Source organism: Bombyx mandarina, chromosome 09 (assembly GCF_030267445.1).
Source record: "Bombyx mandarina strain Sakado chromosome 09, ASM3026744v2".
In the NCBI taxonomy this organism is placed as follows: domain Eukaryota; kingdom Metazoa; phylum Arthropoda; class Insecta; order Lepidoptera; family Bombycidae; genus Bombyx; species Bombyx mandarina.
The window spans coordinates 120454-179742 of NC_143216.1; the positions used below are offsets into that span (position 1 = coordinate 120454).

Below are 59289 nucleotides of genomic sequence, written 5' to 3' on the forward strand. Positions count from 1 at the left end.
CCGTGAAACAGTAATGCGTTTCGGTGTGAAGGGTGGGGCAGCCGTTGTAGCTATACTTGAGACCTTAGAACTTTATATCTCAAGGTGGGTGGCGCATTTACGTGGTAGATGTTTATGGGCTCCAGTAACCACTTAACACCATGTGGGCTGTGAGCTCGTCTACCCATCTAAACAATAAAAAAAAAAAAAAATAGACTATCTCACTTTTTTTTCCTACTTATGCCAAAAGCCTTTAGAGGCTATATCAGCTTCGCCCTAACGTGTAGTTGAGCTCACGGGACTCAAGCCGGAGTGTTGCTAACACTGACCCTGGCAAGAGCAGTGCTTCGTAGAATCTACCACCGGATCGGAAACGCGACCCACTGAGAACATCCGGCGAGAAATTCACGCGACGGGTTCGACGAGGACGGTGACCGGTATCTCACATCATTATAAGAGGTATTAATGTATGATGTCTTGGTATTTTTCCTGTTAAAATAAACGCACATTGAAGGTAAAGTTGTAGAAAAATAAAGAAATATGTAAATACATGTGTATGTCCGTATTTAATTAAAAATAATCAAGCACTATCCGAAATTAGGCAATTAGATGAAGTAGCATGGGCAGTCTTTTAATAAAAATGTAATAAATTTTTAGGGATTAGCTTGTCTGATTACAATTTGTGTTATGTATAATTAGTCTCATTGTTCCGTATTCATAGTATTTACTAATAACAGAGGAGGCAGGGAATATACAAACTTACTGTGTATAAAGTCGCAAAAAAGTAAAGAAATTGACTAAATAAGTAATTAAATGTCAACTAATTTGCCACTCGTTCCAGTTAACTCGAAGGTTTTTATTTCAGTTTTGAATACAAATTATAAAGTCACATTCCTTTCTTACTTCATTGGAATCCGTCAGACGGAGATTTAATTAATTAAAAACGTTTCATTATTCGTATCAAATTATATACACAACGCTATATACACAATATTAGCAAAATAAATTATATCTAGTTTTACTACAACATACAAGTTATTAGACATAGTTTCATTGTTTTTGGTTCTGTTTGATCTATTTTTTGACTGTATAAAATATACTTAAATTGATGAGAAATAGTTGACCGATGACCACTAACATGGCAGTAGTAAAATAACAAAAATAATCACGTTTAAAAAATATAATTGACCAGCGGTACTACCGCGGTACTACTACCTACCAATCAACAGACTGTACGATCGAGTATTGCGTTAATTAGCCTTCGCGACACGTTATGGGCTCAAAAAATATGAACTTATATCTTAGCTTAAGCTAATGAATGAATATTCTTGCTAATGAATATTCTTTTCAGTTCAGTTAAGGCTATATATTTGTGAGAAACCTTTACACAACTTAGTCGTTTAAGCGGCAAAGTGGGTATCGAGCAAATCTTTCATGAGATAAAATCCAGAGTATCTCTGATCTAATAATAAATGACGGCGGATTTCTTAACAAAAGCTTACTTAATCTCTGAGGCATTTCATTTCGTCCGCGGGGAGCGGCGACCAACAGCGCCGCGGCGCGGCGGGGTAGCTGGGGCCACCGTTCAAAAGGTCATAGCAGCAAATTAGAGGATGGATGACTTTTATAATTTTTCTCCATCCAAATTCTGAACATTATAATAAGAGTGGTCTGGAAACCTCTCTAGTTCTATGTAATCCATCTCGGTACACAGCAGTTTCTCCAGCATGGCTACTATCTCCTTGAAGTCTGGTCGAGCTGAGGGTTCAGCTTCCCAGCAGTAGTACATGATATTGTACAGCTCTCGACGACAGTGCTCCGGCTTCTCGAGGCGGTGACCGTCGCGGACCTGATCACAGATACTGAGTATTATTATAAAATAAGCTATGTACTTGTTTTATTTGTTGTTTACTGCCACTGGGAGGTACTCGTCCCCTCCCCCCCAGCTCCCGTTCACACTCCATGCTAACGTCCCATCTATGGCTGAGGTCGAAGTGACATTACGACCCTTGCACTGAGACACGATGACGCACCGGAACCAGGGAACTGGGAGGTAGTGGAAGTCAGCACTGAACTATTTTCGCACCTTTCTCATCACGTCTCCAGCGGAGAGCCCAGGATAGGGCGTAGATCCAAGGGTGACAATCTCCCAGAGGAGTACTCCGAAACTCCAGATATCAGACTTCACACTAAATATATCATCGTATAGTGATTCAGGCGCCATCCATCTGAAAAAAACATTTGATAAGGTTGTGATCTTAAATACCTGGCGCGGTGAAAGCGTGACATGGCGTACCCATACCACCCAATACCCTAATTTAGACCTAGTCACTGGACTGTGACCGGCCCAGTTCTTTCGGCATGGAAGTTACACGTTCTAGTTGGGGACGAGTCTGCTGGACGATTACCAAATTCTTGGGTTTTGCACCATGCGCCTTCGCTTAAGGCCGAAGGATTAATTTTTGACAAAAACTCATCAAATGCCAACGAGCAACCTATCCTATTCACCAGATACGACATCAGCCGACTTCTTTTTACTCCTAAATTCAAATTACCACTTCATGGCACCCGTTTTCATTCATTAGAAGACAAATGAGAATTTCCGGCGGGAACTGAAATTAATTCCGGAAAAAAAGTTTTTTTTTTTTTTATGATTAGGTATATTATTCGTTGGCGTAAATTTATTGTTTCTGCATTTTCATTTTATGTAATTGACCTTTTCCCGGTATTTTTTTGACATAACACATATATACTATAAGTATATGTGTTTCTACAACGATACCTACCGCTGTGTCATAAAAAATACATAGTCCACGTTCAGGTAGGGAGATCCAGTCAGGTATCAGATTAAGTTTATCAAAGTTTTCCCAGAACACTATACTACATACATATATATAGCACACGGACACGACACGTTCGCCGCGCCAGTGAGGCACGTAGCGCCTTGTCATCTATACTAATATATAAATCTACAGTGGCTTTTACGGATGTTCCGTTATAACTACTGAACTATGCATCCGATTGACTTGAAACTTGGTATCCATGAAGAAAATACATGTAATTAATGGATAGACTAATATTTATATGCGTTTTGGACTCCCTACCTCAAACCTACCAATCAAAAATCTCCTTCGACTTCATAGAGATATAATTTGTTTTTAAATAAAAAAAACTAATCTAATCGTAAGTGCGATTTCCTTAGTTGTCGAATATAACATAATTATGTACATTTATACACATACGCTTATGAACACAGTCTGTAGCGCCACGCTCTGCTATCGTATCATCATTTACGACGTTTTTTTCCACAGGAGAAAATCTCCGGGTATGTGGGAGTTGAACCTCACTAAAACTACTGCCGCTCACAGCTGGCACCCTACCCCGGACCGGGCGGGAATCTAGTCGAAGTTATTGAGACGGCGGGACAGGGTTTACGCAGAGCATATTACATTCATCTCGCCGTCCCTCAGACGCCAGACCGGCGGCCACCAGCGATACGGCCGCCGGTTCCCTCGGTCAGCGATCCGAGAGCCCGCCTTGATGGCGCCGCGCTACACCTTCGGTCGGAGGGATGCGGCCTACCATCAACCGGTTTCGTATTACCGGCGAGTGTGTCGAGCACGCCGCCCCACGCCTAGGTTCCTCCCCGCACAAAGCGGGTGGAGCTCTTAGGGGGGCCGGGTCACGGACGGGACCGCGATCTCGACCCCCTGCTCGGCGGCGGCGGATTTCTGCGTAGTGAGGAGAGCTTTGCCTCACACGCCTCGCCGCTTCCTACTGCGTGATGGTGCACTCGCAGAAGTCGAGCATAGCCTTCCAGGACTCGTCGCCGTCAAGCATCGACGCCACGACGCCAGTCAGCGACAAGTCCGGTTCTATCTTTGCGACCAGGACCCGTCGCTGCACCTCCCAGGCGGGGCAGACAGCGAGCGTGTGCTCCGCCGTGTCCAGGTCCTCATTTCCGACGTGGAAAGTTTCTCAACAGGCCTTCAATGCCTGTGATTGGAAAAGACGTAACGAAAGCGTGTCGTTCAACAATATCGTCATAATATAATAGGTAGTATAGGTCTAAAAAATCGAAACTTTTCATTTCAATATTAAAAAAGGAAATAGTTACTTTCCTTACGTTTCATTATCTTATCTGTAGTGAAGATGGCGAGACCGTACCTGATGGGCAGCCGGCCGTCGCTCTTCCGCTCGTAGACGTGGCTGCCGCCGACATCTCGCGCAAACCCAAAGTCCGCAACTTTGCAGGTTCGTTCTTCTGTTATCAGCACGTTCCTAGCCGCGAGGTCTCTGTGAATTATCTGGAATTCAACAAATGAGTTACGACCTGTGCTATATCATTTTATAGTTGAAGTATTAAAGTACAATACGACTGTGACTAGTCTTCATGCGATGCGCGCTGTAACCTCCTCATGAGGCAGACGCGTGTGTCATTAGAGAATAGTAACGTTAGGGAGAGGAGCATCCGGATCTCGTTGTGGTAAGTAGTACCTGTCACTCACGTCACTCATGAGCAATGTCAGAGTACAGTCGAGCTGCTGTGTCCCGTTACCGACACCGGGTAGTGAAACGATGGCGCGCAGTGAAATCTCAACGTTCCGTATTTTCGTCTGAGATAAATGAGTTTACGACCACCACATCGTTTAAGTAATTCTGTCGCACGCGCCAATGTGCATCCCACGCAATTCACCGTGAGAGCAATATAATAGAATGTATAATATATAGCGGTGATGGCGTCATGTCGCCCGAGATAACGGTAAACAGATCCTCGCGTTCAAATCTTACGTCTGACACCTGATTGCTTTGATCGCTGTCAGATAATCTACGAATCAGACGGAGCAGTTGAAAACAAGTCCAGATTTATTCAAATTAATTTCATTATAAGACAAGACGATTTTATCATTTCGTATTTCACAATCTGAATCTTTCAGTCACTTGTCAATTGTATTAAATTACTTTTACTTTACTAAGTTAAAGTTCTGACAAATTTATGTAACGTCAAATTTTGAAAGATGACATTTGGTTCAGAAACGCCATAACATTCTAGACCTGTCTAGACCTGAGTGCATTTGACATAATCAATTGTTATTTGTGGTATTACCGATATTACCGGAATGTGTTCTGGAAACACATTAAATTTATTCCGTGCCAATCGAAACCCTTTTAGAAGTTTTGAGACAATACAGTACAGTACAGTACACTAAATACACAACTTGAACAAATCCATGTCTCAAATGAATTTACGTTTTCGATTAAAAGTGTGAAAATATTAATAAGAAACACTTTGTCAATTTGTAATTAGGTTCTAAGACAGTTTGAGCTCTTTACGCAGTATGTTATAACTGACTTCAGATTTTGTTCTCGTAAGATGTATTTTATTGAGAAATCTTCAAATTTATTGGCGGTTAAATTAAACTTGTCAATTTTGTAGGCCGACGGCTGAAACGCATACGTTGACTTTGTAAAATGAGGCTGGAGTCTTGGTATCAGCTGTGTGTCATGCGATAAATGCACTATTGCTTTACTTCAAAAATAGAAATGGCGGTGCTCATGTTTGAGCGAAACCACAAAACATACCGTTTCTGTTTACTAAGTAGGTGTACATCTTTTCGTATTTAATTTACAACGTAAGATCTACATAGGACTTCAGAAAGTACCCGTAAAATATTTCTTCAATAAAAGCTTCTTTATTCGCGAGCTGATCACAAGAGCGAATCACGTTGGAGCAGCATTACAACATCGGGGGTCACGCCAAACTGGCGAGGGCATTAACTGTTCTAATACCAGAAGAAGCTGAGCACGCAGTACGCCATGTCACTGACCTTATCCACTCTTGGAAGCGTGCCGAGGCTCATTCTGTTAACTAATCTTTGAATAATGTTTGAAACTAACCCCCTTCGAGCTAAGAAAATCCATTCCCCTGGCGACTTGGAAGGCGAAGTGAGTGAGATCACGCGAGGTAAGGAACTGGCTGCCTCCGTGAGTGTTCCCGTAGTGGCGCTCAGCGCGGGAGTCTCGCAGGAACTGCTGCAGCTTGCCGAGACTCACAAACTCCATGATCACCAGGGTTGGCTCCTGGAAGTAGCTCATAGATGACTATAAATGGTGGTCGATTTATTAGGGAACATTGTGTGATTGTAGGTACGGTTTTTTTGCAAAATATTCAATGTATATTGTAACCGGACTGTTAATAAGATATTAAATCATAATAACGTCTACATTTTTTATATATTAAGTTTTAACCTATATACAGCTTAGAGTGACTAAGAGAAGTTTAAGGAAGTTTTGGCTTCGTAGCTCCAGTAAGGTGCTGCTGGTGCTTCTCCAGACATCTTATTTATTACATTCTCCAGTTGTATGTATTATCTATTGTAAGTGCTATGGATATTTTATTGATATCTTACATTTGTAGTTTGATTTTTTTTATATATATTTGATGTGTTCAGAAATATTCCACAGGATGAAAAGTGGTACCCGATGGACTCTGATAACATCAGAAGACATCCGTGCTGCTGTCCATATCTTCATAGTGACTAGCACCGTAAATGCTAGTTTATTCTAAAGTACATTTCATAGAGAAATTAATAGGACGTTATTTGTTTTGACCACCACTGTCAGTCCACCGTGCCGTCCGCGCAGCCGAGGATAGGCAGGGCTGGCGCAGGATAGTCCAGGAGAGAGTTATTAAGGGTGACCACAACCCTTAGCATTGAGGATTATCGACACAAGGAAAAGGACCACTATCAGATAATGATCTACGTGGCTAAAGCATTGAAACTTGCTCGGAGTCACCAGAGCTCACTCACATGGGAGACGCAAGTCAAATGGAACCTCGCTGATAACTAACCTTTTCAGTACAGCATCCGATGAGGCGGACGACATTGGGATGTGGTCCAAGGTTCTTCATCACGATCAACTCTTGCAGCAAATCAGTCTTTTCCTTTTCTGAGGCATTCTCTTTCAGGGTCTTCACGGCTACTATCTGCTCCCCTTTCTTTCCTAAACAAACAAACGAAATGAAAATATTTATACAACCTAATACATTTTGTACATATTTTTGGATTTTAATTTTTGGTAGTTAGTACTTACTACATATGACTTAAAGTGTAATTAAAATAATGTAGATGTAGATGTAAAATATGTACATAATCTGCAACCCAGCAAATTAAATTTAAAGCAGAATTAATGTGTGATTGACAAAACGGCGGACATTTATAATGATCTTGTCGCGATGCACACGTACGCACGTCGCGCGCCGCCTCCTTTGTGTTTCAAGAAAGACGAAAAATGAACAGAAGAAAAAAGGAATACTCGTGTGCGTGGCGTACACACACACGAGTGTTTCGTTTACAGACTATAAATTCAATTAGCTAACACATTTCAATTGAATTGTCTCGAACAAAGGATGACAGGTTCTCCACGTGTACCTATACACAACTAGGTGGATATAGCCAAACGTGTTTTATAAATTCAAAGCAATTTAATTACGTTCAGTAACCCGTGTGACGTTGTTGTTTAAAGGGCTCCCATTGTAATCTTCAATACTAATTTATGATGACCGGAATATTCATTAGCGAATCATGCGAAATGGCTAAAGGGATTTGCATGGACATACGGGATATAACTGTCGCGATTCTGTTAGAAATTGTGCTCTACACGGAACAGCGCTGAGCGGTTCTTTGGTCAGTTAAACGTAGCATATTTTTGAGTTATGATGTATATATATGTATGTACATACCGATATTCGAAATAAACAAAGCCCTGAACCACTTACAGTCTCTTCTTAGCAGTGAATTGTATTCCTAATTAAAAGTCTTGAGAGTTTAAAGGTGCCTGTAAGTATTCCCAGAGTACAGGATTACCAAGTTCAGGGATCAGATAGTTTATGAATGTATTGTAATACTTTTTGGACAATAAACTATTACCTATTCGCGATGACATTGTCGGTAGTCTAAATTTGACAAAAACGAATTTTGTTCGCGTGGCTTACGTGCGTAGCTTGTGGCTCGACGCTGTGTGATTGCTACTGAGTAGCTACCCAAAGAAAGTTAATTTCCACCGCATTTTACGATCACATCCTCGGAACGTGAGGGTGAAATCTATAAAACCAATGATTACGCACGCTACATAAAACATTTCGACGTCCTTTTCTTGGTCACTCCGAAGGAAAATTGTTTTTCATTTTTGAGATAAATAACCATTTTAGTCAAGATCTAAAGTTCACTAGGCATTGGTAGCAGACGTGGTCTCACACCCCACCTGCGCTATAATCAATAGATTTGAGGGACTACTCCGTTGGGCAGTGTAGACCAGGGTTGCCCCTTCTACCTTTCCCAGGCTTCATTCGGTCTGCAGGGCTTTTTTGGGTCGTTTAGTGGATCCCTAGTGGAGTCTTATAAATCCTGTGCGCCTCCATGGCGCGAGTTCGTAGTTCGTACTAGATACGGGCTGCGGCATTTTGGTACTAAACTTTAATGAAATTTAGATAAATATTTATTCCGTGCTCTTTATAAAAAGTAACCAGAAAGAAAAAAATGTAGAGTTCATAGTTGATTCTAGTAGGTGTCGTCTCGTCCTCAGTTGGTGGTGGTGGCGAGCCCGACTTGCTATGGAACCGTACCCGCCGTCCGGGTTCGAATCTCGGTCCGAGGTACTCACTTTTCCCTGATGATACTTTAATATGTAGTCAGTGTTTGGGGCTTGGATTTATTTATCGTTATTGTTAGCTATGATTATGTACGCTAGTATTCGTAACGCTGGAGAAAATCCAAACATTATTATATCTCTGCCCTATGTGTAACGTTTATTCAAGAAATCTCTATTTTAAATTAACAGCGATAAAAGAAACAATATTCCTACTACTCCTACTACTACTACTACTACTGTCCAGAAAAACATAAACATTTTTACAAGTAGCAACCACCCTTCTGCAATGAAGCGGTCAGACATTTTGAAGTCGTCGTGGCCTAAAGGGTAAGACGCCCGATGCACTCGTATCGACCGGGACGAGAATACTGGAGTTCCAAATCCAGCAGGCAGGTAAATTTTATCCTATCGAAATACGTAATTAATTCGGACTCAGTAATGACTTCCACGATTACCGAATAAAATCATGTTGTAAAAATCAAACCCGTAGAAATCATTTGCGTAATTACTATACAATTAAGACATAGACCTCAACACCTGATACTTAATAAATCATCATCTAAATACCTATAAAAAGAAAAGACCAAAGTATTCAGAAATTGTTAAACGGGAATTGTGTTATGGATATTGTTAATTTCAATCCGCTTCAGCTTCTTTCCGTAAGTTGAAAAAAAAGAAAAACATGTTCCAGCTCATTAACTGCTGCGTGTGTTGTTTGGAAAAATGAAACAAAGTCGCTGGATGTAACTTCTCAGGTTCTTCCAAAAAGCTCACCCGGCTAGAACTCTGTAAATTCCCACTCTGTACTGGACCATTATTTCATTTTATCTCACCTTGTTCTATTCCCTTATTCTATTCCCTTTTTTTATTGCCCTTTTAGGCAGACGAGCATACGGGCCACCTGATGGTAAGTAGTTACCGTCGCCCATGGACGTCAGCAATGCCAGGGGCAGAGCCAAGCCGCTGCCTACCGCTTACTACTCTCCACAAGCCTCGTTCAAAGAAGGACATGTCATAGCGTTCGGGAAACACCGTGGATCAGAGCACATCCCAAAGCCGGATGGTAAGTGCCAAAAAAGATGTCTAGAAATGTACTGTGGATGATGTCCTAGGTAGAATGGATGAACTCTGCGATGATGAATTTATTACGAATTAAAAAAAAACATGGTGCGTGTGCAACTTGCTTAAGGAACGCGCTTAAAAAAGTTGCATTTCAAAAAAGTTATTAGAGGATGAGAATAATAAGATGAGAATAAAATTTTAAACCCGCAGTTTGTAGGCACTAAGCAACTTCAAACGGAAATTCAAATACACGGAGTGGCCACAAATACTGTTATAATAATGTGTTTACTGAGCGCCGTAACATGTCCTTCTGCTAAGGCTAAGGCTTGAAAGGAGTTCTGACAAGTGGACAGCGGCGTGGTAGTGAGCATTGCTGATGTCCACGGACGACGCTAAGCTCTCGCCATCAGGAGGGCCGCACGCTCGTCTGCCTACAATCATTATTATGAAGGTAGTTTTATTTTTATTGTAACCAATGACTAAGCCACCAATATACTGTAATATTTCATTTGAATTCGGAAATGGCATTCTCCTTTAATATTTGATAATAAAACCGTTGTGTTGTCTAATTTTCGCGCTAATTGCTTTTAAATATTCTTGTGATATACGCGGCACTTCTTGTAAGCGGACGGATATAAAACCGATTTCCCTTGTTAGTATAGTACAAAGTGCGTATGAGCGTATGGAGCCGCAGGACACGGTCTCCGTTAGCCGGTATTCATCGAATATTGTTTAACGGGCTAGTGACAGCTATCATCCAGAGTCCTCTGCTGGTAACCGAAAAAGATATAGGCGTCCGCGTAGTATTCGTTCTAAAGGCGATCAAATTCATCAATATAATTATTTATTACCGGTGGTAGGGAATCGGGTGAGTCCGCAAGGGTGATACCACCACCTCTCTGACGTAAATCGGTTATGTGTTTCTGTTTGAAGGGTAAAGCAACTGTGGTACTATAAAAATTGAGAATCAGAACTTAAGGGGGACACCCAGTGCGGTGCACACAAGCGAGTCTGTTAAGGAAGGGTTCTGACGTCTGACGACGGGCGTCGTCGAATCCCGGTCTCATTCCTCTGGATCATGATTTAAATCATGCTATAAATATATAAACTAACGTGCACTTAAGTAATCAATATGTAATTTATTATCAAAAAACGATGTTTACTTTGCAACAGCACTTTAGCAACACTGTAAATCCAAGTAATACTTCCAAGTAGTCTTTGAAGATTAGCAAGAGCTAATCGATGGGTCATAAATTAATATTTGTTGCCTTAAATATTTTGGTTTAATAAAAAGCAATTAACAGTTTCAAAGTTCGCCAACAAGTGCTAAGTACTCACTACTCACACAATGATTAAATTTCAGTGAATTCGCTCTGTGAATATTTCATTTGACGGGAACAAAGCAATTGCGTTTCATTACACATTTATTTCTGTAATTTCTTTTAATTGTTGAGATAATAACTTTATGCTCGTTTTGGAATTATAACAATTTAATTATTTAATACAATAGAATACTAGATGGTTTATAGGACACTACTTTTAATGGTGTAGATAGGCAGCATGGAAATGTGTTTTATTTAATTTCCTTCGGTGGGTAGTGGTTACCAGAGACAATAGATAACAAACTTGTCAATGTACAAACACATTGATAAGTGACTGACTTGACTGAAGCTTAACCCAGGGTGCGTGTACATTTCATTTTGCAGTCAGTATCCTAGTTTACAAATATTTAGAATTAAAGGTCTGGGAGTAGTTCTTCTTGTCTCATTTAGCTCATTTGACACTAAATTATAATGACCGTGGCTGTGGCCGGCTTTTGAGCGTGAATTTTTCAATTTGAGAACTTTATTTCTATCTGTAGCGGTCCAGATTAAAATGTTTTATTATTAAAATAAGCCTTTACAGGCACTATCAGTTCGTCATGACTTTACCACCGCTATTTTATCGCTGTGAAGAATGAGCAAGAAATTCAGCGCTTGCTTTTTCCAAAGTAGGCACGAACTGTATATACATATATGTATTATAGTACATCGCAACACACAAAATTACTACATTTATTGAATGAGTATATAAAGTATGTATAAGATAACCAATGACTAAAACGAAAGCAGTTCTACATTAGTGAGCGCAGCCCAAACACCCCTTACCCCTATCTGTATTAGCCACTAGCCCTAGTATGTAGGTACTCTTCAGAGCAGTCTATATAACTTGGTGTTCGTTCATCACGGTTAAAAGATCCATCTCTCGAGCGCAAACTATCTTCCAGGTCAGTCGGGGTTAGAACGAAAGTATTTTGAAGCATTTCTTTAAACGTGAAAGAGGCGACAAGCTGTTAAGTGTTTTTATTTATGTATATACCATCAATATCCAGTGCCTGCGCCCTCCAGACCTGCCCAAAAGCGCCTTCGCCGACTATGTTGAAGATCCGCAGCCGGTGCCGTGGAAACTCCCACTCGTCATAGTCGTCCTTTGTGATGGTCGTCTCTTCGGACATCTGAGAACAATTGCTTAGTTATTGACGTGTATTAGAAGACGCCTTGACTGACCATCAGATGTGTAGCGGTCAGTGCAGCGCAGCCCATAGTGCAAACCGCTGCCCGCCTTTAGACCGGGCTGAGGTACTGTTCTCCTGCTCACTCCTTCGTGGTGCAACTGAGACGGCGACTGAAAGTAGATGTGTTGCAACTGACGTATGTTCGAGAGGACGTCAACAAGCCGTGATCACACCACCTGTCACGGTACACCGTTGAATGACATACGAGTCAACTGCTCAATACATTAATTTTAATTAAATTCTATCATTTATTGCAACGCTGTAGTATTAAAATATCAATGAACAAAGTATCAAGATAACGGAATTAGCAATGTCCCTCCTGCTCGTATTGTCAAAGCTTACGCTTTATTTAAAATAAAATTGAAGGTTACCGAAATCGTATAATTATTAGAGTAACGGCTGATTAATTTATAACACTTGGTGCGGGTGCGGGTGCGGGTGCGGGTGCGGGTGCGGACACATCCTTGGGCCCGCAGTCTGCTCCCGTCATATGCAGACCGTCAAGTACCATATACCCCGTGTACCCTCTAGGCGTGGACACCCCGTATGAGGTTCGGCCCCCTGCACGAAGAAAGAAGAAGGGTGTGGTCGCGGGTGCGGGGGTGGATAATGATGGTGTTATTGTGCTGTAGCTTTTGTGGCGTAATACTTGATATCGCCGAAATAGGCAAGCTATAAGACGTCGGGATATCTCAGAACATTCAGTTATAGTATGGATAAGGACTGATACGGTCAAAATTCTTTTTTTTTTATTGCTTAGATGGGTGGACGAGCTCACAGCCAACCTGATTTTAAGTGGTTACTGGAGCCCATAGACATTTACAACGTAAGTGCGCCACCCACCTTGAGATAAAAGTTCTAAGGGCTCAATATAGTTACAACGGCTGCCCCACTCTTCAAACCGAAACGCATTACTGCTTCACGGCAGAAATAGGCAGACTCACAAGAAGTCCTACCACCAGTAAGTAATTCAAAGCAAAGTTGTGATAGCACTGGGCTTAGGCGCTCTAGTGTTCATATAACTAGATTATACCTATATATACATAATATGTATTTTGGTAGTTGAATAGTGCACGGAAATAGTGTAAGATGTTTAATTCCATTAAATCTACTGCCAAATACACCAGTCAATACACTCGGAGTAATGACGTGAATACACGTGCTCCTATCGGCTCGAGCCTTAGATTAATGTTTGGCTTGCTGGAGCGCGGCGGAAACAAACCATTAATATCTGCAGCTGTATTCTTGTTTCACAGGATATTAAATACCTCCGTATAGGTTATTGATGCTTACTTATAGTTCAATAGGCAATCAAGCACACTAGAACCTAGTAAAGTCGTCCATGGTCATCGGCACTGCTCTGAGCACAGTTGCTCGCTGCCTATCAAGACTATTGACCGGCTCAGTGATTTGTTAACGTTATTAGTCAGACTTATCGTCCGGATGGGACGCAGGCTTGTACGGGATGTATGGGACGGTCGCTGTACTCTCTGTTTCCGGCGATATTTAATGAATTTCGAAATGATTTGGATTAAGGATGAACACTCTCCATATAGAACTGTATGGCACTGTTGTGTGATCGATAGATGATGTAATGTATCGCCAACGGACCTGCAAGTGGTTGGCGTCCCAGCATTCGTATCTATTAGAGTTGGCGCGCGGACGTTCCCATGCATTAAAAGGCGTATCTTGGAGAACGATACCACCCGAGTCTTTGCTCTGTGGACAACAATTTTTATTTCATTATGGTTGATGTACGTTACGTATCGACCTCGTAATCGTAATCGCAATCGATAATTAAATCTTTATTGTCATCTTTAATTGCCATAGATGGGTATAAGATCTCACGGCCCACGTCCTAGTGAGGAGAGAGCCCATAGGGAGAGGCTATAAACGTCAAACAAAATTACTACAGTGATTTAGAACTTTTGTATCTCTTAATCAAGATGTCGAACCCGAGGGTGCCATTGTCGTCAGTTTTTGTGAACTCGTACTACTCGTAAGAGTATTTGTCCCCTGAATATATACATACACCCATGTCTGACGTCTGTTTAATGCATCATTAAGGACAAGGGTGACTTGATTCAAGCACATTCGTTATTCAGTATAAGCTGAGAATATGGAAGTAGGATAGTAAATTTTCAATTCAATGTAGGTATGTAGGATTTATTGTCAATTTAAAACTAGCTAATAATTATTTGTATTTATCAAGCATTTGATAGCTCGATCTATATCTGTGTGTGTAATGTAACTAAATATTTAACGTAATTATAACAACAAAGTTTACTTTGCCGGTACATCGTTAAGTTATCTGCTTTAAAATATTTACAGGAAGGCTCTTTTGGATTTCTTGTAAGATGATTTAGACCTGATTTACATACATATTTACAGAACTGTAATTAATTAACTCCTAAAATGGTACCTATTTGTAGATTAGATTGTTCTTTTTGTTATGTGGTTTTTGAATTTCACTGACGTTCTCTGTCTGCTCGTGTGTTGTGAATGGTAGAAATTTGTTTAGTTTTGTTTGTACTTATGTTTGATAATATATTCGTTCGTATTGTATGGATCCACCTACTGTTTTGTTCATATTTGACCCTATCTACAGACGCACATTTTTTTTGTTTCCTTCTATTCAGTCTCTTATTTAAAAATTCACTCATCTAAACGAATATTTATTTACTTTACTAGTAGTGAGTGGGGTGCTTAGTGAGCCCATCTGTCCAGGGTTATACCAGGCGCGCTATTCCTATTACGTACGTGCGTTCGGTTGTAAAGGAGCGACGTGACAACGACCGACGTGACGTGTTGTTACTGTACAATTTTAGCTTCAATCTCTAGCCTAAAACTAAGTGGCGGTGACGTTCTGGTGGCTATAAGCCGATAATAGTGACATCAGGCGAGCCAAGAGCTGAAACGTCCAACTAAGTACATAGAAAAAATATCACACATACCATGTCATCTTTGTCCTTCTTTTCAGAGTTCCTAGCGCTATTCTTCTTCCAGATGAACAGGATCACCCCCGCTACTACAACCAGGAAGCATCCGACAGACGCTAAAGGGATGATCGTCAAAGACTTCTCAGTATCACTAGCTGGCTTGGTATCTCCAGAAGTTCCATTGGCTTGTTCCACTGAAATTCTATTGTCTGTAACTGGGTTTTGTTCTTCGTTGACTGGCAGAAGCGTGGTGGCTTCAGGAAAGCGTAGGTCTTCGTAAGACTCTGTGGTTGTTGTTCTCAATTTGGTAGTTCTTATGGTGGTGAAAGGTATCTTTGGTTGTAAAGGCACGTTGGCGTAAGGTGGAAACGGAAGTGAGGATATTGGTGGTTGAGGTATTTTGGGTCGAACTCCTGAGTTGTCGGTGATTATTGCGAACACTCCTGTGCGCTGTGGTATGGAGCCGTCCATTGCCGTCACCCATAGAGAGTACGAGCGGTTCTCCTGAAATGATACCGAAGTTTGGTATACATTACAATTCCAGATGGACATCGCACTACGTATTATTCCCACCTCTGCGCCTCTCTTGTGTTACTAAATAATATCACGCTGTTTTTAATACATTAAATACAACCTGCAAACTGCACTCATGCTCATAGAGATGCGTATTTATGACTTGAATTTAAAAACATTTGTGGTACAGTCAGTTTTGAATTGATATCTCTTAATCGATGCTGGGACCACTGGAGGATGAGCATATTTCGCGTAGGTTAAAATATTTTATATATTTATTGCTTTGTTCAGATGGTTGGATGAGCCCACGGCCCACCTGGTCTTAAGTGCTAACCGGAGCCGATAGACATTTACAACGTAAATGCCGCTATCTACCTTGAGACATGAGTTCTTACTGAACGCATTACTGCTTCACGCCAGATAAGCAGGATGGTGGTACCTACCCGTGCGGACTCACAATACGTTCTACCACCAGTAATTACGCAAATTATAATTTGGGGGTTTGATTTTTATTACATGAAGTTATGCCTTCACCGTGGAAGTCAAATGTCAACAATTGTTAAGTACGTATTGCATCAGAAAAATTGGTACTCGCCTGCGGGATTTGAACACCGGTGCATCGCTACATACGAATGCACCGGACGTATTTTCTTTTAGGGCACGAGGACTTCACATGCACTTCGATCATTCATAGTATAATACACACAAAGAGAGCTTCTGTTTTTATTCTACAATAAGCCAAAGTTTCCCCAGTCATACGCCCTCGTTACGATTTCTACATCATCATCTAGTTAGTCAGGATGGCTTACGTAGTCAAATGCTCCGATTTCAAAAGTACAATCCTCTACATGTCTCACCTTATCAATCAGAGTGTCATTAACAGTAACGACTCCTGTCTGAGGGTTGATCTCGAACGGGACAGATGCGCCGTCAGCTTCCAGGCCGTACGTGACAGCCTCTGTGCCGGTCTTGTCGCTGTACACCCGGGTGATGGGCGTACCCTTCAAAGTGTTGGAGGGCACGAACCAGTTCCTCTCCACGTGCATAATCGCAGGCAGGTGGAAGCCTGGAGGCTGCTGTGACGATGCTGGAATAAAACAAACATGTTGTAGGTACTCACTTTACAACTTTTACTTTATTATTTGCTATCATTCAAGTAACGATGAAATATATAAATATAAATATAAAAAATTGGTAACTTGATGCGTAACTCGGTACGTGTAAGTATGCTTCACGTTGCGAAACAATATCAAGTAGGTAGCTCAAGTCTCGAATAAGCGACATAAACGATGATTCTCAATTTTACAAACGTGCCATGGATGCTGGTGGTAGCTCTGTCGGTCCTATAATTCAACTTATCTACGAAAAACAAAATTTTTACCTATAAAGCTATGAACAAAAAGTATTATATTAAATCAAATCTTTTTTAGGATATTTTAACACTTAATTTATTCTGATTAGAACATAAGCCCGTCAAAGTTATTTTTAACAATATTTTCGTTGAAAACGCGAAGCCTTTAACGAAAAGCTTTACGAGTTATGAAGCTTTAAATTAAATAGAGGGATTACTCGTTTCGGAGAATTGAGCCAGGAACGCAAAACCTTAGTTGGATTAGTCTTCTCAATTAATTTTACGACAATTTTCATAAAGACATAGATTGTGAAATAGCGCTCAGCTATGCTATGATCTATGAGAGCATATCACTCGGTCTGTATGTGTGACTAAGTAAAATATGAGCCCCAGTGTGATGAGTAGTTCGGAAATGCATAAAAATATCGATATTAGAATATCTATCTACCACGACGAGTCAGTACGATACCCACAGGAATTTATTTTAATAAATTATTCTCTTCTGGCAATTGATATTCCGGGCCAGGAAAGACAAGTATTTCCTCCCAGTGTATTTCAAACAGTATTTCCTCCAAATTATACGAGCGGCTACTACGAAAACGTTTCTGAGTCTTCATCACCTCGAAAGGCATCCTAATCGACAAGCGGTTCGGATTCTGCACCAAGCACTCGTGTATTCAACAAGTACACCGCTTCATGCTGCACATCTTAGTAGGGCTAAATAGACGCAGACCCGTCCCCACGGCAGTCATGTCAATATCATGGGCGCGCCAGACAGTCTCGTGTTCATCATAATTACGAGACTTCTTGTCGAACCATTCGTTTCGATATCGAGTAGAGGGAACTCGCTTTTTCCCGCGACAAATCTCTGCCAGTGTCCCACAAGGCTCGGACTCTGCCAGTGTCCCACAAGGCTCGGATCTCTCCACGCTATTTTTTACCGTTACCCTTATCGTGAATGATACGGCTACCAACGATCTAAATTTATCACCGGTACGTAAGTATCTTAAGGTAGCGTCAGAACGCTACTTCCTCAAAGCGGCGTGACAATATAACCCTCTTATCGTGGCTGCCACTATAGTACATTATGCACCAAGGGAGAAAAGTTGGACATTTCCTCCCGCGTGTAAAATGGAAGAAATGTCCAACTTTCCGCGCGCACCGCGATGCACATACTATTTTTTCTCCTACCAGGCCGAAAGTTCGTGGAGTACCGGGCCGGGGTCTAGGGGCGCAGCCCTGGCCGCGGTTAGGGGGGGCAGAGCCCCCCCGTTCACATAAAAAAAACAATTTAACTGTTTTTTTAATTTTTAAATAAACTACTACTAATTGAATATGAACTGTCTGATGAACTCATCTTTCTCTCAATGGCGGAGAATTTTAGGTGCGTGATAGCAGACGTAGACACTAACGCACATGCGCACTGGGTACAAGGGAGAAAACGTTAAACTTTCTTCCCTGTACAGCGGGGCGAAAACCGAACTTTCGGCGTAGGTAGGAGAAAAATTACCTTTCCCACCCGCCGTCGCTTGAAACATGTCTTGTCGTAACCCCCGGATCCACACGGTGCTTTTAGGCCGGCGCCCTAGACACAGCTCTCTGCTAAGATCCTCGCAAGATATTTTCCGTGAGATGCGATTCTAATTTAATAATAAATGCGCTTGCAAAGCAGCTTCCTAGTTAAGCCCTGTCTGGCCCACCCGTCCTAATGAAGCTAGCAAGGGCTCTGGTAAACCAAAGCACCACAAACATAAAAATGTATGTTGTTATTTATCTTCTTCTTGGTTTTATACTCCTACGTGTGCTCAGCGCAGCACATTCTCGTTCTCCTTTCAGGTCAATCGGACATCATCTCTGCACTCATACTAGCATGCTCTCTGCTTCTCTGGCATATCTTTTTCACACAGTACATCCAAGAATTTTTAAGACCTCATCCTCAGATTACCGTCTATTTTCATACCCAGGGTCTTTTTGGCCACATGGTCATCTTTCGTTGTATATATTTATTGTATGTATTGTAACATTGTAAATGGTTGTTAAATAAAATATATATTGTCGTGATAACTACGTTTTTACGACAATTAACTACGTTCATACTTTGCCAAAAGATTACCAATTATGAACACTTCTGTTGACTTTACTTTAGTAAAGTTCAGTACAAGCTTTACTTCAGTATAGAGCATATTTTGGGAGACAAATAAACGACGCGTGCTTATCCCGAACCCACGACTTCTTGTTTGAAACATTAGTCAACTAAATTAATTTATGTGTTTTTTTTACTAATACTAATACTCTCTCTATTAGATACTACTAGTCATACATTTTCTTTTAAATTTATACGTACCCAGAAATATTCTAAAAGATTCTTCATTATATTTATCAGTAGGACCAAACTAAAGTTACAAGAAGTTAAATAAATGTTGCGGGTGGGCGAGGGCGGAAGTCCGGCGATTTCCTCATGACAAAAAAAAATGTGTCCGACAGTATTGCATGAGTGAATTGTAGTTATTACGAGTGAAATAAACGATTACAAATTAACAATCATGTGCGCTGGCCCAGGTTCCCGCTTAACACCACGTAAACGACTCGTTCGCCTGCTAACAGTAATAGACGAATGGATTGTCTGTTTTGAATTTACTGTGAAAAGAGAAGAAACACTAAATCGAATATTTTTACCGACGCGTAGAGCCTAAAGATTTTATAAAGAAGATGGATTCTTTTAAGCTTTTGCGTCTGCGATACTTTTATGTAACAGGTTATTACCACTCTTTTTTATTTTAATTGAGTTTCTGGTAAAGGCATAGTTTACGTAAACGAACATTATTAGTTATTTAACCTAAAAAACTATTAAGGATTACTTCAATTTTACACAAATGAGACCGTTTTGTAAACAGCTACTAGGAGATAAGGACGTACGAAAAGTGTATTGACGTCATATAACATTCTTGGAGAATACATTACAGATTAATTATTATTTACATGCTAATCGATCGAAACCACACTAACCAGCTATAAATTAGAAAACAACAAAATGTTCCGGGATTAGACGCATTATCTTTATGTAATAGACAGTTTAAAGGTATTTATTTAGTTATATGTATGAGCTTAACGTTGTTTTTCTTTGATTCAACGTACCTACACAATCTTATATGATTAGAATTTACCAGGAAACTATAAACGCGAGTAGGTTATATGTCAGACTTGCGTCTAACTGAGTCTCGGCAGCATTAGAAGTTATTAGGAGCTACCAGGATTTCATAAGGGACGAGCAGGTTCACTGGACAGGTGAGTGGAAAGGCGGGATTAGTCCATGTGTGGAATACAAGTTATCCCTTTTACTATCCTGCTTACTCTGTATCTATGTCCCGCGTGTGTAACAAAGATAGAGTGTTACATCCATGTGGAGAATGTGCTGTATGCATTAATACGCGGTATAGGGATTGTAGTCTGGTAGTGAATAAAATTTAAAGAAATGTGGCCCGATTATTAGCGAGAAGCTGGTTGCAGTCTTAAGAATATTAGTTATGAAAAAAGTAGTTTTGTGTATTTTTCACGGAAAACTTCATAGGCCCTAACCGTGGGCACTGTTCTTAATTTTGTGATTTCGAGTTTTGTTTCTTTGTCAACAGTATGGTTCTCATTTACCCTACACAAGGCTAGAGGATCTTAATGATGATATGTTAAGCAGTTGCCACTAAATCCCGCCATGCGTGCGTGAGCAATATTGTCCAAATTTTCTAATTATTTTTCAGAATAAAACATTGTCCCAACCATCACCATCGCGTAAATACTCTCGAACACAATAAATGAATCATGTTTAAGGCATTACTGGTACGCTTCCACCAGATCTCACAAAACACTTCATTACCACATACATCATCATCATCATTATCCTGCCCTTCTCCCAGTCACCTGGGGTCGGCGCAACATGTTTTCTCCTTCCATACTCTTCTATCATATACCATTTCTTCGCTCACTCCCCTCCTACCCATATCGTCTTTCACGCAATCCATCCATTTCTTCTTAGGTCTACCTCTTCCTCTAAATCCTTCCACATTCATAGTTAACACTCTCTTAACAACCTCATTTTCATTCCGTCTCATCACATGTCCATACCATCCCAAACGTGCACTCCTCAGCTTCTCTTCATTACCACATACGTGTGCAATTTAATGTTTCAAAGAAAATGATCACGTACATAGGTGCTTGACAAATGGCAAAAAAATCAAAGTCCAAATCGTGTTCTCAATTTCGATGTCATTGAACATTTTTAGTGATTGTCAAAGGGATCTCCGCGAAGAGCCACAGTCCGTAGGGGAGCCGGCAGAACAAACTGAGCGGGCTTGTGTTTGTTATATCGATGTAGTATGTACCTATACGACTTAACCTAACCTGATCTACCTTAAGAAGGAGGGAGCCTGGAGATCAGTAACACAGGCCTTTGAAACTAGTACAGACTTTTCAGCTCTTTCAAAGGTTTACAAAATATTATGAAGTTAATTTCTATTTGTATTAGTACCATTCCTTTAAGAGAGAAATAAATAAATTATTATTATGAATATAATTATTATTTATTTATATTTATTTAAAATCTTATTAATTACACAATATTTTTTAAAAATATATTAAAAATACAATTTTTACTGGTGGTAGGACCTCTTGTGTGTCCGCGCGGGTAGGTACCACCACCCTGCCTATTTCTGCCGTGAAGCAGTAATGCGTTTCGGTTTGAAGGGTGGGGCAGCCGTTGTAACTATACTGAGATCTTAGAACTTATATCTCAAGACGGGTGGCGCATTTACGTTGTAGATGTCTATGGGCTCCAGTAACCACTTTACTCCTTAGGTGGGCTGTGAGCTCGTCCAACCATCTAAGCAATAAAAAAAAAATAAAAAAAATTTTAAAAAACATTATAATAAAATAGATTGCCGCTGATGGCGGTGTCTACGACACAAGCCACCAGTGGTTAGGACTCCAGAGTGAGAAACCTCCTCACAATGCGCGCAGTATCGAGGATAACTGCCTTCTGTATTAGGCCCCTAACCCAGCTGAATAACGAAAGCTTCTTAAGATGTCGATCGAAACTTTTCGCTATCAAGCCGTATACTTGAAACAATGATGGTTGAATCAACATGCCACATGGCGGTAGTCTCGTGGGCCAGGTCTAAATATTTTATTAATTTGTCCTTTTCTGTCTTCACGAGGTTCTCGTCATGAGAAATGGTGACATCAACCAACACTGCTCGACGCGCAGACCGATCTATTATCACAATATCTGATATAGTAAGGCAAGCTTCAAGGTGTATTTCGGAGAACTATCTCCCACTCTAAATTTTCAAAAGCCGCTAAAAATTATAAAAGTGATATTTAGATTTCGAAATGTAAATGAATTAAATAATAAAATGATGAATAATTAATTTAAATGATGACTAATTATTTAAAAGTATGAATGAAAAGATTTTGCGAGTACACGCTTGATTGTCTTAGATGACAGAAGCCAGTTTGCTTCAAGAACATATTCTGACGCGTAGAAAGCACTGTGATGAGAATCGAATGGTACGTTGCAAAAAGCATCCCTGAAAGAACATTGTGATATATGTAGAGCAAGCGAGCTTTTCATAAATGAGAGAGACTCGTTAACGAGCTCTTTGTATTTCATCGGAGAAGATAAGTTAGTAGATCTATTAATTATTTTCATTTGAACTCCGAATATTATCCAACTAATGAAAGTTTTGATGCACCACCAGGTGCATGTCAAACTGAGCACACTAAAGGCTTTTAAATTTAAAAAGCCGAAAAATTACTAAAGTCTCGAAAGTAATATTTTAGCAGCAAAACCTTTAATGTGTATTACGAGAGCACCTGAGAATTTCTCTGTCTCTGTATAACGCTAACGGTTCTTATTTTTTAAAACACGAACTAGCTGACTGTATTTAATATTAGTTCTTAGATTTTTATACACAGATTATACTTTGATTATTTTTTAAGATCTCATTATGAATATTAAAAACGTCATATCTTGTACACAGGTATTTTGTTAATATATTTGTTTACATTTTTGTTAGAGGGACGACAAGGAGAGGGGAGCCCTCCATGCCGTCTGCCGCATGGCGCCGACACTCGATCGGGTTCGTGATCTGTCATTTTTATTAATTATCTTAATTACTGACGGAATGAATATTGATTTCTTTATAAGCTATACAAGTTACGAGTTATTTTACAAAAAATGAGAGCGATAACAAATTAATTTAACAAAAGTAGTATATTTTATAGTATATAATATAGTAGTAGATTTTTTTGTAATTAAAAGCACCGGAGTAGAGTTCATCTATACTACCTGGAGCCACTGCGGTCATCCACAGTGCGCTTCCAGACATATTTTTTGCCACGTACCATCCGGCTTTGGAATGAGCTCTCCTCCACGATGTTTCCCGGGCGCTATGACATGTCCTTCTTTAAACGAGCCTTGTGGAGAGTATTAAACGGTAGGCAGCGGCTTGGCTCTGCCCCTGGCATTGCTGAAGTCCATGGGCGACGGTAACCACTCACCATCAGGTGGGCCGTATGCTCGTCTGCCTACAAGGGCAATAAAAAAAATGTAAATTATATTACTTATATTTAATTTATAAATAATGCTGTGATTACATTGGTGTACCTAAACAGAATTATCTGCCGTGGATAGATACAGATGATGCAAATACTTAATCAAACGATTTTCAGTGTCGCCATGTTGTATGGTATTGTAAGGGTGCCTGTCCATCGGAGCGGAGAAACGGAGAAATATTAACTAATAAGATTGCACAAAATCAAAATATTAAGATTGCAAAATGATTTTGTGCAATCTTATTTATTAATATTTCTCCGTTTCTCCGCTCCGGTGGACAGGCACCCTAAGGTAAGTCTCCTCGAGCATGCTGCTGTCTGTGCGGCGGCTTAGATAGAACAGCGCCCTCTCACAGTACGGGATTAACTGGAAATGAGCAGCAACATTCTCTGAGGGCTATACCGCGGTACTGCGATCGCTTACTGGCGCATACTGGTGTGGGGCGTGTTGTAGCTCGCACGGGTATTACCACGAAGCAGTCCTACGATCCGGTCGTAATGGTGGCTGAGCCGTTAAATAATACAGTCAGTACTGAGCTAATAACAATAATAAACAATAATACAGTCGGTACTGAGCTGTGTACCTATGATGAACTCCCTCACTCGTCTGCGCAATTAAATACAACATAAGTAAACTTGTAATTATTACTATTAAGATCTTTACAGAAAACTCACTAATTTTAAAACAGTGATATGCATATCAAGAACCGTGAAGCTAATCCACGTCCGCACATTATTGAGTCATTCAGGAAAATGGTTATACAGACGGGGGTACGCAAAAACTTGTCTACGCACACACACGTGCGCACACATCCATAGCTGCTGTCCTCGTGAATTCGCACATTGCATAGTCAGCAATCTGAGTCAGTGAAAATTGCTTACTATAGCAATACAACTAAGGTTGGTTTTTCATTATGGTTAACCATACAAGATAAAACCTTCACTGCGTCTCTGCTGGCCTGGTACTATTTGACTCCCACACGTGAAACTTCTGGGATTCGTTTTTTTCTCTTGTGTGCCTTATTTTGTTCTCTGTCGGATGTTCTATTTGACTACGCGGGAAACAAGGACGGTTAGTGAGCAACTGAATTAATAATTATTTATTAATACTAGATGTACAATCGCTTGCACGGATTATTATTAGTGATGACGCAAGCTTCTGATGAGTTTTCCTTATTTACTATTCACTGAGAAGGCGCTACCTAATCAGTTTCATCATTCTTAAGGCTCATTAGTCAAATAGTAAAAAACCGGTTTATAGGAATGTTAGTCGGAGACTAATAACAATATTAAGAAGAAATTCGCAAGGTAGGAAATACCTTCACGAAGAAATATTTAATAAGAAATATTCACTAAGAAATATGGAAATTTTCAGAAAAAAAATGAACTTACAAGCTACATTGTGTAGCTAGCTAGGTAAGGAATGTTCTCTGAGACATTTTGTTTAGTAATTTGTATGTAGTAATATATACTTTGTTCAAGATACAAGAAAAGCAATATCTCATCATTGTTTTAGTACTTCAGACTTTTTATTAATTTAGGGATGAGCGAATGAAAATAATAATTTTGTTACAAAATAATTTCTATCAAAAGAACCATACAGCTGACACAACGTTCATTTTGATTGTTTTGCCTTAAATAATGTACATATAATAGAAAATGGTGATATTGTAAGTATTTATTTCTTTCTAATAAATTACTTGAAAAATCTGTAGCTATACCATATACCTATACAGACCCGTACTGGTTCATTTTATTGAAATTTTTATTCATTTTATTGTTCATTTTATTTATTTTAATGAACAGAGGGAAACTAAAATAAATGCGTTAGATTTTAAGTTTGATATAAAAGAGCTCCGCGTTGTAATACTAGTTCTGCGCTGTTTCTGCTCTCCTGGTAACGTGTGAACCACACACGGTACTTTTGATATATGAGTGAAGTGTGTGAAATTATATCATCTGTGGTTGTGGTTGTTTGTTGGTTATCAATAAAATAAATAGATGTACATTATTAATTAATATATGTATATCTCATATACTTAGCTCAGCAGTACAAGATTGTCTTTCTGATTGTTGTTGCGGGTTCGAGAGCTGAGATCTTGCAATTTCGCTCTTACATCTAGGCTTTTTTTTTTTGGTCAGGAGGAAATCGTCGGACTTCCGCCCTCCACTGGGGGTGAAGGGCGGAGCATGTCAGAGTCGAACTGACTAAAACCTCCTGTCGCTCAACAACCAACGTCCAAACCTCGCATGAGACAGAACTCATGAAGAGGCAAAGGGAGGAAAGTGAAGCGTTTAGTGCGGAGCATATCTCTCCCATCACCCTCCCCCTCAGGACGCCGGACCGGCGGTCGTCGACGCCACGACCACCAGCCCTCTCGGTCGGCAGGCTATCCGAAGCCCGCCTAGATGGTGCCGGTTAGAGTGAGCTATCCTACTGCTGGACCAGAACCAGCGTGGGTCGAGGATAGCCGGCCTTCCATCATGATTTCTGATGTACCGAACAACGGACCTTTTATTTGCACTGGCATTTTCACTGGATTGATGATCATTAAGCTGTTCGAATCGTATTCTGTTCCTACATATAATGTCAGATTTATAATTTATCCGCACTAAAAATTCCACATTACGCAGCAATGCAAAATGTCCGTCCCAACCCTTAGTACGGAATCCATCATTACTTAGCGGGAGGAGTAAGCTGGATGGTGATACCTACCCGTGCTGGTCCACAACCATGCAATACGGGCCCTATCTCTACATATGTATGTATGTATATTTAAATTGCGTGTCTGATTATTGTTTCACATTGCTATTTCTTCTTATAGAGTAACTATTAACGAGAGGAAATTGGTACTTGTCTGCGGGATGTGAAACAGTCGCATCCGGCATCATTAGGTATCCAGCCTGACGAGCTTGTGCGGCACAAGGCAAGCTTGGTAGCTACTGCCTAACGTCTTCAAGGTCGTGCTCTCACGCATTCATTTACATTCGGTTGGGAGACTTAATGTGACGACCTAAGTGATATCTGAGTTTAGAGTTTACACAAAAGCATATTGTTGCTGTTGAAATCAAAAATATTTCTGTAAACATTCATTTTAAAGTAGAGTTACAAAATTTAACGTAGATTTAAAAGGTTCCGATTTCTTAGTTTTTAATTTATTTACGTTTCTCTGCTCTGGCTACATAACACGTTAATTAGATGATCAAAAACTACAGTTTCTAATCATCTTTCTCTTCTTCGTTCTTATTAAAAAATCTACTTAGAATATTCTAAGACTAAACTAAGATATTTATCTTGAAAGATCTGCTAGTATAATAATATGTATATTTAAAAAAATGCTAGCACATTTCACAGATTGAACGAGCTCTTTACACGTGCGGTGTTAGACAAGGACAGGGTAATGACCGGTTGCCGTGAAAGCTGGTCACTTTCACTGACAACCTTGGGTTGCCAGCCACGCAACACCAACGTCACACTTGTTTGTGTGTTTCGTAATACGAAATCAGTTTTTTAATCTTTCATTATTTGACATTGTACGTTGTTTTTTGCGACTCCTGGTCTGCTATTAAAATCCAATGCGATATTTTTTTTACTTCGAATTTGTAAAGTTGTAAGCATTGCAAATTATTTCAACAGAACTATAGAAATTTTCAGAATTATAAAATCAGTTAAGCAAAAGGTGACTTTATTCCAAGAACATAGTGATATGTATGTTCAATTAAGTTAACCGTGCTACTTTGTTATTTCTAGTTTCACATAAAAAATATGTCAAATTTTTTTTTATTGCTTAGATGGATGGACGAGCTCACAGCCCACCTGGTGTTAAGTGGTTACTGGAGCCCATAGACATCTACAACGTAAATGCGCCACCCACCTCGAGATATAAGTTCTAAGGTCTCAGTATAGTTACAACGTCTACCCCCACCCTTCGAACCGAAACGCATTACTGCTTTACGGCGGAAATAGGCGGGGTGGTGGTACCTACCCGTGCGGACTCCCAAGAGGTCCTACCACCAGTGATTACGCAAATTATAATTTTTGCGGGTTTGATTTTTATTACACGATGTTATTCCTTCACCGTGGAAGTCAATCGTGAACATTTGTTGAGTACGTATTTCATTAGAAAAATTGGTACCTGTCTGCGGGATTTGAACACCGGTGCATCGCTACATACGAATGCACCAGACATCTTACCCTTTAGGCCACGACGACTTCGAAATTACCCCCAAGTAAATTACTAGCAAATTAATATAAATCAAACTTGCAAAAACTATGAGTCCGGATGGGTAGGTACCATCACCCTGCCTGTTTTTGCTGTGAAGCAGGAATACGTTTGGGTTTGAAGGGTGGAGAGGCCATGGTAAAAAAATATAAAATACTGTAAAAACTGAGAATTTATGTCTTAAGGCAGATGCCGGCTACTTGTGCCTTGTTGATGTCTAGGGAACCGTGAGCTCGTCCACACATCTAAGCAATAAGAAAAATATTCACAGAGCACAACGCGACGCGCTTGCTGTTCAAATAGGAACACATGATTGTCTTGTGCACAACACGCAAGACGACGCCACCCACCCGCAGCTAGGGAGTTGACTCAAGATACATAATATGAAACTATATACTGCCAGAAAACTATGCATATACTGCCAGCTCGGACGGATGAATGGAGGAGTAGGGACAGTAATCAATAAAATTATATACATTAGTACTGAAATGACTTGCTAAAAGTCCATCAGTACGGCTAATGGTATTAGCTAATGAAACAGACCTCGACTGCGGATACAGTTCACAAGCAAATAACTCGATGAGTACAAATAATTTCCTGTCCGTTTTGAGGTCATGCACATATAGAGATTAGTATCAGCATCGGGAATGTCTGGTAGATTGCCGTGACACCGACTCAGGATCTCCCATGGTAATTGATATTAAACAATAATTAGCATTTATTGGTAACATATCTTGGGCTGCATGATTTTTCTATTATTGTAGCTGTACCGCCGTGCCACTGCTAGCCTAGTTCAGATAAAGGTAAAGTACACTAGTGGTGTGCTGTGCGCCCGCACGGGTATATAACACCATCCTGCCTATCTCTTCCACGAAGCGGTGTAACGTTCCGATTTTAAGGGTAAGATCGCCTTTATTTATTTATTTATTTATTTATTTAATTAGTCTACTTACAAATTAACAGTATAAACCAAAACATTTGTAAGGTATTAATAATTAGCTTAAGTAATTCCTGACAACAAAAATAAATCGCTGCAAACCATCATGGAATATATCCATTTCCGGAGCATAAGCTAGCAAGCCATTGAGTAGCGAGACAGCACGATGCGTCGGGGAGTTAGCGGTGTGCTGCGTACGCGCGTGCGTAGTACTAAGAAGCGGCCGCTGGCGACGCACCCCTCCACACATACATCCGCGCATGTAGCCATCAGGCACATATAACGACACTGATTCCAGTGCAGTGGAGTTATCAATTTTGTTATGCAATAGCTGATAATAATGCACCACAAGAGTCATCTTCCGTCTGAGCTCAAGAGTATCTAATCCGACCATACCAGTCACATAAAGTGATGGATACAAGAACGGATAGTATCCATACATTTTCTTGAATAGGAACCTGCAAAATTTTTTATGTAGTTTTTCCAGCATTAGCTTTTGAACTGCTTCGCGAGGATCCCACACGAGTGCGTTATATTCAAGACTACTTCGCAAATAGGCATCGTACAGCATAACAATCACACGATGGCCTACAAAGTCGTGCGTCTGACGAATTATGAACCCGAGCAGACCACTACCCCTTTTACATATATTTTGTATGTGATCTTTAAACGTTAGCTTGGAATCGAAAATAACTCCCAGGTCACGTATAACTGCCACATGATTCAAAATGACTCCAGATAAATGGTATGGAAACAACACGGGCGACCGTGACCGGCTGTAAGCAACGACCTTGCATTTATTAGTATTAAAATGCAAGCGGTTACGCTCTCCCCATTCTGCAACCCGAGTAATGTCGCGTTGCAAAGCATGGCGCTCAGCATCACACCCGACCCCAACGTACAGCTTAAGATCGTCAGCAAACATAAGACACTTGGTCCTCTCACTGAGAATAGAAGATAGATCATTTATCATGATTAAAAACTGAGTGGGACCAAGGTTACTACCCTGACTGACCCCTGATCTTGTAAAATAAGTTTTAGATTTGAAACCCGCTAACTCAACATGCTGAGACCTATCAGAGAGATAAGAAGAAAATAATTTGAGGAGTTTTGGGGTAAATCCGAATGAAGCAAATTTCATCAACAATACGTCATTATCGACACGGTCGAAGGCTTTTTCAAAGTCTAAGTATACAGCGTCGACTTGTTTCCCTGCATCCATTTCAGCAGCAACATAGTTGACGAAATTAATATGGTTAGTTGCCGTAGATCTACCAGCTCGAAAACCATGTTGACTGTCAGTCAATTGGTTCCGGATCTGCGCACTAACATGTTTATTAATAATGGACTCAAATATCTTTGCAAATACTGATAATACTGCGATGGGTCGATAGTTTTTCACATCTGTGCGGTCACCACCCTTGAAGACCGGAGTTACTCTAGTGTGCTTCCACGTAGATGGATATGTGGACATTTGGAGTGAGAGATTATAAATATGTAGTAGTGGTACACTAAGCACACTTATACAATCCTTAGCCAAAAAGGAAGGGATACGATCTGGACCTGATGCGGAGAACGGCTTAATGCGCTTCACAGCACAGCGCAGGTCGGAATTATCTACAGTCAATAAAGCTACTCGAGCACTGGAACAAAACTGTGATGTTATTGCTGCACTATGCTGGGCCTCAGTTGGATCTAATTTGGGTTCATCGGCTAAGAAAACTGAACTGAAGTAAGTTGCAAATGCATCTGCCGCGTATTGTCCTTCCACAGGTTTTCCCAAGTAATCATAATATTTATTACAATTATGCCTACTTTGTCGCTTATCTTTAATAAACTTCCAAAATATTTTTGGATTATCACCGATGTCTCTCTCTATACTCAACAAATATTTTTTATACGCTGTCTCGATCAGATATTTTATTCTACTCCTATAATATTTAAACAATTCTAAATTTACTTCTTTTCCCTCAGCTTTGTACCTTTTGTGGTTAAAATGTTTGAATCTTAAGTTTTGTATTATTTCGGAAGTAAACCAAGTTGGGTATTTATTGGTTTGATTTGTTACTATGCAACGTTTGGTCGGCACACAGTAGTCGATTATAGAGTATAATTTGTTATAAAATGTATTAAGAGCGATGTTGACATCTGTCTCAGAAACAATGTCACTCCAATCAATCTCAGCAAAAGATGCATATAGTACATTAATATCAGCTTTACGAAAATTCCATTGGAAGCCGCTATCCAGTACGTAGGCTGGATCGGATGATAGAGGGAGGGAGGGCATGCCGGCGCCGACACAGCTCCGCCTGCTAGGCCATCGCACGGATACTTCAAGCGTCGGATGATAGCAGTCCTCCGGCACGAGAGCACCGATTCCCCTCACAACACAGACACGTTCTCTGTGTAGTCCACTCAAAACGAAATCCAAGATACCTCCATGATGATTTGGAATAGTATTAAATTGCGTTAATTTACAAAAATTTAAGAAATATTCGAATTGCTCGCGTACATAGGTAGACACAGAATTTAAATTGAAATCACCAATAACAACTACTTCCACCGGTGCAAGTTTACATGCGACCCGACATGCGACATAATACAATTTATGTAATACAACTGAGAATTTGATCTGATCTTTCCCACCCACATGGTGACGAAGTTCATGTTGTTACGCACTAAACACAAAACAACAGGTGAGTTGTAGGCTCCTCGCCAGTTTGATTAATAAAAATAAAACAAATGGCTATCGCATCTTTCAAGTTACAATACATTACCGCGCGCAATACATTACATTAGAAGTCGCAGGAGGTTCGCAGAGAGAGCAGCGGAAGTTACCAGTAACTATGAAATTTTATGATATTTGCAGGATGAAAACGTTTTTGTACAACTCAAAGGAAAGTTGTGAAAATTCAGTGTGGACTGCTACTTTTGCAACTTAATGGGTAATAGATATTGTCTCGGCGAAGGACTCCATTGAGCTTACTGGCCCCGAGTGATAGGGATCTCAAGAAGCAGATCACGTACTGAAGCTGTTACAATTTCCTTAATGGATTCCTAAGGTACTTAGGAATATTATTATTCAGGTTTTAAAGATGGCGGCTCTTATCGTTAAACAAGAATAAATGATTTTGTGAGAGTAATTTGAAAAAATGAAAAGTTAATGTGCAAAGAACGTTTTGTGGCCGAACGAAAATTTATCGATACTTTATTATCAACTTTCCGTCTCTTATTCCATAGACCTTCCTTCCTTATGTGCGTTATATGAATATACACCATTAGATGTACTCACCCATGATATATGTAGTTTAATATTATACTAATATGGCTTACGGCTTTTTCCGCAGGTTAGTTAGTCATCGCAGGTTATGACTCCCTCATACAGCACTTGTAGAAGCAGAATCTTTACTTTGCTTTCTTACAGTTCAGATGGGAAATATGTAGTATAGTAAGCTGATGCTTTTCAACTAAACCAGAGAGCGTCGGGAATTGTAGAGGTAACACAAGACATCTAACGGTACCGGTATAGAAGAATGACAGAAACAAACATAGAATATATATATTTCGGCCATAGAAACTTATAAATAGCACATTGACGAAAAACATGCTGCTTGACAACGCCGCGACTATGAACGAATATGAACAAAATTGACGAAAATTGAAATATTATAGAATTTAGACATTGTGGCCACGAGATGACAGACGTTCTTGAACTGTAACCGGACGAGCCGGGCTACTGGGCTACTGTATGTACAAACGAAATGCTTAACTATATACTTATACAGATATCAGTTGTCCGTGATCAAACCCAAATATATTTCGCGTGTTTGTGTTTCGTAGCGTAAGAGGATTTACTGTATAAACTATGCAGTAAAAGTTTTTTTTTATAGCTTTGATGGTTGGACGAGCTCAAGGCTCACCTGGTGCCAAGTGGGTACCACTTAAATGCCGCCGCCCTCCGCGAGACATGAGTTCTAAGGTCTCAGTTTTACAGTACAACGGCTGCCCCACCCTTCAAACCAAACCGCATTACTGCTTCACGGCAGAAATAGGTGGGCTGGCGGTACCTATACATGTGTACTCACAAGAGGTCCTACCACCAGTAATTACGCAAATTATAATTTTGCGGGTTTGATTTTTATTACACCATGGAAGTCAATCGTGAACATTTGATAATTACGTATTTCATTAGAAAAATTTATAGTGACCTGCGAAATTAGAGCACCGTTGCTTCGTTCGACACGAATGCACAGGGCGTCTTTTCCTTTAGGCCACGACGACTTAGTAAAAGTAGTTTTGATCGCAATGTTTAAAGGATAATGCCCATTGTCTTTGGGCGTTTGGGCACCTAAAAGAAGTTGCCGGTCATGATGGTTTTAACTTAATTTGATAGACAAAGAAATATCGTTTCATATTCAGAAAATGATTTTTATATTCTCACCCAGGTTTAAGAGAAATCTGTTTTTTTCTGCAGCTAAAATTAAGTAGTTAATTATTTTCTTCGAAATCAATAATCGCTCTCATAATTAGTTACAGTGTTAAATAAGTTAATTGTGGCTAAAGTTGCTAGAAATAAGCCCTTATGTACATTTTATTATTATTATATCCTCATAATAATAATAAAATTAAGGTGGTTTCTGAGAATGGACTTCATTGACCCTTCTTTCGGAAATGAAAATCCGGAAGCCGGCAACGATATTGTTGTTGTTGTTTTTAAATTCGCCAATAGGCAGGCAAAGAGCGTAGCCTATACAGCCTAGTCTGTTGTAGTTATATTATTTTCATGTGAATAAAAAGCCGGTGTATCTCTTTTTATTGCTTTTTGGGAGTTTTGACGTCAACTCGACGAATGGCACATTGACTGAGCGTGAGTTTCCGCAGATCTTTTATCTTGAAAAAAAAAAAAAAAAATAACAGTCACTGCTATGTTAGCCACAGTTTTAGTCGAATCGTGAACAACGATTATTGACGTTTAATACACAAAACAACACCCAATTTACAAACTATTAAAAAAACATTAAAAAAAAAAGTGTGTGTGTCCGCTCCGACGCACGACTGGAGTTTACTGGATATAAAAAATTAAACGAAACAATACGAGAAATAGTTCTATATTACGACAACACGATACACTACAGATTATTAACAAATTAACGAGACACAAAACAAACGACTAACAAATATATGAAAATACAATAATGAGAGAAACGCGCGATCAGTACGAGGCTTTGTGGCGGACTGCCGGCGCAGCAGCCCGGCGTCACCTGCGATGACGCATTTCGTGTGACATGCGCAATCAGGCGCATAACGCATTTCGTGTGACATGCTAGTACGATTTTGGTCCCCATAATTTTCATACCCCGGGCCTATATATGTAAATCGATTCTAAAGGAGTAAACTCCAATAATACTTATTAATAATTAACTAATTAATAAGATTAAGTAATGGTGGGCCATTGAGATTTTTACCAATGGAATCATTAATGTCTAAAAATATTAAATAATTCATGGTTTTAAGTAATAATAATTATTACAATATATAAATATTGAATTGAACAAAAATAAACTAAAACTCTGTGAATTATAACCATTACCTATTTTTTTTTATTTGTTGTTCAAGTCACAGACAACTCTTTCGTTTGGCAGCATTTAGGTTTAATATAAGGCTGTATGGGCTAAGGCCTTTGTCTTGCTATTGGCGAATTTAAAAACTATGAATGATGGAAATACTCAGTTTTCGGATGTTATCAAATAAGTAATTTATTCTTTTGTAAAACAACGCCAGGGTGAAAGAAATGTTGATACATAAACTAAATAACTTGAAAAAATAACACATAGTTTTTCAAGTACAAATAGTTTAGACACAAAGTTGGCCCATTTTTGGGCATTGTCCTTTAAACCTTATCCAAACGAGACTAGCACGCTTACATATTAATCAAAACATCAAAAATAAAAAGGAATAGAACGTAATACACAGAGATGTGTAGCTCCTGTGGTTGCTGATGGGCCGGCGCCAGTCCCGCCGACCCTGATGCTGTCTCGATTATTAGTTCCGTGAGAGAATCACGGTAACGACTTAGCATCAGGTGAGTCTCGGGGACATATCCATACAATTAAAGAGATTTGAATTCCATTGTAATTACAATAATAATATCGATTGGCATGTGCTGACGTCAAAACGTTATATTAGAATTCCGCATTGTGTTATAGTTCCGTCTGAATCTTTTTACTCTCATTAGTTCTGAGAAGAATGACGTAACTTTTATAAGTAGAGATATGGCAACTGATTTGAGCCTTGTACACATCGCGGAGACGCGCTCGAGGCTGTTGAATGTTAATGTAACGAGACGACACGCGTCATCACTAACGTGCAGCTTGGTCTACTGCTCTACCTAGTATTTCTCCTAAGGATGTTGTCCATGAAGTATCCATGAAATATTTCGCTATGAACCGTTTATCGAGGCTATTCGTATTTGTGACCGTTCATTGAACGCGGAATCTGTCACGCCGCTAATGACGTACACGGACATACTTACATGTTACAATCGATGATTTGACAAGTATCATGGTCTGAGATTTGATTTAAGCAAGGTGTAAGGGAGGAAGCCAAGTATAAGCGATAGGCGATTTAGAAGATCATGCAACGCGAATCCACCGAGCTATAACTAAGTATAGCTAGCATCGCCTCGCCGCATTGGTACCAGGTTGTGGGTTCCAGGCGCTATGTAATTTTTCGGTAGCATTGAGAGTACACTTGTTTGTGACACACACAGTCACAGACTGAGAAAATTGCATGGTATGTTTTGTAAATTTAAGTTGTTTATTTTCGGTGATTCATTATATTAAAATTTTAATAAAAACACCTTGAAGTACTGATCGTTAAAGCTTAAAGCTTCTACACGGTTGAGGAAAAAGTTTTCATGTTCCTTTTCGTAGGCACATTTAAAAAATAAGCGTAGTCTCAACAAAGCGCCCAGCATTCTCGTACTGATATTTGAGAATCCTCTCGAGCCGAGATTGACGATCGACTCCTCCCTACGAGTAAAGATGAAAGGTTCTAGGGATTGGCATAATTAGTGTTTCGCACGAGTGCGGCTCAGAATACTCAACCATTAACTAATTCCTATTATGTTTGTTTACTTGTCTGTCAACTTATGATATTAGTAAACGACTTACTCAGAACAAGACATCCCGCTACCGTGAGCCATACTCCCATAGACATGATCACAGTAATCGTTTGACCGCCGAAGTCAGTGTCCTTGGCTTGCGTCGCTTCATTTGTGAGGGCCGCTACACGCTACACATGCACTGTGTCTCTCTCCTACACTTGCACACTTCACTTTCTATACACTTCAACTCGATTTAAATCTGAAACAAACGAGATAAGTTCAAGGCACTTTTACTGAAAATGTTAAGCGTGTGGTATATTTAAAATTAGCGAGAGTATCTTACATACGAAATTGCCGCTTACTATATGTATATAGAAAGTATATAAGTAATATGTATATAGAAAGTTAATGATTTTTTCTAAATATTTTTTATTTCCATCAATTAAAATATATACTCATATCGATGTGTCTCTACCAGCGCAGTGGTAATTTTTTAATAGACTTTGTGAAGAAATGAGGAATACAGGAGCCAATAAAGTTGTCCAAACTTTGGAAAAAGTAGACATAATAATAAGTCGTCGTAAGTTCTAGTGAGTACCTACGCCGGATGACTAAATTACCAAGCCTGGTATTTGTTGCTTCCAGTTACGTTGTCGTGTAGGAGCAGAGAGATTAACAAAGGCTGGCCGGAAATTCGCATGCTTCTCCAATATTGTGTCCAGTTCCTGACAGTACACGCCCGCAGTAGCTTTGGTGTCATTTGGTAAGAAGCTGTGATGAATTATACGGACCCGCACCACACTACCTGAACTCGTCGTGGCCTAAGCCTTTTAGCCCCGTGCATAGCAAGTTGTAGTTTAAAATATAATAAAATTATAATAAACGCGTATGTTCATTCCACAAGCCTGTATTTTATTTATACACTAAGGACTCGCTTTAAGCCTCGTTGATACAAATATTTCAGTATTGTGACACATCTATTGTTTATTTAAAAGAACTAGAGGTCCCGCAGTAGTCGAAATTCGACTATAATTGTTTGGAATTGTAAGTTTGTACATTATTATGATTATATTTTATACTTCTATAATCACAAATTTCGCCAAGACTACACTATAAAAATATTAACAAAGACAAACAATATTTAATCTATTCTCAATTTGACCACAGACGTCAAGAACAAAAGTTTGACAATAAATAGTATGCATGCGTGTGTGCGTCAAATACATGGTATGTAGTGTGTGTAATGTTTTCTTTATAGATTTAATGTATAATTTATGCATTACTTAAAAAAAATATTAGCATTGTGCACTTCTTCTCTATATTCTCTATAAGTGTGGAAAATTTCATGCTCCTCCGTCCGCGCAATTTTCGTAAAAAGGGATACAAAGTTTTTGCTTCACGTATTAATATATAGATTAATAAAATTCACCATAGTCTCGATATCAAAAATAAAAAAAACAAATTCACGGTGAATACTTAGTGCGTGACGGACGAGCCCCGCGCAACCTACTCGACATCTAAAAAAAGGTTAAAACGATCTCTTTTATTTGTAAAAGCGCTTTGTTCTTTTGTAATTTATTTTATTCAAATAACAAGAGGCAAAACAAAAAAAAATATGTTTCATTATTACCAAAAATGTGAACTCAACAGTTTATTCGTTTTTTTCTATTTAAGTTAAATGTTAATGTGTATAGATTTAATCAAAATATGTGAATTTAATAAACATAAAAAACGAAAAAAAATATCGAAGGTTAAGGAACCACAGACACAGGCCTAGCGGTTGTGCCATGAGAACAAATGGTGGAACATGCAACAACGCTGTGGTGTACCCGCTACCATCAGGCGACCTCGTTCGACTATTTACGATAAAAATAAATATGTTTTTGAACACTAGACTTATCATTATTTCCCAAGCCGCCGTTTATTCATGTTAATTTCCAAATATTCCGCAACGATGTCTCGACGAAACTCGGAAATTCTAATTTCCACTCATATATTATGAGGAATGCACTTTGAATTTCCGATGGATTCGGTCGCGCGGGCCCGCTCGCCGGATGGAGCTCAGTCGGAAATAGCCAGGAAACTTCGCACCTCAGCCGCTCAACAATTCTATCTACCTTTGGATGTTTGTGTGATACTACTTTATCCCGACTTTACTGACACTGACAATGTCCACACATTAATAGCTGCGAACGGGGTCATTGTCAGTACTAGTGAATACATTTGGATTTTTCGTTACATTTTTCTATAGAAAGAACTAGCAACTCTTCTGTTAACGCTTATCATAGACATTTGTATACGCGAATCCTTTGAGTGAGCTCAATTTTAAGTCAAAGTCTCAATGTTTTAATAATATCTGTCGATGTGTGAATGTGTGTTCTCCGACCTTTAAAATAGAACGCGTGATTGACTACGTTGAGGCAAATTCAGGCAGGACGATGGTCCGAAACGCAGAGCTAATGGCTCAATTAGAAACCAGCCGTAATGAGACTCATTAACGTGGTCCACGGATGAGCGTGATGGTGGCCGATGGACCAGTTGACCACCGGAGTGGTAACACGCGGACTTCACACCCTGCTGCACATCTGGTACAATGAGTACCACTTTACACGAAATATGCGGTACATGTTGAGTTTCAAGCGCTCTCTATTAGATTATGGAGACCCAATAAACATACGCTTAAAAGTCAAATTTATAATTACTAGCTTTCCGTTTGAAACTTCGCTCGCGTGGACTACACTAGGCCGCGCGGGTCTCGTGCTCACCGGTTGGATGGAAGGTAGCCTAGATTCTTTCTCGGAGCACAAATTATTTTTATACCGAATTTCGAGAAAATCTGTATTGGAGGCGAAACATCGCAGGCAATCCATTTATAGCGTTACAAAATACTAAACAAGTACACGCTTGTCGTGAGGCCGTTGGCTTCATACGAACTCGTGCACAATTAATTACGAACACATACAATAGGTGAGTTATTAAATTCGCAACCAACATATTTACTTGGGAAGACATCGCCAAGTCAAAATGCACTCTGATTCGGTAAGCATAAGTACCTATAGTTTTTCTGATATCAAGAACCTACTTCCGACCAAATAACTCTGGCTACAATTGAATCATAAAAATATAATTAAGCGTTGTGTACATTTTTATCTACTTAGCACTCAAGTAGTGTGGTAGATTTTGGTCGGATTACAAGCACGGTAGGCAGCGGCTTGGCTCTGCTCCTGGCATTGCTGAAGTCCATGGGCGATGGTAACGACTCACCATCAGGTGGGCCGTATGCTCGTCTGCCTACAAGGGCAATAAAAAAAAAACAAGGCGAACTATAGTCAATTTAAATTTTAATTGAATAATTTTAATATGAACTTATTGTATTTTAATAATTAAAGACACATGCTATATAAATAAGCTTTTAGATTTAATTACTTACTGTGTAAATGAGCTTCACGGTCTACGCTTTTCTAATGGTAAGTAAGACCAGTGAGTACTCTTCATCTCTTAACTTTCTAATTTTTTTATGTAGATAGCCGAACTTATACCCACCAGGTGTTAAGTGGATACCGAAGCCCATAGACATCTACAACGTAACTGCCGCCATCCATCTCAAGACATGAGTTCTAAGTCTCAATTTTACAGTTCAAGCGCTGCCCCACCTTTCAAACAGAAACACATTACTGCTTCACGGCAAATGGGCGGTTGGTGGTACCTACCCGTGCGGACTCACAAGATGGCTTAGCAATAGTAAGAAACAGACCTCAGAGAACAATCTTGTAATTGCTTTGCTTGTCTGTGTCGCGTCGAGCTGCGTGGGATGGGACTAGTAGAATAAATAGCAATGCGATGCAAACAGTCAATATAGTGCGGATTGAATTGCTCAGAGATCAAACTCGCCCTTCAGACTACAACGTGTGGTTGCTTCACGCTACGAATGTGCCCTGCCTACCCTGTACTTACTCAAGTAGGAATATTGGCGATGGCCGAGGTCACAAACCCGTAACTTCTGAGAAATGTGATTAATAGCTGAGCAGAATATCATTACTGAACTCACTCGGCTACAAGGGCACTTGCTACATAAGCGACCCACAGTAGATACAGTGTGAGTTATGGTTTTACACCAGAACGTTAAAATAATAGTAAATTTTGTAAAGAATTTGACGCAAGGTGCACGTGAAAGTGACGCAACGTGACCGACGAATTAGAAAGTGTACGATTGAAAGAAATCGCCTCTCATTACTCGCGTAGAAAGTTTAATTGATGACACTATACTTATAAAAGAGATGTAAATTAGCCAATATCATTATGATCCATCAGCTACTCGATACAAAATCGATTCGTGTCAACGATAATTTCAATTAAATCGAGTCATTTACTCTTAATGCCTTTTGAGTTTGGTTTTAGTTGTATTGCAGGTTAAACGATTAACTTATTAAATATTCTGTTGAACAGTTCATAGAGTTTCGAAAAATATGGATTTTGTGACGTTTTAAAACTGTTTACAACTACCAATGGAGCTTTTAATTTTCTTTATATTTTTCGTTATTGACACTTTTTAAACTAATTTTATATGGTATTTGATTGCATAACATTTAAAGAATTTACCAAGCCCATTTTCAAAAATTCAAAACCTGTGATGACCTCAGTGAAAAATAATTAAAGGTATTGTTTCACTGTACCTTTTATTTTACAATCCAATTACCGTCCATCACACTACAACACATCACTTCACTGATATTTATAGCACTTTAATTTACAATGAAACCACTGACATATCCTTCGAAGCCTCCGCAGCGACTGCGCGCACGCATCCAACCGATGTCTCTATTCTCCCACTCCAAATAACATTGAGCAACCGAGTTGGAACTTTAATACTCAGAAAATAATGTTTCTTATTAATTGATATTTATATTGGGTGTTCGAATTAGCATAAGCGTCGGAGAACAGAAGACTGTTAGATCAATAACAAGTGTTAGTTACTTACGGATGTTCTTGTGTCTTTGATTATTTGTGTCCTTGGTTCGAATATTTTGTTGCGGTCAACTTTAATTACGTAAACATTTAATACACAGTATTAATGTTTGCGAAGCTAAAAGCTTGATTATCATACTGAAAGCTCAGAGAAATTATTCTTATCTCTTTACCTACTGAGCATTGGAAACTGTCACTAATCTAGGTTAAATTTAGTCCAGAACTAATTAATATGTTTTAGCGGCGGCTTGTAGACAAGTTTAAAAGCATCGTTACTTATTTTAATAACCTTGTGAATTTTAGTTCAGATAAAGCTAATAGAGTCATTTGTTCAATTCAATTTCATCAAAATGAGACTGCTGCGTGAGTTTTTACTTTCGTTACGAAGTTAATATTTCAAAGACGTCTCTCGTTGACAAACCTTTGTTTCGAATATTGTACTACGAGTAAGTACATCAATGGTATATACTACTTACTAGACGACACCGGCCGCCTACCTATATAGAATCGTTCACGTCAAAACCAGCGCTAAGAACTTTCAATTTGTAAAGACGCACACAAGGCGAATGAATATTATGTATTTAAACTGTAATTATAAGATTGACACTATTGTTATAAGATTTACGTATTTTATTACTGGTGGTAGGACCTCTTGTGAGTCCGCACGGGTAGGTACCACCACCCTGCCTATTTCTGCCGTGAAGCAGTAATGCGTTTCGGTTTGAAGGGTGGGGCAGCCGTTGTAACTATAATTGAGACCTTAGAACTTATATCTCAAGGTGGGTGGCGCATTTACGTTGTAGATGTCTATGGGCTCCAGTAACCACTTAACACCAGGTGGGCTGTGAGCTCGTCCACTCATCTAAGCAATAAAAAAAAAAAAAAAAAAAAGAAAAAAAGAGTATACATTTAGTATTGTTAAGTTCCGGACCGGGATTCCTTCCGTTGAATTTAATGGAGCCGTGTAGTCTGTCTTCTAATAGATGAGACATTGAAGACTGGTTGTTACGTCGCTATCATTGTACTGACGTACATTTTATGTACTTTCTCACAGAGTGAAATAATTTATGATACGTGATATATTTTTTCGAATTATTTTATAGTTATCATAAAATATAAACCTACATCAAGAATATCTTGATATTCTCCTGGATTGTCTAGGAAGGATCGTAGGTCATGAATTTTTTTCTAATTATAATTGACGTGAATTGTTTGTAACTTTTATAAATTGCTTTTTTGTTGTTTCCTATAACACTAGTGTTTCTCTTAGAATGAACGATGACGTGTAATTGTCGATCTACTGTGAAAACAAAACTGAAACGATAAATACGAGTAGTTGTATGCAGCAGGCACCAACACGGTCTAGTGGTTCCGAGCCCATCAGTATGCTACCGTTACGGAGTCAGTGACCACGGGGCCCACAGACCACTCACGCCTTAGAGTTCTTTCATGTTATTTGAAAGTAGTTGAAACATTGTACGTTTTAATGTAACTAAAAACGATGGCATTTCTATCTACCTAACATGGCTTGCGATAGGAGTTGACTGGCAGAAGACTTCAAGAAACATTAAAACGCCCTTTTTTCCACTTTTTCGCTATCTCTTTCTATCCTATTAGTATGTATATATATATACATATGTGCGTGTGAATATCTAGATTTGGACAAACGAACACTGTACACGGACAAACGTCAATATGTCATGTAGCATTTTTATATATTACTAGAGGTCCCGCAGTAGTCGAAATTCGATTATAATTAATTGGAATTGTAAGTTTGTACACTATTATGATTGTATTTTATACTTCTATACGAGTAATCACAAATTTCGCCAAGACTACACTATAAAAAATATTAACAAAGACAAACAATATTTAATCTATTCTCAATTTGACCACAGACGTCAAGAACAAAAGTTTGACAATAAATAGTATGCATGTGTGCGTCAAATACATGGTATGTAGTGTGTGTAACGTTTTCTTTATTGATTTAATGTATCTTTTACGCATTATTTAAAAAAAAAATTAGCATTGTGCACTTCTTCTCTATATTCTCTATAAGTGTGGAAAATTTCATACTACTCCGTCCGCGCAATTTTCCTAAAAAGGGATACAAAGTTTTTGCTTCACGTATTAATATATAGATTACTAATGACCCGCCCTCGCTTCGCTTCGGAAACATTAAAACACACATGAAACCAAAAAAATAAAATAAAAAAAATAATAAAAAAAAGTAGCCTATGTTCATCAGGGACAATGTCGGCTTCTAATGGAAAAATAATTTTTCAAATCGGTCCAGTAGTTTCGGAGCCTATTCGAAACAAACAAACAAACAAACAAATCTTTCCTCTTTATAATATTAGTATAGATATAGATGTACATATCTAATTTACAAATCGGTCGTTTAAATCTAATTATTTGTAAATGAATATTTTCCCTGAGATAGTTAGTCTTTTTGATCAAGTAGGTATGCCTTTTGAACTACTAACCGCTACTAACTTCTAACTTTTACTTCATGTTTCAAATACACATACTCGTCGTAATAACAATTTATTTTGAACTATTTTAAAACAACAATGTCATGAGTTGTTGAACTCCCCTAATAACTAAACCAAATGATAATTACTACCACTTCTGTTCAAGGTCATTTAACTTTAATGCCGAGAAATTTCGTAATACTTAATAACGATGTCATCGCCTCGCTTCCTAATTGTATTGGTCTAAGCGCCACCGAGTAATCTTGAAACAAGTAATTAGAGGTAACGCATCATCATATTGTTCGTAAGTAATTGGTTAGAGGATATTTTGGTTATGTATTAAAGAATTTATATCCTAATACAAGGAAGATTCTGTGTGTTTTCATAAGCGGTAGACTTAGGTGATATGTAAATAATGCAACTGCCCGTTCAATGGAGATTGCTCTGAGGAGTTGTTTGTTTCCCATCTTGTCTTTTTATCCATTTCCAGAGTTCCTCCGTACTATCTGGAACCGCTGCGTTTATCCCCATAGTGTTTTCAGAGATGTATTTACCCGGTATCATCCGGTTTTGGAATGAACTCCCCTCCATTGTGTTTCTTGATTCAAACGTGGTTTGAGAAGAGTCCTCAGTAGTAGACCGCAGCTTGGCACGGCCCCTGGGATTGCTGATGTCCAAGGGCGACGGCGACTGCGTACTTAGAAGAGACTTGCTTTTTTTTTTATTGCCCTTGTAGGCAGACGAGCATACGGCCCACCTGATGGTGAGTGGTTACCGTCGCCCATGGACTTCAGCAATGCAAGGGGCAGAGCCAAGCCGCTGCCTACCGCGAAAAGAACTTGTTTAAAAGTAAAGGTATTTATTGTCCGAGAAAGGAACAAAAGCCCAATTACCTTTGTCAAGACATCTTGTTTTAGCTGCCCACAAGGAAACACATTTAGCGATAGAAAGCCTTATTGCGTTTGCTTACAAAATAATATATTGACAGATATCCTTGGGGCTTAAAACACTCAGATGGAATTCTAAGCCAATCATTTGTCGACTATTTACAACAATAATAAATATTCTTTATCAGATTACAGAGTTTCGTGATTCGTGAGTTCGTGACTGGTTTGGTAAACTTGATGTGCTAGTAAACTAGATTAATTGTAAAAGTTTTATTTAGAGATCGCACAATTATCGGATAGTGGGAGTATGCAATCCATGAATTGTTCGTGCACACTTGCCTTTCCAGTCAGATGTGTCTGACGGGATACCAGAGGAGTATGATTCACCACAGAGGTCTCATGGCGCGCTCTGACATCGGTCCTTCCTCCACACCGATGTTAAGAGCGAGTCTTTAATGGGTTAGTCTTTAATAGGTCTCGGCAAGCTCTCAGTATTATAAAGGAATTATATTGAACATCAAGATTTCAGTCACTATATCAGCAACATAATAAAAAGAATAAAGATTTCTTCAAGTACATAATACGGTTTTAGTTGATTCATTGAGCTGGGTTTAGAATTTCTAAATAGTTTATGTCTATAATAAGACTAGTAGTAGGTACCACGTATCCATTTATGTTAGTTAAAATAATTTTGCAAAAGTCATTGCATAAGTTACTCAACGAAATCCGTGTAGCGAGCGAGATCCGGGTGAAAACCCGCATGTTGCGAGCAGCCTTCGGAATGTTGGCTGCCTCTTGCATAACAAGTATTGTTCTGTTTGATATTCTGAAGACGCTTACAAAACATTTGATACACACGAACTACTGATCCACGCGACCAGGTGTAGGTTGTGTTATGGCTGTCGAGCGTGCTTGGAGGCAACTGTCAAAGCAGAAGAAAAAACAGCTGTAACTATATCGCAGCCCCGCCGATGCTTAGCCATTTCATCTCCGTATATATAGAAGCTAATCAATTCTATAGAATTTTTGTTATTTATTTATTTGACCTAATTGGTGCTCTATCTCTATTGCGGTATCTTAGAAATTGGTTATAAATATTAGCCCTTAACACCAGATGAGCCGTTTCAGTTGTCTATTATGTACAAAAGCACCTACTTAGGTTCATAAAACAAGAACAAAAAAAAACTTTTAACTCGATTCGCCAAATTTTCAACAGAGTTAGTCAAAGTTCGTAACATATTAAAGAATTCGCGTATTTGTTTCAAATAATATACCTACGGAACTTACGGGATCCAATTCTACACAGAAACGAAAGTGAGGATAACGAAAAAACTTTTCAGAGGTCTAGTCAGCTTGTAAAAAGAAGCTTAGTGTGCTAGAACGAACAGTTTGACTTTAATCAAAAATATCAAGCAACCTAGTATTGGACTGTGGGTAGGCAGTATCATATGAGCTTTGTTTACGGTTGAGCTTATATTTCGTACAGAATACTGTGTTGAAAGTAATTTTTAATGAACAGAACATGTTAAGCCTCAGAAAATACCACACTGAAAAAATATTATCCGGCGCTGATATATTTGTACATGATTTAAATGAAAATAGAACGAATTGTGACCTGCGCGGATCGCGGACCAAATAGCGGTGCGTTCCGGCTTGAAGAGTAGATAGCCGTTGTACCAAAATAAATCCATATCCATACTACCCGGAGACACTGCATTCATCCACAGTGCGTTTCCAGAGATCTTTTATGCTACGTACCATCCGGCTTTGGAATGAGCTCTCCTCTACAGTGCTTCCCGAGCGCTAGGACATGTCCTTCTCCAAACGAGACTTGTGGAGAGTACTTAACGATAAGCAGCAGCTTGGTTCTGCTCCTGGCATTGTTGAAGTCTATGAGCGACGGTAACCACTCACCATCAGGTGGGCCGTATGCTCGTTTGCCTACTAGGGCAATAAAAAAGAGCTAAGGGCTCAAGGTAAGTGGCGACCAGCAAATTGTGATGTCGGTTGGTTTCACACATTTAGAAATACCTATGAATTTTAGGTACCTCGTGAAACGCCAAGCTATGACATCTCGCCAAACAGTCAAATAGTTGCAAGATCGCAACACTCATCGCATCACGAGGCATCAGAACTAAAAATCTAACACCTGCTTGAAAAACCTCCAGACGGGGAACGATTTGGTGCTTCGAATCGAAAACATGAAGCGAACCGAAGATACAAAACCTTGTTTTAAAATTAATACGAGATTTATCTTTAAGTTTGGTTTTGTGAGATTTGCGGAATCTTCAGAAAATACAATTACGTAATATTTGTAATCGTGTCAAGGTTCGGTTGTTGTCCAAAAACCACACATTCCACAAACACACTTACTGCGTGAGATCAAACAAGATATCCGTTACCTTCACTACTTACTAGATGTGTTTGTATTATAACTTTCAAGGAATCCTAATCTCTATGCTCCAGCGATAGAGTCAGTTTAGGCTAGCTCTCCATTTGTTGACTGACTCTATTAATATGACCTGACTACTTTATTTTAATTACCTTAGAGTAGAATGCTTTCTATTATTATTATTGGTGCGAGGCCCATAAATTTATCATGAGACAGCTCAAGCTGGTACTGCTTGTATAGCGCTGCCGTATACTTCTGCCGCTGAGCTATCTGTTCTGGGACATCATTTACAACTTGATATCCATAGACTATTAAGAATATGTCAGGGGGCACTCAGGAGGGAGTTCTTTTTATGACAAAGATGAGAATATTACAACTGAAATAATTAGTGAAGCATATTTATGAATAAGAAAATACACTAGGTACCATATTTCTTTAAAACTTGTATGTGGAGCACATGTAGGTACATTGTGTGAAAGCTTTATCAATGAAACTTGTCTGAGGGAATCTCAGTTTATTTGGAAACGCAACAAAGGTTGTCTTTGAACTCAAAACCAGACACAAATCCAGGACGAGGACGTAACAAATACAAGGAAAATATTTTGTGATAAAAATACAATTGTGGATGGTGAGCGCACCCCTCGGAGCCTGAGTCGAGGGGGTAGTTATATATTAATTTGATACCGCCTATTATTTTATTCAATTAAACATTGTACCCGTTTATTAAAATTTGTATTTATGTGTAGAGATATCTGTCAGTCAGCTAGTTCAGAATTAAAAATGCGTTATGTGCGTCGGCGTCGTCGCGTCGTCGCGTCGTCGGCGGCTTGTAATTAATCACACACTCATCAGAAGTACATAAATATACTCGTATGTACACGATTATGTTTTATTGAAGAACCAACGAGTGAAAATGAAGTACAAACATCACGATCGCTTCATAACTGGGCTGACTGTTAGCAGTGTACGGATGGTGTCCTCAATACTACTACTGTACTACTATACTACTGATGGTTCGCTTCAAGAGAACGAGAGCTCTGATACGGAATTTCTAAAATAATAATTTTGAATTTCCTTACACAGACGTAAAATCGAGAGTAGCTAGAATGAATTTGATATCATTGTTTATTCAATATTAACAGTTACATTTAGCGAGAACTGTTTGAGTACATCAAAAGCTTTTCCTAACGTCAATACTTATTCACGGAGCTTTCAAATTGATCTTATGAACAGAAAATATTTTTGCCGTTTCAACTTGAGTAATATTCTCCAGAACGTGTTGATTTGATTTATAAGAGTTTTTGGCCTGTATAAGTCGTTGTTGTAACTTTCGTCGTTAAATGATGGACTTGACATTTGTAAAATTGAGTATTAATTGGACATATTTCTCTTCAAACGAGATTTTAGATATCCCTAGTGGTAGACACAACTTGGCTTCTGCCTTTAGTGCAATGAAAGTCCCCGAGCAACGACAGCAAAGCTGGCTCTGGGCAGAACCTCGTCTGCCATCATTTAAAAAAAGACGTATTAACGAAAAAACTACTTGATGTTGGTAACTAGCTTTCCAAGAAAGATCCGCAACTAGTTGTGATGCAAACTTCGCCCGAGTCGATAATGAAATCAGACTCGGTGAAGGCTTTCGTTAACTTTCAAGGAAATTTCATCGTATCATAACAACACCGCTCAATACTCTAATTATCACAATATTATCTTTAATAGAACTATTAAATAGAAAATATAAATAAATGCTTGTTTAAGTAAATTAGTTTGTTAATGAAATATTTGTATTAATCATATTATCTATATATTACTATGTGGAAAACATATTATATAGAAAGTGTGTTTGGAAATGAACATTAGTTCGTCTGGTTCGTTCAGTACATTTTCTGTCACTCCTGTTTTTACGGCTCACTTGATATTAAGCAGTTCCTGGATATCCTGCTCGCAAAACGTGCCACAATCAACAACTTTCAATTTTCACGACAATACGAAATTCGTTAAAAGCAGTCGTCAATATGTAAAGGCGAGTTTATTTAAAACTAAATGACCTAAGGACTCGAAGGGTAGCATCGCCAAATCAACTCCCGCGATCGGAGCGGGCGTCTCATTCATCAAAACGATCGTTGCTTCTACATCAAATGCTCCGAGCGCAGCCGCGGCGCGGGCATAGTTATGTTCGAACGAGTATAGCCTTAATGTCCGTTGTTGATTCTTAGAAAACGCCCTTTAAATTTCGGACTTGTAGTAGTGGTATATATATATATACTTGTAGTGGCTTTTGCAAAGTGTTCAAGTTTTCAATGACTAAACTTTTTTATATTTCTTTTATAACATCAAACAGACAAAAATCAAAAGTAATAAACGATAGTCTATAGACTTAACAGTTAAAGAATGCTTTTTCCCCTGCCTATTCGCTGTTAGCCCAGAGGGCTATTTCAGCTATGCGCTGGTGGGAAGATGAGCTCACAGATTCAGCCTGAGAGGATTTGCTAACACCAACCCTAACAAGGACAGTGCTTCACAGAATTTAGCACCGGATTGCAATTGCGGCTCACTGAGAAGATCTGGCGAGAATCTCAGTTGGTTGTGTCTATGAGTTAGTTCGCTCGTTCTCCGAGGATAGTGACTAAAAAGCCTAGATAGAAGCAAGACTGGATCCGGGGGATCCGACAAGAGATGTTTCGTGCAGCTTTGCGTTGTCCTGTCATCTAGATCGAATATGTCATTAGCGGCATCTACGATGCGGGGGTTATCGTGTCGCACTACTTTTTCAGAGTAGCGTTCTGACACTTCCTATTTAGGCACAAGCTTTTAGAACAATCTAATAATAAGAAAATTTCCATTTATTTGGAATGGAAGATCGGTATTTATTTCGCTCACAATTTTTTACCATTCACTATCGATCAAAAAGTCCCCCCGAGATCGCGGTGTGTCTTCTCAGCAATTATTCGCACGACACCCGCACCTCACGCACACTCGACACATATGATCACATAACAGATACGTGGGTCGCAAGTTATACAGGAAAACGAGCAAACGAAGCCAAATAATTATATGTATATTGATACTAAAAATGAAAGGGGCGATAATTGCGCAGACTGAGCAGTTCATCACGAGACTGGCGGTGACATCCCAATGTGCCTTTATCAATCAAATTAATTTTAATTTGTTTATTAAAATTTAAATAAATCATTAATTACATCTAGGATCTAATGGATAAGACATCGTATCATTTCAAATAAGGTAACTTTTATTTGAATACATATCACTTCCATTCTCTTAATAACTGCTGTTTTTTGGGAAATAGAAAGCAGAAATTTATAAAATTAATCAGCATTTATGCTTTAAGAAAATCTTTTCAATATTTTTGACAAGGACCTTCAACAGAAGATTTAGGAATTACGGTTTTCGGTAAATTACTGATTTACTCAATTTATTTACAAGCCTTACTAAGAAGGATTATTGAAATTTGTCAATACATTTTCGATATACCGTTGACTTGAAGGTGAGGTCATCGGTAATGACAATAAGTCAGCATTAGCTCACAAAGAACTTCTAAAGGCCTCACGCTATGAGCTATAAAGCATTCTCTTATATCTGTCACCCATGGCCTTAGTTTCTGATAATTGATTACATGAAATCTACATCATTAAAGTATATTATTTGAAATGACATGCAAAGAGGTACCTCAATATTATATACGGACAACAGATTCTACAATCTGCATCATAATTCACTGGATATTAAGTGAATATAAAAAATCGACGAATACGACGATTTCTGTAATATGTGTACGTGATGACAACGTCAACGATCAGGACTCAGATGTCCTGTCAGTGACACGTAGAATGTTTGTATCGCATCTCACAATACACCCCTACTTAGTTAAACATTATTTTCCGAGTAAAGCTTGACGGAATGAACTGATTGTAGGTCCCTTGACTGTGCACAACGGACATCGTTACTTGATGATCGACTCGTCAACATGTTCAAAATAAGAAGACTGTTCACAGGTTCGCGTTTTATGATCAATACATTAAAATTATGAATGATACGGACGATGGTTGCATTTATGATGTTAAAAGTGTAGACTTGTTTAATAATATTTTAGATGAAGCGCTTAAGGTAGCTCTGGGCTGATTCAAAATCGCTCCTAAAACTTCGTCTGCTGATGCTTTACTTAATTTTGAAGTTACAGGAAGTTTCCAGGTTAAGGGAAATTTTCAACTGCTAATAATAGCTCCCGCATGTATTCCGTTTTGTCTGTATACAGTATTATACACACATACATGTGGTGTCATATTATATACATTTCATTAAAGAAAAAATTCCTTCCGACACGCTTAAGTCTCAGCAGCTTGATACATTGCTTTGCATACACTGCATTGATACATTTGAGTTTGGTCATTAGAAATAACGCGTGGTTGCAAAGTAGTGATGTGTTTGTGACGTGACGGGGTACTCGGAGGACACGGATATCGAACATGTGAGCAGGTCGCGCTTGAAGTGATACGTTTATCGACCCACTAAAAGTAACATTTCTGTTTACTTTTAAAAAATATTCGTATTTAAGTATTCTACTTCATCCAACTCTAGTGTTCATCCGGATAGGGGGTCGACTTGCCGTTATAAGCCTGGCAAGTCAGATTGGGATACAGCTGTACGACTGGTCTAATGCCTTCTAATGTGAGGGTTGGATTAGCAGCTGGGTCAGGGTAGTACTTCTACGGAGACCTCGGGTATACAGTAGCAGCTCGAGGGCATCCGGCGCACCGTACTCGTGTCGAGTGACGAGCACTCGCGTATTAACACACCGCCTCTACAATGATTCAGTTTGGTCGCCTACCTGTCGCTCGGTGCTGTGGTCGCCTAGATCCGTTTGCAGATGGCGGCTTATTCACTGCATCCGCAAAACAAAATCATTCACAAATACATTCACACAGTAAACGATCATAACACGAATCTGTTTCCGAATGTGAAGGTTGTATCGCACACTTTCACTAAAATTCATTTAGAAATTGAGCCATGACTGCGCGGGGAGCTAGCGTCGCACTGACTGCGCCCGCGACGAAACCTGATTTCCCCCACTAGTCACCACGAGCCAGAGATTGAGGTTTCACTGATTCGTTCTGTTATGGCGCATAGAGTTTAAATGTGTAGACTGGTACGACTATGAGTCAGCGATTGGGCATTTACTGGTCGAATGATATAAGATTTGTAGTTTGGTACAACGTCTGAACTAACGTTATAATTTAGATTCTACTAATTCCTGAAAATTCATGTTCGTCTTGCATTCATCAGAAGCAGCAGATCTTTACCTTAATCTTCTACGTGTCACTGCTATCGCCCCCCTGTCACCCCTAAACGATAGTATGTTCACATGGTTTACTCACATAATCCCTCCCTGAGAGACTACGTGATGATCACGCGAGAAGCTCTGCTGAAGCTGAGTCTCCTTAGCCGTACGCAAGTGCAGTGCCCTGTTCACTCTAAGCACATCTTGATAGTCTGTGTCGTGCGAGTAGCGCATGTCCACACATCCGTCAACAAGTTTTTGTTAAACACTGGAAAGCTGTTTCTTGGGATTCAACAAGTATCTTTATGATATTGGTACCTAATGAAATACAATCGATGCATGTAACTACCAAATCATTCAAAATTCAATATCAAGTAATGTTTAAAGAGTGAAATCGCTTCTTAAGAATACATTTAAGATATCGAAATATTTTCTTGAGACGGCATTCACTTTTGATGTCTGCTGGCCTCATTATTCATTGAACTGAGGACGGACCGCCAGCTGATTTGATTTAATAAAATAAAATACAGTAAACACCTGTTGGCACGTCGTCATCTTTGAGCATTCTTCAGCTGACGCAAGTTAACTTTTCTGAACTTCACATAGTGCATACTGGGTGTCGAAGCTGCAACCGTTGTGTGTGAGACCAGTTGGATGCCACTGAATCGGTGGCTCGTTGCTTAGTTACTGGTAAGGGTAGGGTCAGAGGAGGTTTGGTTCTGTAATTAGCATCGTTTTCATACGAACACCTCAACACTTTGATGTTCCGATAGCTAACTCTCTTTAAGGTATTATAATATAATTTTGGTCTCCGTTGACCTAAAGAATGCTACAGTTGCACAAAATTAATTAGTAAAAAAATACGATAGAAATTAAAAAGACGTCGAGTCGATCTCTATCGGGACAGAACCGAATAGCGTGTCCTCCGAATTCTGTTCGTTGTGTAACCAACTTAATAAAAACAAACCACAATAACATAATTAAATAGCTCGCCGAGAAGAACCGCGCTATGAAATATGCCATGCAACGCAACTTATCGGGATTCTAGTTAATTTACGACACTACACGTATTGGAAAACAGAAGAGGCTGTTGGCGTCTGCATTTCAGAAGTTTGTTTTTGAAGGGAAACATTTTTAGAATCGTTGTGATTCCAAACTCGACGAAACGAAATGAAACAAAACGAAAAAATAAGTGTGCCGCGATTGGCTTGCCGAAGCGGCTCCGAGCGGCGCCGACAAATCACGAAGCGCTCCACACGGTCTCGCGTCCCCGACTAGTTCAGTGTGTTTGTGACGTCCGTGCACGCTGTCGTGGCTCTCGGAGTGCCCTGAGATACTTTTATTTCTATTTAGTTTGTTATTTTATAAGTTTCACTTCTACCGTGTGTGACTTGCACACACACACTTTTTTTTTTATTGCCCTTGTAGGCAGACGAGCATACGGCCCACCTGATGGTGAGTGGTTACCATCACCCATGGACTTCAGCAATGCCAGGGGCAGAGCCAAGCCGCTGCCTGCCGTTGTTGTATCATAAATAAATACTAAATATTGCCTTAATACTTCTCTGGCTTCGAAGTATTCGTTTGAGACGTGCCAATAAATTATTAGACATAAAAACTGAATGAAAATAACATTAGTTAACTGTGCTTACACTTTTAGTGGAGTCTATGTGTGAGGTACTGTTACATCGTATTTGTCGTGTACTTCACACCTCATGATACTGGGCGGTTACTGCAGTCTCCAGACGCAGCAGCGTGCTGTTACCGTGGACTCTCGGTGCTCGGTGATGCTACTGTCTAAATGAGTATATGAGGTCGTATTTTAAGGTAGAGTGGTAAGGTAGAGCGGCGGTATTTGTGTGCTGATCGCTTCATCTAATAAGACAAAAAAATAACAAAGTAATAGAGTTCACCCATTACCCGAAACTACTTACAATACGTATAGCACGTTTCTTCTTCGTACTATGAACTCTGGAATTAAATCCCAGTCGTTACTGGGATTACTGTTCCGTCAGTGTTGTGACTTGTCTCTCTTCAAACGGTGTTAAGGAACATACTTAAGGACTGGTGGTCTGGGCGGCGGGGATCGCTTACGATCAGAGCTGCAAGTTACAAGAACTGCCAGATCTGTCGCATTCCTCATTGACAAAGGTTCAGTCCATTATGAGACAGCTAATCCACTCCTAATATACTTCGGTGAAAACTTAGAAATATATAAATAGTAGGTATCACGTTTTTTTTCTCTGCTGAGATGTGTGGACGAGCTCACAGCCCACCTGGTGTTAAGTTGTTACCGGAGCCCATAGACATCTACAACGTAAATGCGCACCTTGAGATATAAGTTCTAAGTTCTCAGTATAGTTACAATGGCTGCCTCACTCTTTAAACCGAAACGCATTACTGTTTCACGGCAGAAATAGGCGGGGTGGTGATACCTACCCGTGCGGACTCACAAGACGTCCTACCACCAGTAATTACGCAAATTATAATAATGCGGGTTTGATTTTTATACACGATGTTATTCCTTCACCGTGGAAATCAATCGTGAACATTTGTTGAGTACGTATTTCATTAGAAAAATTGGCACCCGCCTGAGATTCGAACATCGGTGCATCGCTACACATGAATGCGCCGGTCTTATCCTTTAGGCCACGACGACTTATCACGTCCCGTTACTGAAAAATATATGCAAGAGCAATGACAACATGAGGTGTACTCGGCTTGAACCTCGTCGGGGTCGCACGTACTCAGTACATACATACCCTCATACACAAGCCATAGCTATTTGTTTGAACGTTCGTACAATTTAGATTACCTTCCACAGTCAATCTTTTCCATTCCGCTTAGTACAAATTATTAGTTTACGAGCATCTTATCTTCAAGGGCAAGAGACTAGCTTCTTCAATTTTTGAGAAATTGTTATTGGTTGTCAATTCAAGCCTAAAATATTTGTAATTGATATTTTACGCCTCATATCTGTTGATTCCTATAGAGAGAGGCTCGAAACGGTTACAAAATATAATGGTCTACTTTTAAACAGTAAGCGTGGGTATGCGACGCCATCTTTATCAGTTCGTCCTCATTTGTACATCGCAGTAGTCAGTATAGTTGTCAGTCAGTGTGCTTGTAGTGCATTAAGTACGTGCTGTGAACGCTCATCATGTGTCAGCCTCGACGCGTTACGGTTTCAGTGGTGTAACGCCTTATCTTTAGATCGAATAATCTGGAAGCACCTACTACTAAATATGGTATATGCTCTGATTATCCCTATGGTCAGTCCTCGTAAATCGATGCTACCATTTTGTCTATTTCTACCGCCACCACGCGCTTAAAAAATGATGTGATTTTATCGTAGCACACCTGTTTCTGTTTCGCTTCTGTTATCGATCGAAACCAAATATAAATCAGTGTAAAGTCTGCCCATGAGTTGAGTAGAGCACCGCATCATTACGCGCCACAAGTTTTTTTTATTGTCCTTGTAGGCAGACGAGCATACGGCCCAACTAATAGTGAGTGGCTACCGTCGCCCATGGACTTCAGCAATGCCAAGGTAGAGCCAAACCGCTGCCTACCTTACGATCAATGCTAAGTAAAGTATGATAGGCGGACCTATAAAAACTAAGTAATATAGAGAGGCCACCACAAGGTTTGATAAATTAATGTGTAATGAAATGTAGGTAATTTTAAAATACCTTACATAACCAAGTTAAGAAATGGAAGGATCACACCGATAGCTGCGAGTGCGGACCGATATTAGAATATTGACGGGCAACAAGCAAACCGAGCTGTCTGCGTGGTCGTCCACTCGACGTATATACTCGTCATTCGAGTTATACTTACTGAAGCGTTACCGTACGCTCGATTGGATATCTTCGTTCACTTTATCCAAAAATTCAATAACAAGATCTTATGAATGCTCGTGAGCCTTTCCCAAGAATAGTACTGTCGAGACAATATACCATAGTTCTTTGTTCGGGAGGCGTAGACATAATTAAATATATTTTAGAGTTTAATTTCACGCTTATTAGTTTCGTTATTTCCGAGGACGTCGTCACCTCAAGCCGAAGTCCGTCAAAGAAAACAGGAACAGGAAATTCGCTGTGAGAAACGGGCAGATGGACAAACAGATATAGCGAAAATCGAATAAAAAATACCATTAGATTGTTTTCATTCGATTTTCCCGGTTTAGACTATCTCGATTAGTCTATCTAGTTATCAATTGTTATGAATACGTATTGAGTGCCAAATAGCTAACGTAAAAAACTGTTGTAAAATATATTCGTAAGTTCGTTATTAAAAAAACCTTAAGCACTACATTTTACTGAACCTTTCATTTCTTGTTTTCAAGGCCTTTCATAACGGAAGGGACCTTTAGTAATTTCCATGAACGCATTTCGAAAGGACGAAAAGACGAAAAAAATTGCTCATAATTGTAACCCCGACGTGAATGGCAAGGCGAGCTTTCACTTTTTTAATGATCCCACACAAAGATGGCGTAGTCGGGTAGACGAGTTCAAAATCCATCGCGTCTCGAAGCCTCATCGCCTCACGAAAAATGAGCCTCTTAAGTTCATTGTAATCCGAACTATCCTACCTATGTGTGTGTGTTTGTGTGTATGTGAGGTACACACAAACTCACAACACAACTCGAGTATTAATACGTCGATAAAAGAGAACTGCGACCTTCGACGAAATTGCCTTCCGGTGTACTGAAACCTGTTAAAACTTATACCGCTGATTAAAATTTTGTTCAGAAGGTTGTATTCCGCTTCATATTGAATATTATTTTGTGTGTTTAATTATAACAGAATGATTAGAGATCGAGCGATGTGATTGTGCCAGTGCTTGAAATCCAAAAACTTGAAAAAAACATAAAAAAATACTCGAAAGCTTGAAAAAAAATTCACGACTGGCTTCCACGGCTTACGTCTTGTAATCAAAATCAAATCCGCAAAATTAAGATTATGATTTGCCTACTACCAGTAAATTACTAGTGGTAGGACGTCCGCACGGGTAGGTACCACCACTCTGCCTATTTCTGCCATGAAGCAGTAATGCGTTTCGGTTTGAAGGGTGCGGCAGCCGTTGTAACTATACTGAGATCTAAGAACTTATATCTCAAGGTAGGTGGTGGCATTTACGTTGTAGATGACCTAAGCAATAAATTAATAAAAAATGTAGGCAATTTTTTTTTTTTTTTTTATTGCTTAGTTGTGTGGACGACCTCACAGCCCACCTGGTGTTAAGTGGTTACTGGAGCCCATAGACATCTACAACGTAATGCGCCACACACCTTGAGATATAGTTCTAAGGTCTGAGTATAGTCACAACGGCTGCCCCACCCTTCAAACCGAAACGCATTACTGCTTCACGGCAGAAATAGGCGGGGCGGTGGTACCTACCCGTGCGGACTCACAAGAGGTCCTACCACCAGTAATTACGCAAATTATAATTTTGCGGGTTTCATTTTTATTACACGATGTTATTCCTTCACTGTGGAAGTCAATCGTGAACATTTGTTGAGTACGTATTTCATTAGAAAAATTGGTACCTGCCTGCGGGATTCGAACACCGTTGCATCGCTACATACGAATGCACCGGACGTCTTATCCTTTAGGCCACGACTACTTCAAAATTAAAAAATACAGTTCGAAGAAGTGTCGCTGGATATTGTCGAGTACTGGGTCTGAACTGATGATCTTGAGGCGGCTCCGGGCCACACAGAGCTCTGTGGAAAAAGGAGAGCTATTGTTCAGCCGGGAACATCTGTAGACACATATGATAAAGCAGAGTATTTGTATTTGACCGACATTATATTTATTATAAAAAATCTTCTTCTTTTTGTCCACATCCCACAACCTTCCTTGCGTTACATCCCCAGCAGTATACTCATTGCGACGTGCCATAACGAGGTACTTCTATGTCGCTTCTTTGCTTTTCTTTTTTTACTTCGTCGGTTTTTGTCTCTATCATTTATTTTATCCTTATAAACATATGCATTAAAATTTAGATTTTCAATACCAAATCAATATAGAATTTTGTTGAGAATTAATTATAGTTTGTGTATTATTTGTGAGCCTAGGTTAATATCTCCGTTAATACCTTCATCTCATTCTAACAAACTAGTAAGCACAAATTGCCAATTTTAACCCCTCTCCCAATTAACCTAACGCATCCCTCGTCAATTCTATGAACATTCAAGGCAACTAAAAATAGCGTGCGCTTTTCTCTGTAAGAAAAATACTTAATTCATATTAAAGACTAAAAATCACTTGAAACTTAAAACCTTTCTGAAACTTTTTAATACATTCAAAAAGCTAGTCTATTACATTAAGTCGTGCTCGTGTGCGCGGTTGTGGCCAAAAAATATGGTATGTAGTCCCTCCTATGGTAACTACTGCGCGCCTGCTACTCTGTGATAAAGCGAACAGGTAACTGAATTTTCGTTTCAAAGGAATATGGTTTTAGTGTTCATGCAAATTAGATTTATTTATAAGTAGCTGACCCGACAAGCTTCGTAGTGAAAAATTTGCCAAATCGGTCCACCCGTTCTCGAGTTTTAGCGAGACTAACGAACAGCAATTCATTTTTATATATGTAGAAGATAGACTAGCGACCCGCCCTCGCTTCGCTTCGGAAACATTAAATTTTATTAGTGATAGCTGAGTCCCTCGATGTTACCCGCGGCTATTGTCGTACCGCGGGTGAAGCTGCGGGGTGAAACTAGTCTAAAAAAAGTAGCCTAAGTTACTCCTTATATCATCAGCTACCTATCAGTGAAAGTCCCGTCAAATATTTTATTTATTTATTTATAACTAGTATAAAAATACTAGAAAGTATAAAGGCGGACTTAATGCCATAGGCATTCTCTACCTTAGGGGAGTGCAGAGATGAAGCTTGGTAGGTGTAGTGTGAAGGTGATGTTACTTAAACATATATGTGTATATATAACATACATAATATTTATAGATACAAATACTCGTACTTAAATAAATACATATCATAAATATTATACATACGTATAAGAAATGTTCTAATAAATGTCGTAAAACTACAAAACCAATTTTACGTTTGAAATCACCCCAGAGTAAGAGTAATCTCTTCGAATAAGATGCTGACAGTAAGCATAAGATTGACAAAAAAGCTGTGGATTAAGAGAAAATGACCGATGACAATGTAAAGGAGAAGAATAAAAGAACGCTTAGAATAAAAATCAAAGGCTTATCTGCAAAGCAGACAGATTGGCGTTGTGATTACTGATCTGAAAATTCATTAATCCCCCATCAGAGAATTGGATTCAGTGCTATGCATACGAAGAATGGTGCCACGAAAAATGTGCTGATATGGGAGGGATAAA

The 59289-nt window shown here is 39.3% G+C and overlaps 1 protein-coding gene across 3 annotated transcripts; it reads right to left on the reverse strand.

Annotated features, from left to right (window-relative positions):
- Window positions 1–526: 526 nt before the first annotated feature.
- On the reverse strand, window positions 527–51694 carry Cad96Ca (tyrosine kinase receptor Cad96Ca). Of its 3 annotated transcripts, none has more exons than XM_028188149.2 (11): window positions 51483–51694; window positions 35986–36177; window positions 16557–16786; window positions 15202–15690; window positions 13859–13966; window positions 12052–12187; window positions 6833–6984; window positions 5878–6060; window positions 4147–4286; window positions 2066–2207; window positions 527–1828 (listed from the first exon to the last, which is right to left on the reverse strand). In XM_028188149.2, the coding sequence occupies exons 2-11, from the start codon at window positions 36029–36031 to the stop codon at window positions 1604–1606; spliced, it is 1851 nt and encodes a 616-aa protein (XP_028043950.2). In that variant the 5' UTR covers window positions 36032–36177; window positions 51483–51694; the 3' UTR covers window positions 527–1603. The 3 variants fall into 3 exon arrangements, with proteins under 3 accessions (XP_028043950.2, XP_028043949.2, XP_089585741.1); XM_028188148.2 differs by lacking the exon at window positions 51483–51694 and adding an exon at window positions 40592–40730; XM_089729615.1 differs by lacking the exon at window positions 13859–13966.
- Between the last annotated feature and the right edge of the window lie 7595 nt (window positions 51695–59289).

Bases quoted from the DNA above. Each gene is read 5' to 3' on its own strand.
- Cad96Ca (XM_028188149.2), bottom strand. From the start codon at position 36,031: ATGTCTATGGGAGTATGGCTCACGGTAGCGGGATGTCTTGTTCTGA. The intron at 15,691-16,556 runs GTGAGACATGTA...GTATCATTTCAG, and splicing joins ATGACACTCTGATTGATAAG to GAGAACCGCTCGTACTCTCT. The intron at 13,967-15,201 runs GTATGTGTGATA...TGTTGTCCACAG, and splicing joins AGAAGGACAAAGATGACATG to AGCAAAGACTCGGGTGGTAT.